This window comes from Dendrobium catenatum, unplaced genomic scaffold (assembly GCF_001605985.2).
Source record: "Dendrobium catenatum unplaced genomic scaffold, ASM160598v2 fragScaff_scaffold_1344, whole genome shotgun sequence".
Taxonomy (NCBI): Eukaryota; Viridiplantae; Streptophyta; class Magnoliopsida; order Asparagales; family Orchidaceae; genus Dendrobium; species Dendrobium catenatum.
The window spans coordinates 879301-934516 of NW_021319806.1; the positions used below are offsets into that span (position 1 = coordinate 879301).

Here is a 55216-nt window from a genome sequence, read left to right on the forward strand (position 1 = left end):
GCCCAAAAACTGTAAGTTTTCAATTCTGTACGCAGTTGATCGTCCCGTACGATCGTGGATAGTTCTGGACGATATTACTTAAAAGCCTTGAAACGAACCTGTTTGTATATGTGTATGAAATGTTTTCGTATAAGCGGATCATCCCGTACGAACAAAGTTCGTCTTGTACGAACGGCTATTACAAGGTCGGTTCCAAAAACTGCAGAAAAACCGTTCTAAGTCAGTTGTATCGTCTGGACGAAAATTGATTCGTCTGGACGAAATTTTTACAGAGACCAGATCGTCCTGGACGATATTTAATTTCGTCTGGACGAAATTTTTACATAGAGAGGATCGTTCTGGCCGATATTTAATTTCGTCTGGACAAAAATTTTATAGAGAGTCGATCGTCCTTGACGATATTTAATTTCGTCATGACAAAAATCTTACAGAGAGCCGATCGTTCTGGCTGATATTTAATTTCGTCTGGACGAAAATTTTACAGAGAGCCGATCGTCTTGGACGATATTTAATTTTGTTCTGGACGAATAGGACTTAGAAAATTTTTCTGTCCAGTTCCTATTCATTCCATGTGATCTTAATAGGAGATAACTGTCTGATCATCTTGTACAAACTGATATCGTCCTGTACGATCAGTATAAATTTTATATGATCTCCTTATGTGTGTGTGCATGTTTTTATTCACTCAATTACAATCACTCTCTTTCAAGTTTATTTAAAAGAAAAAATACAAGTTTCAAATTCACAAAGTATCTCATGCTGAATTTAGATTTGAAGTCTTCGTAGTCTGGAGTTAGATTTTCTTGAAATGTTAGTACACACAAGAGCAAATACAAATCTTCTAAAATTGTTAGGAGATAACTACACATTTGAACAATAATGTTTGGAATCATCAAAACTATACAAGTCACAAAAATGTAAAGCATGCAAATAGCAACTATCTTAACAATGGGTTTACTTTTGTTTTTTAAGATTTCATAAAGATAGCATATTCAAAAAATTGGCCAATGATGTCAAAAATAAAAGATGCGCAAATACGCCAAATTAAAAAAAAAAGGAATACACAAAGTGTATCAAAAATCAAAAGATGTGTAGTGCGCTAACCAATTGTCAAGAGGCATAAAATGAGCCCATAAAATTTAATGCTTATTATTCTTGTACTTTTAAAAAGCTTAAGATAACCCTTGATACTTTCGATACTTGATTTTGAAAATCATGATTCCTTATTCAACAATCGTGTATTAATCTTCTATTAGATATATTTTATGGAAGGAGTTCTAAAAAAATGAATGTTTATTTCTCTAATTTATTCAATGATTTAGATATTGAATTAAAAAGTTTTTGTTAAGCCTTTTTAAAGAACTTTAGTTTATATTATCAAATTCTGAATTTTTAACCTTTTCTGGACTATATGTTGTCAATACAATTCTACTAAGTTTTTTATTAAAATTAAGAAGTAAATTTCTCATTTTAAGAATATTTGTTTTGTTCACTAGATCAGGGATCATTTTTGTCCTTTAATCGTTTTGTTTTTATTATTTGTGCCCCTTCTTTTTTTGATATTGTCAAAGGGGAGAACTTTTTGTTGTTGAATTTTATACTATTATCAATTTTTGTTTCTTTTTTTTTCATTTCAAAAATTTAAAAACCAACAAAAATATTTTGATTATAGCAAATACTCTTATTTCTCTATGACTGTCTTATCTACTCACATTTTAGGTCCACACGATCAGACTGTAATTTGGAACTAGCTCAAGATCGGGTAGAGTAGTTCTGAGTCAGTTTGTACCCTTTTTCCTTTCTTGAGTCTATTGTATTTAGTAACTCCTGATGCTTTGTAGCTTGGAAGATTTTCATACTGTTCCCTAAAGTTTTCTGATTTTGGTAACATCATCCGGGATGATATTTATATCGACCTGGATGATCGGTCCAAAAGCAAAAACCCTAATTAGGGCATCCTCATTAAGCCAGCTGTCATTAACCCGATCGGCCTATACGTTACTTGTATTGGCCAGGACGATAGGCTCAATTAAGAAAGAATCACTTGCCATGATAATATAAGGTATTCTTTATTTTAGGAAATCGACCAAGACAATATCCACATTATCCAGGATGATCTAACTCAATTATGCCTAAATTGATCTGGTATCTTTGAAAAGCATTAAAGGCTGATTGATTCGATCACATCATTCGGGACAACCGCAGGATTGACCGGGATGATGGCTTGAATGATTTACATCGGCCAGCATCTATTCTGGGTGATGATCAGGACGATAGAAATCAGTTTTAAACTAATCTACCAGGATGATATATTATCAGCCAAGACGATGTAACTAATTTTCTTCTGATCGTCCCAAATCGTCCCGGGATAATTGAGCTTAATTTGTACTGATCGGCCGTACGATAGTCCTATCGTCCTGAACGATAAAGTCGACAACTTGTATTAATGAGCTCGTTTTGAGCTCTTCTATTTATGCTTTGACAAAGTACTTTGTAAGTGTCTTTGATATCCATTGTAGCTTCATTCTTTTTGGGGAAACTTGAAGAGAGAGCTTCAAAGGGAGTGAGGAAAGGGTGGAGTTTGAGAGAGGGAGAAGATCCTTAGAGGGGGTTTCAAGGGAGTGTGGAGGGGGTTCCACTCGGTTGCTCCGACAGCTCGCACCTTAGTACCATCGGATTCAAGGCTTATGAGGGAAGTTCACCAAAGAAGAAGATCTCTTTAGTGTGAAAAAACCCGGCTACTACGCCGCACCGAGGAAGGTGGAAGTGATTTTGTAAGGGCTTCTCCGCCTAGCTGTTGGAGCTAAAGAGATGCACTAAGTTTAGGGAAATACCCGGAGGGCGCCTTTGGGGAGTGGACGTAGGTCAAGGTTTGACTGAACCACTATAAATCTAGTGTATTCTTTCTATATTATTTCTGCATTTAATTTCCACACTTTGGTTTTTATTGTGGTGAATCTTGATCTTGGTTTTAAGATTGTGTTTGTTTTAAATACCGATTCACCTCTATCTTTTAGCCTTGGGCTGGTTCATAGGGCCTAACATCCCTAACAAGCTTTCTAGTGCTATCAGAGCACTTTCAGTAATTGGTTTCCTTATCATGCTATATACATATACTTAGATATTCCTGCCACACTACGAGAACATGTATAAGACCTACCCGCCTCTCCATATGCGTCGCATCGGGCCTCTTACCATGCTATGAGAGTGTGTGTATAGGGGATTTACTGCTCGCCACAAATGCTAAATGTGGAATTTTTTAAGTTTAGAAGGTTATATATGCATGGTTAAAGATGTGACAGTAGTGATGATGCACAAAATCCTTTCTTCATCTCTCGTTATTTTTCTTTTTTTTTTTTACTTTCTTTTATTTTTTCTCTTTTTTTGTTACTTCTTTTTTCTGTCTTATTATATGTATATAGATATAGTAAGTATAATAATAATAGTTGTAATAATAATTAATACAACTAATAACTTAAAATATAATAACAATGTATACCTAATTATCTAAAAGAGGTTAGGCATTGGAGATTGGGCAAGTTGAGATGGGAGTTATGGTCGGAACAGTGAAGCTGATAGGTTGAGATTGTCAATAGATTGAGCAGGTAAAGGGTTCGGGTGAACCGTTGGTTTGGTTTCAACATAGTAGGAGTGCCGGGATGTTTTAATTGGGCTCGGTTGAAGGTATGGGTCATTATAATGGAACTCAAAGTTGTTGTCTTGGTTGAGGTGAAATTGGAAGACGAACGGGATTTGCAGGCTCGATTATTGCTTGCAAGAGTTTTGTGTGAGAAAAGGAGTTCTCATGAGCTAGGTTTTTGTTTGAGGTGGAGTTTCGCTTGAAAGAAGATCGTGAAAGAGGGAGATCGTGAGTGAGATATTTGCATGAAAAGAAGAAAAATTGAGGGTTATCAATAGAGGTGTTAATATTTGACATGACACAAAAACCTGACCCGAATCCGACCTGAAAATTTTGGATTGGACCTGACCAGATTTCAAAATAGGTCGAGTTTGGCTTCCCAGATTCGACCCGTTTGAAAAATGGGTCGAGTTCGGGTTGACCCAACGAGTTGCTGGGTCAACCCAAAAACTCATTTAAATTGAATTACCCGCATCTTCCCGAGCTACCCTGGCCTGCCCACCTGCCAGCTACCGCCCGCTCACACTGCCCAAACTGCCCCCATGCCCGCCTGCCAGCTGTAGCACGACCACGCGCCCTGTTGCTGCCCGCTCGTAAGGCCCGCTACTGCCCACGTGACCCCGCTGCTGCCATAGCTGCCCCCGGCTCCTCGCTACTGCACACGAGCTCGCTTGCGCCTGCCTGTATGCCCTCCCACTTGTGCTAGGCTGCGCACGTCCATGCCCGCGCACCCGCTGGCGCTTTCCCTCTAGCTCACCCACGCACCCGCCAGTTCACGTGTGTCTATTCCCGCATCCACATGCGCGTCCGAGTTGGGTCAACCCGTGTCGGGTCAGGTCAACCTGGCAACCTGATGGGTCAGATCCGGGTTTGGATTTCTGACCCATTTACCTACTCGGGTCAGGTTAGGGTCTACCCATTTGAACTCGCGTCAGTTCTGAGTTTGACCCAAACTCGACCCGTGACCCAAAATTGACACCCTTAGTCATCATCCCCTGTTATTTTAACAACACTGAAGAGCGGGGTGCAATTAATGCATGTGCAAAATGTCGGCTTTAAAAATGTATTTAATGCAGGGTACGAGCGACCATATAAAGTAGTGGGTATGGGCTAGACTTTTTTTTTTTTTTGGAAAACCTAGGGCAAAAGCTCATGTATTAAAGAAAAACTAATTACAAGTAAGCATATATGGTAGAAAAAGAAATGACAACAAACTAATCCACCAAACTGCCTACAAAAATATCAGTAAGGGATCAAAAAAATAATCAAAAGACTTAGAGTAATAAGACCAGAACCCAATCATCAAATTTTATCAGAAGATAGCCATCATAGTAGCGGAGAAGGCTCAGGTTGCCAAAATAAACCAAAGGAAAATAAGAATAGAGAGCAGAACACTTAAGATGATTGGATGGCCATCACATAACCTCCAGTCCCAGACATCAAAATTCCATTCAGTCCCACAACCAAGTTGCCACACATGCCATCCATGGCTAGAATGGATGGGTTCAGCCTTGCTCATCATTGTCAGATTATCAAAAATTGAACACCTAAAACACTCATTTAACAGAATATTATCATAACAGGCATGCAAAAAATAGAAACCACAAAAGCCTTGAAACCAAACAAAACAAAATGGCAAGAACTGTAACATGGCTATCCCAAAAACTTCCATCCCAGCAACATAAACTGGCAACCCATCATCCAAAACTGTAGTAGAAATGAAGTTTCGCCTCTCCGATGAAAGACAAGTAAACCTCCCAATTATGATATAGCACATATGCAGGTTCATCAAAGCCAAAATAACAACAACCCAAAACCAGAAATGGAAGGCAACATGCCAAACCTTATATACTAGTAAACCTTTGAAGCAAATAATATTTGCTTTTCCACTTTGTTAGTTTGAAATACATAGCAGTAGAGATAGTGCAAATAATTTTAACAGGAGCAGCCCTACAATTAGAGAAACGACGATTGTTTCTCTCCCTCCAAAGATGATATATGATGCAGCTAATAGATAAGTAACAAAATCTTTCCCAACCTGCTATAGAGCTATGAATTATCAATGAAATCATAAATTTAAGAGAGATTGGGCCTCAGTAAAAAGTAGTTTAGATCTGGCAACATAGCCGTGAGGATATTAAAGGAGAAATCACAAGCAAAAAATAAGTGGGAGTGATTTTCAGGAGAGTTAAGACGAAAAGAGAATTCATGAGAAACATGAATCCCCCTATGCAATAAAATATCAACAGTCTTGAGTTTCCCAATCATTTCCATCCACGCAAAACTTGCACATCTAAGGGCATATTTTTTGTGCCAAGTGAAATTAAACTAGTTAACCTCCGGCAAATGAGAGTAGAAATGAGATATAAAATCTCTGAATGATGGCTTGGAAGAGCCTTTCCATAAAAATTTAGACTTCTCATTAATATTTATGTTAATAATTGCAGCAAAGAGAGCATTAGGTATGCTAACAGGAAGTTTTCAATGACCATCATGAATAAAATCCTTCACCGATTTATCAGCAAACACAAAAATGTTTTAAAATTGAGATATCAAATTTCCATGAAGCCATGGGTCCCAAGTCATAGAGAAGGCGCTATCTTGAGACACAAAAAAAGGAGATGTAGTCTTTAATCTTTAAAGGAGTAGCACAAATTCTTTTCCAAAACATGGAGGCATGTGGTGGAGGAGATTTCCAAGGTGAATCAAATTTCGCTTTATACCATGTGCTCAAAAAGGATTGAAACTTATAAAATCTATAGATGATAGAGCAATTAACCTCATGAGAAAGAGCATTAATAAACAAAATATCAAGGCCCCCAAAACATTTAGGCAAGGTAACCTGAGACCAAGCAATAAGGTGCAATTTCTTCTCATTTAAGTTGCTATGGAAAAAAATCTAGAGCAAAGTTTATTGATGGTAGCACAACAAGCTTTGGGTAAAATGGATCCTTTTATCCAATAAGCGATAGTATTGGTAATAGTAAATTTTAAAAACTAGACCTTAGGTCTGCAAGCGAACCAAATGTTCGATGAGCAACTCGTAGCCCGATTCTATTAAAACTTGTTTGTGATTATTTAACTAACTAAACAAATAAACTTGAACAACATTTTTATACTTGATCCTTAAATAAACAAGCTTGAACACTAATGTGTTCAGTTCATTTATGTTCATGAACATCATCATTTGAAGCTCGTGAACATGCTCGACATTAAGCTTGATTTGTGTTTAATTCAAAACTCATGAATAAGCTCGTCAAAAGCTTAATTAATATTTAATTAAAAAATTGATAAATATGTATAATATAAATATTTTAATTTATTATAACATAATAATAATATAATAATTTTAAATAATAAATTTTAAAGTAATTAAATATCATAATACATGTTGTAGTTTTAATTTCCTTACAATTACTAATTTATTATATTACAATATTAGATCTTGCTCATTTGATAGCTCAAGAATACTCGTTAGATTTGTTCATGAACATACTTGTTTCATAATTTAAAAAAAATCACTAAATATGTTCATGAACAGAGCTCGTTAAGGCTTGTTTGTTTAAAGCCCGATAAACACTAAATGAACCAAACACAAACTGAACATGAACCAAACATGAACATCATTAATTTAAACGAATCAAACATGACTACAAACAATACAGCTCGAATCAAACACAAACCGAACTTGAACAAGCTAATAGTAAACGAACACTCACATACTCGGCTTGGCTTGGTTCATTTGTATCCCTAATGGACCCTACCAATAAAAGAAAGAAACTTGGTTTTCCAACCAGTAAGTAAAGAAGAAACTTTGCTCAGTAGTGTTTGGAAATGAGAAAATTTGAACCTCTTGGAGGAAATTGGAAGTCTAAAGTAAATTAAGGAGTTGTTAACTTGATGAATACCAAGCTCATCACAAATAACTTGAACATCTTGAACATTGTTAGAAAAAATAATGAAACTTTTAGTAGCATTGACGTGTAGCCCAGAGATAGAACCAAAATGTTACAAACATCTATTCAAGCCAACAACATTTTCACGAGAGGCAACCCCAAAAACAAGAAGATCATCAGCATACACCAAATGGTTAATACAGTTATCCTTACATTTAATACCCTTGAAACACTGATTATTAAATGTATTATGTAGAATACAAGATAGCCCACCCATAACTATACAAAATAACATAGGATATAGGTGGAAACCTTGTCGAAGACAAAACATGGAATTGAAAAACCCATCAAGAGCGCCATTCAAACATATAGAGAAGTACGCGTCAGAAATACACCATTTAATCTATGAAACAAATAATTCAAGTAAACCTTTCTGAAAGAGTCTAACAATAAAAAACCCTTTAGAGATAGAGTCAAAGGCCTTCTTAATATCATGTTTTGCACAAAACCTCTTATGAGGACCCTAAAAATCCCTAAGAATCTCAGAGGCCAGAATAATATTATCTGTAAAGCATCTATTAGAGATAAAACCAAATTGGTTATCATGGATAATAAAAGGAAGAGTGATTTTTAGCAGATTTGCAATAATTTTTGCCATAATTTTATAAAAAACATTGCACAGAGATATAGGTCTGAAATCATTGATGTTAGAAGCAAGAGAGCATCTAGGAATCAAAATAATTGTAGTGGCTTTAACCTCTTTAGGAAGAGAACCAGTAGAGAAGAAATTATTTTCCGATTTAAACACGTGCAAGCTAATAATATGCCAAGATTTTCTATATAAAGCATAGGTGAATCAATCAGGTCCAGATGAAGAAGATTCATTGCCCTCAAAAATAGCATTTTTAACCTCTTCAAAAGAAATAGGAGCCACCAACATGCTATAACCAACTATTATCTTAGGCTAGGCCGGTGTTTTACTTTCTTATTATTATGTATAGGATTTTCAAGCTTTAATTACATGCTAATTATTATAATTAATTAATTGATATGATTGTTTATTTAAGTTTAATGCAGTATATGAATTGATTTTATTTCAAATGTGATTTAAGTACTGTGATTTTGATGATAAAAAATATTATTGTGTTTGATACTACTTTCTCCTATTTTTGTAATATTTTGTTTTATTTTTTTTTTTACTAATGTTTCAAGAAATCAATCTATCATTCACTTGAAATTCTGATCAGCTCAAGATAGGGTATACTATGGTTACATTTAGTTTTCATAATGCAATATATGAATTAATTTTATTGTAAACATGATTCAAGCACTATGATTTTGATGATAACAAATATTATTGTATATAATACAACTTTCTCTTATTTTTATGATATTTTATTTTATTTTTATGTGTACTAATATTTCAGGAAATTAGTCCACCATTCACTTAAAATTTTAATTAGCTCAAGATTGGGTAGACTAAGGTTACAGTTAATTTTTATTTTATTATGTATTTTTTCCTTTATTGAGTCGTATCACATAATTGAGTGGATATCATTACTGAGCAACCATGCACACACATAGGGGGAGAGATAAAAAAATGTTTTAGAGAGAATTATTTTTTAAGTAATTTGTATTATATGATCTTAGTTTTGTACTGTACAAAGTAATTCATATTATACAAAGTAATTTGTACTGTATAAAGTAATTCATATTGTACGATTTTAATTCAGACTATACAAAATATTGTGCTCTTTCAAAACCCTAGCCATAAAAGATTAATAAAGGTATTAATTTTGTACATATTGTATAATACTATTTGGTTCAATCTGTATGCCCTAATTAAAATCTTTCTTAATTAATCCATCGATATCAGGCAATCAAATCATGGAAAATTATTATGATGGATTGTATTGTATGATAGAGTTCTTGCTACATAATTACCCATGTACAAAATTAGTCATCCCAGAGAGAGCACCAACAAAAATTCATAATTTTGTACTGATCGTACCGTACGATATCTACATTACTAGATGATCACCTGTGTATGAAATTGGCCGTCTCAAGGATCATCCCAAATGAATAGAAGGAATTTTTATAATTCATACTATACAATATTTTGATTGTAATGTACAAAATGTTATAAAAGTTAAATAGTTCATTTAAATGATCTTGTTGGACGAGTCTTAATTACACTAATCGTACCGTACAATACATGTATCGTACTATACAAATAGAAGATGAAACTCTTGAAATTTAGGATTTTTTAAGCCCACCATTTAAGGATTTTAATACTCTTATAAGAAATTTTTTTGTTGTTGGGTTGACCTGAGAGAGAGCTTAGAGAAGGAAGAGAGAGCTTGAGAGAAAGAGCAATCCTTATGAGGAAGAGTTGTGAAGGATTCACAAAAGTTGCTCCAAGCAAGGTTTACAACATTTTTTTAAAGTTATTTTTTGCTTTCTTGGTGGTTTTATGAGGAGATCTTCATTAACATCAGATCCAAGGTTCTTTGCCTACTCCAGGAGTGAGTAAAAGAATTTTTAGGGTTCTCTACTTACTCTAGGAGGGAGTAAAAGGATTTTTAAGTTTTTTTCCTACTCCAGGAGGGAGTAAAAATATTCAAGATACTCTGCCTCACTAGGTCGGTGGAAATATTTAATAAGTGATTCTCTACCTTGCTGTGGGGGAAAAATGAGAGACTACTTTTAGTCCATAACCTTGGAAAGGAAGTTTTCGGGGAGTGGATGTAAGTTAAGTTGATCAAACCATTATAAATATGATATGTTCTTTCTATTTACTTTTTTGCATTTAATTTATGTATTATTCTGTGATTTGTTCTAAGGTCAAAATCTATAATTTTTTTATTGTAAAATTAGTGTTGCTTCACATAAATTGTTTGTTTTAAAATATTCAAAAAGATTTCCTTTTTTTTATAAAATTTTTAAATAAAAAATTCATTGTAACCCCTCTTGGTTTTCCTCGGGCTTGGGCATACAGAGCTTTTAAAAATAAAGGGGGAAAATAAAAATTAAGCTTTAAATTAATAATATTTTTTATACAGTTGCTGTATAAAATGTTAAGTCCCCCTTTAAAATTAAAAGAACATGACCAAGTGTGGATGATTTGAGTATTTTAATTTGGATATATATAACTACTTGGGATGATTTAAATGAAAATTCATAGGATAACCATGTAAGTGATTTGAGTCTAGATTTTTAATTTTATTCAATATAATTTAATTTCAATTGAATTGTAGATATTTAAAAGTGCTAAATTTGAGATGGGATATTTATATCCAACTTAGATTCAAAAGAAGAGAGGACATCCCTTAGAAGAGTGTCCTCTTCCATTTGGAAAACTAAGTTAGGATAATTTCAAAAATTCAAAGAGGAGAGATTACACCATTTCAAGGGGAGATTTCTTTTCATTTAGATATCTTGACCTAATGGATATAAGGAATTCATAGAATGATGAAGAAGTGAAGATCAAAAAAGATCCCATTCTCAAAGTCACTTGAGTTTAAGGAGTAGAATCCATATTGTTGTTAGTGGTACTCGACCACTTTACTTTCTACAGATTTTTTTTTTTAAATATTAAGTGGCTTTTACCACATGGACTTTGAATTTAATTTAATTTGATTTGATTAATTTATTTAATTTGCTATCTTCTGTAGATTCCGAGAGTCACACAGTGAGCAAGAGCTTGATGGTTGGCGGCGATTTAGGATCGAATAGGAAGGGAGAAGCTAATCGGAACTCTTAGGGGCTATTTGGTATCGGATTCACAGCGGGATTTAAGTCGGATTTACGCTAAATCCAGCCAAACAGTTTTTGTGCGCGCGTTAAATCCCGGGATTCAGTAAATCCCGGATTTACGAATTTACAGCTTAAATCCGGGATTTAGTAAATCCGAGGGGTAGTCGGATTTATTAAATCTGAGCTGGATTTATCCGAAGAAGCGCGCGAAAGGAGAAAGTTACCTTCACAGCCAGCGAGCTCCCGTTCTTGCTTCCGATCAAAATGTCGTAACTTCTGATCCGGGTTGAAGTCGTCGCAGGAGCGAAGTCGAACAGCCACGAAGGAGCCGAAGAAGCGACGCCTGCAATCTCTACACCTCCTGCAAAAGCAACGGAGCCGAACAACAACGACGGAAAGAGAAGATGAAAGGCAAACCCTAGACGTCTCTAAGTTATTATTGATTAACTTAATTAATATAATTTACATTATTAATACTTAAGTAAATTAATTAAATAGTTAATTGTATAATTAGTGGCATAAATTAAAAATTAATTTAAATTATTAATTAATTATAATTAGATAATTATATAATTTCAACTTAATTGCCATAATTAATAATTAATATTAATACAATTATCTCTTAATTAATATAACTTAAATATTATATTATAAAATAATAATCAATAGTGTAAATAATAATTAACAGAATAATTGTATTAACAGTATACTTTTTATTAATTATGAGCAAAGTCATCGCAGGGGTCAAAGTCGAACAACCACGAAGAGGTCGCAGAAGGACAAGTGCAATCTTATACACCTGAAAGCAAACGAAAACCGAAGAGCAACGATTGCAAAAAAGAAGATGAAGAAAAAGTCATACAAACTCTAAAAAGTTATTATTGATTAACTTAATAAATAATCTAATATATAATAATAAGTAAATAATTTAATAATTTAATTGATATAATAGTGCATAAATTAAATTATTCTTAATTTACTTAATTGGTATAATTAGTAATTAAATATATATATTAGATTAATTAATATAAATTAATATATTATTATTAAATATATAATTAATTTGTAATAAAATTATAAGTAATTTTACTTAACATATTATTAAATTTAATTAACCACATTATATTTTTTTATTTTTAATTATAAATTTATTTTAAGTTTAGTAATTAATTTTTCACATTTAAATCCCTAACTGCTATAAATCTGAAAAATATGTTACCACAACAGTCTTCTCAGAATTTCAACAGGGATTTTCATTGCATACAAACATTTTCAGATTTAACACATTTCAAATTTACTAAACCGAATTTACAAGATTTACTAAGGCATTCGTTTGGGAACGCTTTTCTTACGCTTTCTAAAACGGAGTTTTTTAGTACAAAATTTATCATGTTGTACTAAAACTCCGTTTTAGAAAGCAGTAAAAAAGCCGTCCCAAACGAAGCCTTTTGTACTAAAACTCCGTTTTAGAAAGCAGTAAAAAAGCCGTCCCAAACGAAGCCTTAGTAAATCTTGATCTCACTAAAGTTAAATCCCACTTGTTGCCAAACAGCCCCTTACTCTACTTCACAATGGCGTCAACCTTCCGCATTGCCTTGAGAAATGGGGTGTGTAGGAGGGCCAAAGGCCACAAAGCTCACAACTGAAGAAGCGATTGGCGAAGAAATGGCCATGAGGAGGCTGAAGAAGCAGGTACGGATTCATTGGAAGCTGGCGATCGTATTTTTAGACGATCATAAACTTTGAATAGCAGCTGGACGATCTGTTTTATTATTATTATTATTATTTTTATATTTTGAATCTGTGAAGCTTCGAGGAGGTTCGAGGCGGTGGAGTGGTTAAGGAAAATGGATCGTGGAGCAGTGGAGATCCCGTAGGGAGAGCCGTCGGAGGAAGAGTTTTGCCTTGCGTTGCGTAATGGGTTGATCCTTTGTAATGTTTTGAATAAGGTTAATCCTGGAGCTATTCCCAAGGTATTTAAGCGCGTTCAGTCTGATAATCGAGATAACCTTTTTTTTCTTTGTGGCCACTACTTTGAATTTACTCATTCCCTGTTTATTAGTATTGATGTTTCAAAGGTTTGAATTTGTATTATTTTTGTTCATCGAAAATTTGGCCAACTTCTCTTATTTGGTAGTATTTATTTTGATTGACTGCAAATTATCATTCGAATTATTTATGATAACGTCGATGGAATTGGCAATGGGATGTCACCGAGCAGGTTGTAGATAACCCTGCTGTTGCCGTTCAGTTGGCTGATGGAATAGCTCAATCAGCGTTCAATATTTTGAGAACATGAGGAACTTCCTCGTTGCTGTCAATGAAATGAAACTTCTTACATTTGAAGCATCCGATCTAGAAAAGGTAATTATCTTCTATTCAATACTAGCTTTAAACAAAATTTTAGTTATGAAAGTTAGCAAACCCTGTGTTTTTCTAGAGAGAAATGTTTATTGGCCTTTTTTGCTTGTTTAATGCATTTAAAAGTGATATAGCAGAAACTAAAGCGTATTCGAGAACAATAAACATGACAATGTGTTATCAATCGAAAGTGAAAGAACGTTTTTTAGGCTTCTGTTATGGTGATAAATGTCCTTTTAAGAAATCGTATTATATCAAATCCGGTGTCCCTGTCAGAAGGTTCATACTAATAAACCAGCAGCAAAGATCCATTAGGATCACCAACACACTGAAGAAACTCAAGGAAGAAGACGACTTAGTTTCAGATAGACTCACTTGCTCATTTTACTGTAGTGGAGTAGAAGTATAAATACAGAAGTAGTGTAAAGCAGCAGAAATATCTATACTACCCTAGACAGTTACATAAAGCGAAAAAGTGTAAGCTGCTTGATCAGAGTTGAGGCACAGCAGCAGTTAGTTGATGCTCAGAGAAGTGGCGGATAAATACTGCTTGCCACCATCCCTCAAGCTGATGGGTGGAACAACCATCAACTTGGTACGAAGTGATTGAAACTTGGAAACATGTAGAGACTTTGTGAACATATTTGCTATTTGGTCCTCAGTTGCGATGTGTTGAATGGCGATTTGCTTAGTTTGAAAAGTGTCCCTGAAGAAATGATGATCGATTTCAATGTGCTTAATCCTCGCATGAAAAATTGGATTGCAGGCTATGGACATTGCCGATATATTGTCGCAAAAGATGGGAGTTTGCTGTAATGATATGTTGAAATCATGGCAAAAAGCGAATCCAGATGAGATCAGCGGCAACTGTAGCAAGAGATCGATATTTCGCTTCGGTAGATGACCGAGCAGTTGTAGTTTGTTTCTTAACATACAAGGCTATGAGAGCGTAGCCGAGAAAAATACATTATCCAGTCGTCGATTTGCAATCGACGATATCACCGGCCCAATCCGAGTCAGAGAAGGCAGTAAGCTCAAAATCAGTTTTTTCGAATAAAGAGACTATAGTCGAGTGTTCCGCGTAGGTATCATAGTACCCGTTTGAGAAGCTGGTAGTGTAGGAGAAGTGGTTTATTCATTTGTTGACAAAGTTTGTTGATGACAAAAGCAATATCTGGCCTGACCGAGAATAAGTATTGAAGAGAACCTATATTCTAGCGGAAGAGTGCTGGTTGAGCAAATGGTTGTTGGAGGGATGGGTCGGTGGGGCATTTATTTGGGAGTGATGTTTGGATTGGTTTGCAGTTTGTCATAGATGCTATGTGAAGGAGCTCTTGGATGGAGTTTTGTGTGAGATGAAAACCGGTGGAGGTACGAGTAAAATCGATACCGAGGAAACGAGAAAGAGTACCAAGATTCTTATTTAAAATTTGTTGTGGAGATTTGTGATGAGAGAGGAAATGAAAGATGAGTTGTTGTCGGTGATAAGGATGCCATCGACATAGACAAGTATGTATATGGTGATATTGTTTTTATATTGGAGAAGGAATGACGGGTCGGCGCTGCTAACTTGAAAGTTTTGAGTGCTGAGATAGCTTGTTAGTGTAGCAAACCAAAGTTGTTTAAGGCCATAGATTGCCTTGCGAAGGAGACAGACATGATTTGGGAATTGAGGGTCAGTAAAATCAGGTAGTTAAGCCATGTAAATGGTTTTGTCAATGTTACTGAGGAGGAAAACATTAACAACATCAAGTTGAAACACTTGCCAATTGTAATGAAGAGCTACGGTAAGGAAGATACGAATGGTAGGAAATTTGACGACAGGGCTGGAGGTTTCATGATGGTCTATGCCGTATTCTTGTTTATATCCCTGGGAAATTAGACGAGCTTTGTGACGGGCTATGGAGCCATCGGCAAGACGTTTTTTTTTTAAAATCCATTTGCAGCCGATTATTTGATGATTATATGGTGGTGGAACTAGGGACCAAGTCCCTTGAGCTTGTAGTGCATTAAACTCGGCAGACATTGCATTTCGCCAATGGGAGGATTTACGGGTGATGGTGTAGGAGGTAGGAGTGAGTTTGATGGTATGAGTAAGATTTAGAATTTGGGGGGGCTATAGAGAGCCTGTTTGAAGTCTTAAAATCATTGAATGGTGTGGTATTTTGGATGGGGAAGTGGTGGAGCTGGATGGATAAGTTTGATTAGTGTTGGGTTGGGTGGTCGGGGAAGTAGATGGTGTGGAGGAGAAGTGGGAAGCAGGTGAAGATTGAACAGGGGAAGAGGGGCTTGTAGGTTGGTGGGAGATTAGAGTATCTGTAGTAGAAATTGGGTTAGTGGGAATGGGAGGAAAAGGTGTAGGGGTAGTAGAGGTGGAAGGTTGTGTTGTATGTGGAGTAGGTAGAGTGGAGGGGAAGTTGTGCTCGTCAAATGTAACATAACGAGAGACATAAATTTTGTCTGTAATGGGATTGTAGCATTTATAGCCTTTTTGTTGAGTGGCATAGCCGAAAAAGAGGCAAGGAATGGAACGAGGCGCAAGCTTATATGGAGTATATGGGCGAAGCCAAGGGTAGCAACGACAACCGAATATTCTCATGTGGTGATATGTTAGCTGAATATTATAAAGGAGTTCATATGGTGATTGCGGGAATTATGAGAGGAAGGGTGTCTATTTATAAGGTAAAGTGCAGTATGCAGTGCCTCAGTCCAAAAAGAAGAATCTAGAATCCGGCGCGGGAGCTTCTCTTTTTGATAATGTCAAAATGGGAGAACGTACTGTTGAATTTGTATCATTTTTCTTTCAAAAAATTAAAAACAACAAAAATTTTATTCTCCCATATTTTTAAAGTTTTATTCTAGTAAAGGAGAGATTAGAAGAAAATGTTTTCTTTTTTGCAAATTCAAATAGTAATGTTTGTCATCATCAAAAAGGGGGAGATTATTGCGGATTTGTTTTCATGGTTTATGATTTTGATGATAACAAACACTCTTATTTCTCTACGATTGCCTTATCTACTGACATTTCAGGTCCACAAGATCATACTGCAATTTGAAACTAGCTCAAGATTGGCTATACTAGGTCTGAGTCAGTTTGTAACTTTTTTTTCTTTTCTTGAGTCTATTGTAATTGGTGTAGCTCCTGATGCTATTTAGCTTTGCACATACACACCTTGGAAGATTTTCTGACAGTTCCCTAGAGTTTACTGTTTTTTGTAACATCGTCTGGGATGATATTTATATTGGCCTGAACGATCGGTTCAAAAGCAGAAACCCTAATTAGGGCATCCTCATTAAGGTAGCCGTCAATAAGCCGATCGGCCTGAACGATACTTGTATCGGCTAGGACAATAAGCTAAAAACAGAAAGAATCAGCCGCCATGATCCATGATCAGTTTAGGTATTCTTTATTTTAGGACATCGGCCAGGACGATATCCACATCGTCCTAGACGATTTAACTTAATTATGCCTAAATTAATCTGACATCTTTGGAATGCATTAAAGGCTGATTGATTCGATCACATCGTCTCGGACGATCGTAGGATCGGCCGGGACGATGTCGTGGATGATTGACATCGGCCAGCTTCGATTCAGAGCGATGATCAGGACGATTGTACTCGGTTTTAAACTAATCGGCTAGGACGATATTTCATTGGCCTAGACAATGTAACCAATTTTCTTCTAATCGTCCCAAATCATCACGGGCTGATTGATCTTAATTTGTACTGATCGGCCAGGACGATAAAGTCGGCAAGTTGCATTAATGAACTCGTTTTGAGATCTTTTATTTAAGCTTTGACAAGACACTTGGTAAGTGTCTTTAGCAGCCATTGTCCTTCAAAATTTCCCTTTCAGCCTTTTCTTTTTATTCTCTAGGCTATAATAAAATAATCCTATTTCCAGTCATACCAAACATGCTTAGAGTGTCGCTGCTCCGATTTCTCTTCGCTATTTTTATGACACAAGTCATAGCTTTGCAATTTCTCCATACTTATCTATAACAACATTTCAAATTGCCTAAAATTTATCTACGCACTGGTTGTTTCAACGTAGGTGCTTGAAAGTTGTTGAAATTGCCTATTGAAAGTGAATTTTATTCAATTGAGGCTTAATATTTTGTCTATTTTGTACAAACTATCTTCTTACAAATTCATAAATCGTATATTATTTTAATAATAAATAAATTTCGAACACTTAATATGGTTTTATTACTACTAGTAAATACGCAAAAGCATTAAATGCACATGGATTAAATTTTGTGTATTGTGATGTATTATTTGAATTATGTATAAGATTTTTGAGCAAAATCTGTTTAATATTTATTAAATTATTTAATTTGTTTAAATATTCTGTTTTCTGCAATTATCATGTATTAAAAAATATTTTAATTCTAAATTATCTGAAATTAAAATATTATGATTTATAAGCATTTCTAATTTGCATGCACACTTATAATTATTATGCAATTATTAAGAGCATTTTTAATTTACTTTTTAGTAATTTAACGTTGTTAGATTCAATTAATTGCATGTACACACATAGCAACTTCGTTTAGAAAAAAATAAATTAAAAATATTTTAGAGCACAAATAATGTGGACTTTGAATTTTGGTGACTCGGATTCTAGAGAGAGAAGCTCCCGCGCCGGATTCTAGAGAGAGAAAGTTTGAATCTTTGTTTTTCGCGGGTTTCTTGCCTTCGGCCATGGCGGCTTCTGGCCGTCCTCCGTCGGACCCTCCAGATCTTCAACCTCTGGCTGATCATCAGATTTCTTCTAATCGATCACGCTCTCCTTCTTCCGTGCATTCTTTCATTCCCCGTAAAGATGATCAATCGAATTCAAGATCAGGTTTAAAACCTTTGACTATTAGAGAAGGCTCTGATTCCATCGCTCATCACGTTAAACCTCTTCCTTCTTCTGAGGGAAAGGGTAAGGGTTTGGTTTATCCTTCGGCCTCTGTCTTTGGTAGTTTGGATCGAAGTTCCCCTGGTGTTGGCCCTGTTCTTCTTGGGTTAACCCTTGGTTCTTTGGAACATGATGTTCTTGATTCTTCGCATTTGTTTGCTATAGACATCAAGAAGACTGGCAACACCGATGGAACTCTTAATCGAAATTTTTCAGCCAAACCATTGAATCCTGTCTGCTCTTCTGTTGATCCTAACAATACTGTTTTATCAGGTGCCAAAACTATTGATGAATTTAGCAACCTGAAGGATTCCTTTCTCAATGCCTGGAAAAAACCTCATCATATCAAAATTAATTTTGATGCGAATTCCACCGTTATGTCCTCTGACGGGGTGGCAGTTAAGCTGAACACCGATCAAGAAATCAATAACTCTCAAATCCTCTCCAACTCTGTTGTGTTGAAGGTTTTGGGTAAGAACATCCCTTTTTCGATTTGCAGCATTGAATTACGCAAGCAATGGAATATATTCGGTAATTTTCACCTAACCTCTTTGTGACTGAATTGGATTCTTTGCTCGTTTAAGTCTTCCGCAACTATGGAGGAAGTCTTCAGTGGAGGGCCATGATACATTGGTGGTCATATTGTCGGTTTGGGCAAATGGTCGCCTTCCTTTTCTCCTTTATCTTTAAAAGGTCTAACTGCACCTGTTTGGATTCGTTTCCCACAACTGCCCTTGCATTGTTGGGACGAGATTGCAATGATAGCTTCAAGAATTGGATCACCCATATACTTTGACGGTAATTCCTTTAGTTGGAGCAAGAAAGAATTTGCGCGTATCTGTGTACGCATTAATCTTGAATCCAAGCTTCCTTCGGGTGTCTGGGTTGATGGTTTGGGAGGTAGATTCTTCTAGAAAGTAGAATATGAGAAATTATTTTCATTTTGCTTTAACTGTGCTAAAATCGGGCACCTGAAACCGGCTTGTCCAGAACTTCGGATGGCCAAGCCTATTGATCCCAGTTATGAATTGAATGACAGAGATATTCATGATGACTTTCATCCTGAACACCATGAAAATTATGGGTCCTGGATTCACGTAAAATTAAAAAAGAGACCAAAGCAAACTAGGAGTCAATTAGATTCCTGGAAGAAGGAAATCAAAGAGCCAGAAACTCATTTTACTGTCAGTGGTAACATTCCAGATAGTTCTATTTAGAAATCGAATGATGTCACTTTGATTGAAGATAGGACTTTAAACAACATTCAACATCTGAAGGCTATTCCAGATGCAGAAATTAACCTGTCCAATAGCTTTGAAATTCTTAATAAAGCTTCTAATCAGTTTGTAGATGGTAATTCAGCTGAAATCACCACTGAATATGTGATGCGGTTTGTACTGCTATACCTGAGGAAACAACAGCTGAGAAGTGTCCAACTGCTAATGAAGGTTCTTTTGTTCCTCTAAAAAAATTAGTTACTGACTCCAACACTTCTGATCCTACTGATCCTTCACTGGTCAATGAAAAATCAATTGAAATCTCTATTGATCCCATTCACAATGATTCTACTGCTTGTGCTGGTGACAAACAAGATTGTTCTGGTGGTAACCATCTTGTTATATCAGATTTTCCTCATGATATACCATTGGCTGGTACATCTGGTTTAAATTTCTCCAATTCTGCCAAGCTAAAACCAAAGCCTCAATTAAAATTTCTGGGTCCAATTGAACCGTTGTCCAGAAAAAGAAAAGTTGAAGGAAAATGTAAGAAAAAAGGTGGGGACTTCTCCCCTTCAGTTAATTAATGTCTTCGTTAATTTTCTAGAATTATAGAGGGGTCAAGAAGAAGGAGATCTCCCTCTACCTTAAGGAAGTAGTAAAAGATAACTCTGTTTTTTTCGTGGGCCTTACTGAAACTAAGTTGGCCTCGATCAATAAGATTGATGTCAATAGAATTATTGGCAACAATTGGGATTATTTTCATCAGCCTGCGGCAAGTACTGCTGGTGGAGTTTTGGTAATGTGGAATTGCAATTTGGCAACCTTCATCGTGATTGATCATTCCCCTCAATTTGTTTTTGGTGCTTTGATCACTCCCAATAAGGGTCTTTGGAATGTGGCTATGGTCTATGGCCATCAAGAGCTTCAAATCAGGAGAGAGCTTTGGAGCCGCCTTGATAATCTTGTGAAGGATGATGTTCCTACAATTGTGGGAGGAGACTTTAATTTTCTTTCCAAGGATGATAAGAGAGGTGGCAAGCGTTTTTACATGACCAAAGTGTCTAAGGAGATGAGGTTATTTATGGCTAACCAAGATCTTCATGATTTAGAAGTAATTGGTCCTAAATATACTTAGTGCAACAACAAACAAGGAACTGCTAGAATTTGGGAACGTTTAGATCGCTGCTTGCTGAATTCTTCGGCTCTTCAGCTTGTCCCGTCAGCTTCGGTCAAGCACCTTGCTAGGATTGCCTCTGACCATTGTCCCATTGCTTTTAAGCTTGATGATACTAAGCATTCTCAATCCAAAACTTTCAGATTTGAGGACACCTGGAAATCCTATCCAGCTACTTGGAGAATTGTAGCTAATGCCTGGAATAAGCAAGATTTCGGTGATGAGGCCGAAGTTCTTAACAGAAAGATCAAGAGAACATTGAAATCACTTTTTTATGGCAGAAGAATAAATGCAAAAATCTAATTTTACTGAAGGAGCTGAAGAATGACATTCTTAAATTACAATTGCAAGAAGAAGCAGATGGTGGTCTCAGTCTTAATGATCTTACTCTGCTGCGTAGTAAGGTAAGGGAACTCAATGTTACCTTACTTAGACTTTCAATGTGGTGGAACCAACGTGCTAAGGCGAACTGGAACGATGAGGGGGACACCAACTCGAGGTTTTATCATGCCTATGCTACGGCTAGGAAGAATGGCAAATTGATTAGACAAATCAATGATGAGGATGACAAAGTTGTAGATGAAACTGACAAAATTGAGTCAGTTTTCTTAAAGTTTTTTTAAGACATGGAAATTCCGAAATTGTAATAATCTGAATTGGCCTTCTGTTGATACTAGTTGTACTTCATAGATGATGAATTATTTTTGTACTATAAAGATTGGTGTGAACATGGATATAGTAAATCTTCCATAAAAGACATGATAAATGTGATGATTTGCTAACCACTATACACAACATAGTAGGTCTACAAGCAAAGAAAGAAGAATGTTAATGATATAACTTCCTTTTTACTAATACTGACCATTTTGCAGATAAATACACAATATTCTATCTACAAGCAATCATACCTGATGCAGTCTATTGGGAAGATAACAACTACTGAAATACTATGAATACAAGGGAGCATAAGTAAAACATATAAGAAGTTGTGATAAATCCAAACCTTACGAGCTGCTGAAGGAAACTCATTATACAATCAAAGCATGAGATTAGTTAGTGCATTATAATCTACCTGCATAAATCATGTAAATAGTGCACGACAGTCTACCTATATGAAACGGGAAAAATGACAGCAATACAACGCCACGCCATCGAATCTGCAACCTTCGTACAAGCAGACAAAATGCGTCAATAAAGTCTAAAATAAATACTCTCGCACATAGGTACATGAAAGGGACAAATGTAACTAAACACCCGCATAGGCCCTGACGAGTGTGTTATTGGTACACGTGATGTCTAGGTATGTTGTGCGGGTTATTAAATTTAAATCTGATTCTCCTGAGTAAGTAAAAAGGAGTCGATAGGGTTTAATTATAAAAGGCCCCCAAGCATTCGCATGTGCCTCGACGAGCTTGTTATAAGTACACACGTGATGTCTAGGGATGTTGCACAGGTCGATAAGTGAATTCAAGTTCGAACATGATCCTTCTATACGGATCAATAAAAGTTGAGAAGGTTTGAACTATCAAATAAATATATAGTTGTGGCGACCGGTATATTTGTTTCAGCACATTCATATTAGGCCTTCAAGGCCTATAGTCAAGAGAATTCAATAATAAAGGTATAAAACCTACAAAATCGGATCCCCTATCGGTAAGTTAATAGGGTCGACAATGTTTAGTCAATGAATGACCCCACACCCCGATAATGGATGCATTGAACTTAAATCTCAATAGGAGGGGTGATTCAAATACTTTCAGATGCCTCCCAAATGCTCAAATGTCCCCAATACTAAAAAAATCCAAAATTTTCAAAATCTAAAAAAATTTAAAATTGAAATTCAACCACAAAACATTTAAAGAAAAATTCATCCACCATCCGCAATAGTTTGTCAATGTGGATAAATTAAAATTTATTTTAGCTCACATAGAGCTAATGCCTGGTCGAAAATATCACTAGGATCCATTCTCAAACAATCTCCTGCCACTAAGGGTGTGGTACGTGTCCTCTGACCGGCGGTTTTGTCGCTAAATGATACTGCAGGATAAACGGTCATGACCCAGAGCCCTTTGAACCAAGTGGTTTTATTGACAAATGGCACCACGAAATATCGGTTATGGCCAGAGCTAGTGAGTTCCTTAATGACATTAAATCCTTGATATATGAATCAATAGGATATGATTGATAGGGCACAAAGCCCTCTGTTAGCTAAGGTGGATTCAAATTTATCTCCTTAGACAAACACTCACCCCAGGTCTATAAGGTCCCCTTGGACGAAGCAACCCATGGCTGCCGACAAGGATCCTTCTGTCAGGTTGGGTCAACTACCTCCTATGACTAAGTAGACCAGGGACCACGATGACCCGGGACGACGGAACCATGAGATCTTGATTGAGTCCATTATCCATTCGCCCACCATCCGCTTTAAGTGCAAAGTGGTGAAATTTTTATTTTAAATATCAATTTTTCAAATATCCAAACTCTTCAAATATCCAAAGCCCATTGCTGCAACTATATGCCAGATAACACGTATCTGATTGAAGACTAGCCTTAATCAAAAGTTCTCTCTCATTATCAAGAGGGAAATTAACTATAGGGGCTTACGCCTATAGGAAACCATAACTCAGATCATAAAGTCCTCATAAAATGAGGGTGAAATCTCTAGGTAGTGTCTTATCTACAAGCTCGGAACTTAGTTCGTTAAAACTCCCTCGCCAAAGAAAAGCAAAAAGCGGGTGGAGGCCAGGGCTGAATTTTCGGAGCCCACAAAGATCTAATTTGAATTCAAAATCTAAGAGAGAATTATTTAGGGAAAAGTTGGAGGAATTAAGGGGGGAAGTTTTAATTACAATTGGGATATAATTAATCAGGGAAATAAATCTAATTTGAAATCAAATATGAGAAGAAATTATTTAAGAAAATGGGGCTGAATATGGTAGGGAATTATGAAAGCCTATTTAAGGCTAACAATATGGTGATTTCAGGGTTATGTTTTGGAGTTTGCTGAATTTAGTTTGTTCTTTAGGTTATTTGGGCTCTAGCTGATGGATAAGGATTTGAGAGAGTTGGATCTTTATCTCCAATTGAAGATCCAATTGTATCTTGCTTTTTTCTTTAGAGTTCTTTTAATAAAAATTGTTTTGGGGCATTCTTCTTCCCAATTTTTCATGTTTCATTTGTTAATTTTTGTAAAAAGTACACCCACTTCCTTTCCGAAAGATATTCAACCAACATCAACATGTTGCGTAGGCGATTATGGGTTTTGGAAAAATAGGAGTTAGTATGGAGTCTTATTTGAATGAAGAAAAACTGCTATTTCATTAAAGAAAGTAGAATTAGGCAATTACAAAGGGTGTAAACAGAAGTTTCTATATCTTTCCCAAGCCCCCGCTTTCTCTAGCTCTATTCTTTTTCTGTCTTCCCAGGATGTCTTCTTTTATATAGAATAATAATTAGTAAATAACTAATGGTAGAAAAGTTATTATAAGAAATTAGAGATTCAATCTAAATTAATTATGGTAAAAGATTTTGACTCAGAAGTCGAAGCTAGGCCGTTACCTGGGCTACTCGGCAACAAATTATTTTGCATGATAAGATGACTTTGCTTTTCTAACAAGATAAATTTTTCCAAGACCTTTGAAACCTCTCAGACTTAGATTCTTCTTTGCATTCACTTTACAACAATTACTCTCGAAAATTCTTTGTCCATCCTTCTCTGCATTCACTTTGCAAGTATTTTAATTTCCTGACCATGCTTGAATGAGCAATAATTTAGCATTATAAAAGAAGAAATTAATTAGATACCAATAAAATATAACAAATAAACTCACATATCCTTCCATCGTTTGAAAATATTCCAAGAACCCTAACGAAAAAAGAACAAATAATGGATCAACTAATTCGATTTTCTTTTTAGAATGATTTTATATAATTATGTAGAAGTATTTTTAAATTTTTTAAGATCATAGTTTGTTGCACTGATAGATTTTTTAAATTAAAAATTAAAATATGGTAAGAAAAAAAAAAACTAGCAAGGGGGGGAAATGAGATTAATGTTTAATGGAATTATTTAGCTTCAAAATTTGAAACATGCTGACCAAATAATATGAGAAATTGGAAGGCAAGAAAACACAACTAAAGCTTGTATATCTGTTCCAAATTGGGATAGAGTAATGAGGTAGAGAGTGGAGTGGATTTGCGAATACTAATATTTCAAGATGAGGTGAGATGACGATGAACTCAAAACTGAGGCAATCCACATGAGTTAATTAGGAGTTTGACTTCTTTGTCTTCTACCTTCTCTTATCCAGGGAACCGAAAAAGGATTCCAATTTTAGCTCAATGATAGAGAATTTATACTTTCCTGTTAGGAAGGCCTTCACATAAAAATCACTCCTTTGGAAAACAAAGCAATTACGAAGGGAGAAAGAATATATATATTTTTTCTGTATATGATGTCTCCTTTTACATATAAGAAGGAAAACATTGGTTACCAAAGGCAAAAATGTTGTTACAATTAGTCTGGGATTCAGTGTCCAGTTGGTTACTATAAGGCAACACTAACTCGGATAATTAGCACTAGGCTGGCACATGAACTGCTTGACAACAATGGCATGTCGAGATAACTTTGTGGCTCTCAGCCGGTAAGCTTTCCCTAGAACTTTGACTTAGCTTGGCCTCCTACAGATTCTTCTTGGCAACCTGAAATCTTTTATGAAACATCTTCGCCATCCTTTTTCCACATCCTCTTGGCAAGTATTCTAATCTCCTGATGTCAAATGAGAAAATGATTACCATTATAAAATAAGAAATTAATTACCCATAAAACATGAAAAATAATCTAAGATAATCTCCCATCCTTCGAAAATATTCCAATAACTTTAAGCCAAAAAGAACAAATGATAGATCAAAGAATTTAATTTCCCTTTTGAAAGTCTTTATGCAACTATGCAGAAGTATTTTCAAAATTTTTAAATAAAATTTTTAAAACTAAAACCTGCTAATAAAAGTATGAAAAATTGAAGGTATAAAAATGTCTTAAGTTGTACATTTGTAGAGCTTTTCTGTATAAAATCAAGCTGGAATTGGATCATAACCTGACTTATTCGGTTATGCACTTTTGAAGTATAATAGAAGGAAAGTAAGATAAGCAAACCTGTGGTCATAACAAAGCAAAATATATTGAGCTTGCTGCCTGGTGGAGATAAGTCATATAAACTAAGAGGGAATAATTAGGTGAGATGATGCTTGCTCAGGTGGCATACGATTAGATCTTTTTCACACAAATCTATAATATTTATGGAGTACAGAAAATAAAAGAAATACATATATTTTAAAATCATAATTTAAAGTGAATGGATGATATTTTTCCTTTAAATGAAGGTTGGGAATTCTCTATTGGTGAAGTAACATGTTCCTTTTTAATAGTAATATATTTTAACAAATGGAAGCTGAAGTCCAAGCCCTCATAATCTTACCTTTATGAAACAAAAGTTTGAACCCTGTTACAGAAATCGGATTCAACACCTTGAATGAAAACAAACTGGATTTTAATGCATTGGATGCTAGGATCAAGTGTTTTCCTTCACCAATTTCTTAATTGAGCATTTAAACTTGTTTTCTCATGAATTAATACTTTTTCTATTTCTTGAGACTCATTACGCACTGAAGGCTATGCCAAACAAAATTTCTGAACTTATCAACAGCTTTGTGTTGTAATGAAGAAAACAATGGGGGAGGACAACAAAACAATTTCCAAAGCAACATTTTTTGAAGTTATTTCAAAGCATCTTGAAGAATATGGGAGCAACTCCCCTTATCATGCTACAAGTTCAGATGCAAGCAATTTGGATGTTGTTGATTTTCAACATAAACAAGCTGGAGGTAACATTATTTTTGCCCCCTAAATGATAAGTTCATTGCTATTGTTTCTTTTATTTTAGATGTACAAAGTAAAAGATAATACTTACTGTGTCTTTTTTTAGTGGGTAACTTGGATAAGAAGCTGCTTCATTTAGGTTGTATAAAATTCATCATATTATCAAGGAAGCTTAGACAAAGTTGATAGTAAGAGCTTGCTTATTCTGATGCAGACCTTGCAATATATTTTCTATGGGTAGAGGAGAGAGTCAGGAAAAAAGGTGAAAAAGGGAAAGCTTCCCATATGTATCAATAAACCATGTTCATATTACCATTATATTCTTAACCACCATCAACTTTGGCATTTTTCGTCATTATGGATTGATGGCCCATCCATTGAGTTCGCTTTAGAAAAGTATAAACGCTTTATTCCCATTTCATCATAAAGTAAAGTTTATTTCTAGTCGGGAACCTATTGAGCTTAATCTTTAACATTTGTTGATCTTTTTATGTTTGAATTGATTTATGATTCTAATTTGTTGAGTCCAATCCTACATCCCGAACATATTAATGTTGATCTCAATACTAGTGTCGGGGTTGAGTCAACCACACATGGTAAGTTTCGAAGACAAAAGACCACGGTGTCACACGAAACTTGCTCGACACGCATCGACCGAAAATCGAAATTGCCGAATTGGCCTCTATTCGCATAACGGACAGTGCCAGCTCGTCCAGAGAAATGGAAACAACTAAGATCGACATCCATATTGATTGGGATCATCAATCGGCGAAAATTTAAAATTTTCATGCGCATATCAAGCCGGCATTGATGTGAGCAACAACGACGATCAATTTGATGCATGATTATTAAATTTTTTTATTAATTTTATTTTTTTTTAAAACTAATTACTAATAATAATAAAAAAAGAAATTAATAAAAAAAAGAAAAAAATCTAAATAATTCTTAAATTACCCCCATACTCTCATATCCCATCCCACTCTGTCCCTCATGCCACTCATGACATTCACACTCCAAACCGCATAGCACGAACTCCCTCTCCTTTCTCGGCTTCCTCTCTCTCATACGCCTTCAACCGCTGGCCACCAAGGTTTCATGCGTTGTGACGTCTCGCCATCGCTTCCACTGTGCACCTAAGATATATCCCTGACATTTGCTATTTTAAAATTTGCCTATGTATGAAATATAAGTACTCATGACTACTTTTATTGGCGAGCGGAGAAATATAAGTACTCATGATCTCTTTCATTAGCTAGTGAGAAAATTTGTATTAATATATAAGTACCCCATGACTGCTTTTATTAATGAGCGAAGAAATTTGTTTGCATGAGATAAGTACCCATAACCACTTTTATTAACGAGTAGGAAAATTTATTTGCATGAGAAAGTATTCGTGATAGCTTTTATTAGCGAGCAGGAAAATTTATTTGCATCAGCTAAGTACATGTGATCGATTTTATTAGCGAGTAGGAAAATTTGTTATATATAAAAAAACTAGTACTCATGACCATTTTTTTAGTAGGTGGGAAAATGTTATGTTTTATAAACAGGTACTTGAAAACCCATGACCGCTTTTATTAGCGAGCGGGAAATAAAATTTCGGCTGCAGTGTCACCTGACACCTGCCATAACTGCATTTATTAGTAGGCGGGTAAGCTTAACATGCCCGATGTAACCCTGTATGTGGGGATGAAGTTGGGGTGTTGCCAAAATTTATAATAAAATAATTGAGTTAGATAAAATTTAAATAGGTTAACACCTAATGTAGCTCCTAAGTCAACAAGAAATGAAACATGCATGAAAACATAATTTGCAAATGTTGAAAAGAAAAAAAATGAATGAAAACGTAATGAACTTGTAAATGAATTTTTTCTTGCTTGTCAACCAACACAAGCACAAACTAGATTTTTCCCCTTAGCTCCAAGCTCGCGCACACACTCAAATCACTTAGCAACACACACTCTAAACTGAAATGAACAAAAGCAGGGTTCCCTATTTATAACTCGGGAAATTGATCCCTTTTGGGACTTGTTGAGCTAAACTCTAAATACAAAATGATAAAATGAGTCATAGGTGCATAAGTGTTCTGGTAGCATGCACGTCAGCTGTTAAAATTAGGCTCGTATACACCCCGTGAATGTCATATGTCATGTGAACATTGGCCTTTGAAAAGAAATAAAATAACACACTGTTACGTGTCACGGGTTGTACAACCCTTCATTAAAGTGCACATGACGCGCTAAATCATTAAAAGAGGTGTCATCGTTGAGTCCCTATTATATTATGCATGCATACTAAATCATATACAAGCATATCATATGCACATACTAATGGTACGCAAGTGCATCATATATACATATTGAAATATATATAAGTATGTTACGTAAATTCATCAAAGATTGTGCAAGCACATAATGCAACATACAAAAGCGTCATGAAAACATGCTATCCAACATGCTAATATATCATATACATGTTATTCAACATGTTAATGGTTCATGTACATGCTTTATGCAGCATGCATTTGCGTCATGCAATAGTATTGTCCAACCTTGCAACATGCATATGCAATATCTGATATGTAAATGCATAATACATATTAGTCATGTAACACATAAATGTGTTACACAAGTATGTATGCAAACCTAATCCAAAAATTTGGGTTTTGACTTCCCTTGAGGTTGCTAGCTCATTAATTTTTGAGCTGAAATTTAGCTCATTATGAGCCGGTTTTTAGTTCATTTATTGAACTAAAAGTTAGCTCATTATGAGCTCTATTTTTAGTTCATTTATTAATTTATAACTCATTAATCTTTTCCCTTCTCCTCCCCTTTTCTTCTTAAAATTTTGAGCTTTGCCCCGTGGGTTTCCGTGGCTGACTGTGGTGGGTGGTTTTCCCGTGCCTTGGTTCCTCGGTTCTGTGCGGGCCTCCTTGGTTCTTGCTGCTGTCTCTTCGAGTTCCGCCTGGGCTTCTTTCTCGTGGCTGTTGGGTGGGTTTTCCTTGACTTTTGGTGCTTTGTTTCCTGTGTAGAATTGGGAATATTATGAGGTGGCTGTTGGCTTATCATTTCTTTCATTTAATTTGTGAGGAGTTTTTGGGGCTGTTTGGTTTCTCCTCTCATGCCTATATATATAGATGTTTTATGATGTTTTAGAGTTGTAAAAATGTTATTTTTGGAAGCCATAACCTGCGGGTTTGCTTGGAAAAGCTTGCGAGCTTTGTCCAACTTCTCTTCTTCTTCCTTCTAGGAAAGCTTGCGAGCTTCTCCTCCTTTTTCTTCTCGGGCTTCTAACCTCTTTCGTCTCTCCGCAAGTTTCATTCCACCTGTATCCTTCTTCTCAAAGAAATCAAGTTTAGGAAAGTCGTTGTCTTTATTTTATCGTTTGTATGCCATCAAAAGTTTGTAAGTCTTTTATATTATAAATTGAAATTATTTTTGGCTTATTTGTGTTCTTTAGTGTCTTTTCCATTACCTAGTAAAGTCTTATTTTATTAGCAAAAATTTGGGTCAAATACATAAATTTTTATTTTCCATTTCCATTCCTCTCCCAAATTTTTGCTTACATCAAATACATAAATTTTTATTTGATGTAAGAAAAAATTTTGGAGATAAATGGAAAATGTATAGGAGTTATTTTATATATTTATTTGATGTATTGTGGCTTTGCATTTCTATTAATGACAAAAATGAAAAGAAATATCTTTCAAATAGTTCTTAGGAATTGTCCTGCTACGATCTGACATGATTTGATCCATTCAGTATATGAGTTATGCCCGGTTAGGTCTGGACAATTCACAGGTATCTAATTAGGTTCATGTCTATGGGGCATGTTCGGGAGGGACCCTGGCTTAAAGCAATGCTCCCTGAAAGCAAGCCTTTCCCTAGGGTGTAGTTGCTAACACCATTTAGAAGCAAGAAAGAGTTCATCCCAGTAGAGTTTGTGACATGCGAGCTCACCCCTGGAAGATCAAATCAAAGATGCACTCATCAACAACGAGTCTGTCTAGGAACTCTCCTTGACGAGCCTTCGCCCTAAAGGGCACTTTCCCTTGGAGGATATGCTCCTCAACAACCGTTCTCAACCAGGGTCATCCACCTCTCATGGGCTCTGAAAATTTGTGTCCCGACCTCCCCTGTTGCTTTCAGAAGAGTTTTAACAAATTAGATTTTGAGGTAAATTTTCAGAAGGCAAATTGGATTTGTAGATAAGACATTACTAGAGATTTCGCCCTCATTTTGTGAGGACTTTATGATCTAAGTTCTGGTTTCCTATAGGCACAAGCCCTTATAGTTAATTACCTCTCGCGATAACCAGAGAGAACTTTTGATTAAGGCTAGTGTCATCAATCAGATACGTAACGTCTATCTGGCATATAGTAGCATTATGGGTTTATTCTTTAAAATTTTAATATTTAAAATTGAAAATTTCATCATCTTGCACTTAAAGTGGATGGTGGAGGGAATGATGATGAGCTCGATCAAGATCCCATGGTTTTGTCATCCCGGGCCATCATGGTCCCTAATCTATATAGTCACAGGAGGTAGTCGACCTAGCCTAACAAAAGGATCATTTGTCGGCAGCCATGGGTTGCTTCGTCCAAGGGAACCTTGCAAATCTAAGGTGAATATTTATCTGAGAGGACAAATTTGAATCCACCTTAACTAATAGAGGACTTTGTGTCATATCGATTATATCCTATTGATTCATATCTCAAGGATTTAGTGCCATTGGGGAGCATACGAGCTCTGGCCATGACCTTAATTTAGTGGTGCTATTTGGTTGCAAACCATCCGGTTTAGAAGGCATCAGTCATAACTATTTACCTGCGGTGCCATTTGACAGCAAAATCGCTGGTTAAAGTATATGTGTCATGTCCTTGTTGGCAAGAGACTGTTTGAGAATGAATCTTAATGATATTTTCGACTAGACATTAGGTCTTATGAGTTGAAGTGATATTTAAATTTGTCCACCTCGACAAACTATTGCGAAGGGTGGATAAGTTTTATTTTAAGTGTTTGGATGGTTAATTTCATTTTTAAATATTTTGGATTTTTTATTACTTTTGGAGTTATTAATTAATTGGGCATTTTGGTGGCATTTTAAATTCTTGTGCTCCCATTCAGTTGAGATTTACATTTAACACAGCCATCATCGTAGTATTTATGAGAAATTTTATTTTGTTGATTGAACATTATCGACTCCGTCAACTTGCCGACAGATGATCGGGTTCATCTCTGGTTTTATGCTTTTTTTTATTGAAGTTTCTTCATTATTGTCCTTGAAGGCCTAATATGATCTATAAAACAAAACATCCCGGTTGATGTTGCGATCATATATTTGTTTATTGGTTCAAGAAGTGTCAACTTTTGTCCTATCAAGGAGACAGATTGGGCTTGAATATAAGTTCATTTCTTGACTTGTGCAGCATCCTCAAACGTCATGTGTGTGAATACGACACGCTCGTCGGGGCCCATGCGGGTGTACAATTGTATTGCATTTCTTTGTGTTTGTGTGTATACATGTTGTAGTGCATGTCTGGGGGCATTTTTTGGATATTTGATGAGTCTTTTACAACAGCTCGTAGAAGCTTGTGTTTGTCGTAGCACTTCTGTTTTTGCTTGTAGGTAACATGTTGAGTGCACGACGGGTCCTCCACAGCGGCCAGTAGACGCTTGTATTTTCTCCATGTTATCCATCTCCGCACGTAGTTGGTCAATGTATTTGTCGGCCATTGAGTAGTGGTTAATTATAGGAGCGTTGTAACATCTACAATTATTGATCACCATCGACACATATTTATTATTGTGCACATGATTCATCTTCTATCATTGCTAGTAAGTGCTTGCATTCGCTACGATCATCTATTCCATGCTTGTAGAAGATCCATCACGCCATGTTTGTATATGATATGCAACATACATTGAACTCGTTATATACTCTTCATGCTTTTCCCTGAATATTACTTCGATGTTTCATTTCTAGTGGGATCGAGTACATTTACTTATACTTTGACGTTGATGGTGAGGCGTGATCACATTCAGCACTTGTCTTTCGTATCTATTGTATATTGGTCGTCGTCATTTGCGAGAATATGGATGTCGACACTATAATCACTACACATCGAGCTCAATCATCTGCGATGAACTGATGTGTTTATTTGCAAACTTAATTGACATTGGTCATAGGAATACTATTGTGTTTGGTTCTTGATGCTTGCATATAACGGGTCTCCTTCAGTTACGATATCTTATAGGTGTGTTTGCATTTGTTGCATTCCTTATACATTTTGTTGCGGTCTTTGGTCCTTGCAGTATATTCGCTACTGTTGCAGGTGGCATGTAGTGCGTATATCTGTATTTGTGAAGAACCAAAATCTATTGTGAATCTTCTATCCTTGCTTGGAGAGGGCCATTGTATTTGGCTAATATTGAGTAGTTATCAACTATAGGAATGATTTAGCATCCACTTCATGTTATTTGTCGTCACCTGCGAGTAGACTGCTATATGAATGAGGACTCCCCTACATTTGCTTTTGGATGCTAGCATTCATTATGCACATCACTGTGTATTTTTAGGGGTCACTACCATTTGCAGGAACATTCAACATGTTCATCAATGTGCCAATGTAGACTGTAGGAAAATTATGTTCATTGTTGACTTCTTTACGCATGCTAATCCGCAATTTGTATGTTCATTGCACTTTGACTTTGTATTCGTAGGAGAATGATACACCTGTTTGTAAATCAATGTAATAGGGGAGTTTTTTCTGTTGTATGTCTTTCATATTCTACTCATGAGCATATCACATTCATTAGGATCCTTCTAATGAATTAGCACATTTATCATGTTGTTCGTCGTCGTCGGTAGAATAGAGCTTCTGTGATGTGAAACTACTAGGAGTTACGATCGAAATTAAAAGAGAATTGTTAAAAGCTTGCTTTTATAAATTTATGTGGATCATGCAAGATAGATTTAAGGATTAGAAACATTAACTTTGCTTAGGCCAAAGAGGCGCACTTGAGATTAACCAAAATAGTTCATTCAAAAATCCAAGGGAATTAAATGCGAAGTACAAGTAACAAAACCCTACGTTTAACAACGAGAATTTCACCTTGAGGCCGTATCGCTCAAAGATTGGTGGACTTTTGGCGGAGATAGAAGATCCAAGAGATGAAAGAAGTTACCACTAGGGAGAGGGCGCCAAAGAACTTCGTCGAAGGAAAAGTTGCCGGTTGGGATGGAAGTCGTAGACGACCGTTGAGGCTCCAAGTGCACTTTGAAAGTCTTCGGTCGTAGATGCTTGCAAGGATTGGCACAACTCTATCCACGTATTCCTCCACGGTAGTTTCGTCTTCAAACCCTACGTCGAAGCAAGGCGACCGTAGGATGTCGACGCTTCCGTCGGCTTGGAAGACAATACCCCACTCAAACTCCGGATCCGCCATTCGACATCGAGATGGAGGGGAAGTGACGCCTTCTTCTGTCGTGGGCTTCTCAATTCACAAGAGAAGGGGGATGGGGGGCGGCGGGAGCAGGAAGCAGAGGGGGAGGCCGGTGGGGGCAAGGAAGGAGGGGAAGGTTTTGGGGAAGAAATTAGGTTAGAAGGAGATATGAAGGGGAATTACACAAATCTGAGATTTGCTTTCAGTTTTGTGTAATTTAGGAGGGATTTGCCTATGATTTGAATTCCCAATCAATTAGATTTAATGCCTTGATTAGGGGAATTAATGGGGGAGGCAAGGAGAGAGGAGGCCGGCGGTTACAAGAGGGGGAAGGGAGGAGTTTTAGCAATAAATCCTGAAATCAATTTCAGGATTTGAAATTTGGGAGGGAATTTTGTTTTGGAATTAAAATATTAACTCCAAATTGAAGAGGGATTAAAGGAGCAATTAATGATGGGAATAAACCCATGGGGCCGGCGGCATGGTGAGAGGGGAGGGGTGATGTGGTGAGTTATCAAGTTTCCAAATTAGAGAAATCCAACTTAGGATGAAAATAAAGTGATCCAATCTAATTTAAAATTAGATTGAATGACATTTCATACTTTCCTAATATGGCGTTTTGACAAATTTGGAAAGTTTAGGAACTCAAATAATTTTGAAATTCAAAATTTGAGCATGGGGGGAAATGTTGAAAGTGGCCGGTGGTGGTGGGTGGTCGGGTGGATGAAGGTGGTGGCGCCGGCAAGATGGCCGGCCGGAAATTTGGGGAAGGCCGGCGGTGGATTCCTCACAGGGGGTGGCGGCAATATGAGGAGGGGAATTTCTTGTGGGAGAGAGGGGGAAGGAAGTGGATGGGAACACGATCAAGAAGATAAAATAAAAACTAACCACGAATCGAGGACTCTTCCGACGATTGGTGGGCCTTGCGAAATGCTCCCCTTGAGCTCTCTTCCCTCTCAAGCACTCATGCTAAGAAAGTGGAAACAAAGATAACTTTTCATTCAATAATTCATTAAGCATCAAAATTACAATATGAAGGCTATATATAGCCTCTAATAAAGACATAAATAAAAAGGACTCAAATGCCCTCAAAGGCTACAAGACAGATAACTCCCCACAGGGGTAAAATGGGAAAAACAGAAAATAACTAAGACAGTAATCATAACATCTATATCAAAAGTAGAGACGCTGAATCGTGGCCGTCGATCTGCGGTTTCGCCGGCGATAAACATGTCTGTAGCGTCTGTCGATGTCCTCATCATTCTGTTATCCCCTTTCTAACTTGTAGACAAGTTGTCGTGTGCATAACAAGCCTCCTATAACGACTTGTTGGAGCTTGTATGCATCGTAGGTTTATTGTGCTCATATTTGCTCCCACTTGTTGATTAGTTGGTTGAATACCATAAGTTATATTAAGTCTATTGCTCTTCATTCATGGATGACTATTGTTTGTCGATGCTTTCTTGCCAGCAAATAGCATTTGGAAATTCATTCCTTACAGGTTCTTTGATTATTTGTTAAGGCTTATTTAAATGAACCATATTATCATTTTAATGTTTGAACATTTTTATTGAGATCAATCAGTTGTTAACTTAAAGTCCTGTTCCCTGTTGTTGTTTGGAATTCAAGTTCAATTCAAATCCATGCTTTTCAAATGAAGTACCATGTAATTGTCAAATTCTGTGTATTCTTAGATTGAATTTTGGCAGCTTCCCGACGTCTCCCTCGTTTAGGGAAAAATACAAATCTTAGCCTGCTCGCCATGTCAAGAAAGACGTGTACGGTCGGTGTAGGATGACATCGTAGCCGTAGTCTTCAATCCCAACATGTCAAGAAAAGCGCACATGAGTTTTAGGGGGCACCTGTTTGACAACGCATTTGTTTCCTTGTCGGCATTGAGGCGCGTACGAGTAATTATATTTTGCCCTACCGTGCCAGAAAAAGTGCGCACGATACTTGTTAGCCTCGTCGCAAGCGCCGCTGTGAGCTTCCTCCCACTGTGCTAAGAAAAGTGAGCATGGGTGGTTGCTCGTCGCGTTGCAAGGACCTAAAATGCGACTTTGGATAGATTTTGAGTTTGAAGGGTTATATCTGTGTGAGGTGACGACGACAACGGCGAATAAATGTACACCAAATACACCGTTTAATTTTTCTTTTCTTCCAAGCTTCTTATTTTACTCTCTTCCTTTTATTGTCATAGTTCATTTTTTTAGTCTTTCCCTTTTTTGTTCATAACCATAATGTTGGGAATTAATTAGTATTAATTAATAGTAAACAACAATACTAAATGCTAATGATAACTAAAACAGATACGCAAAATAAAATAAAACAAACAAGGAGGACAGACAACAAGAAAAATTACTTTTTGACTAATTGGGCGATTTTTTTTTTTTTTTTGACTATTGGGGGAAATTGAGCCTTTTGATGAATCACTGAAATAATTCCACTAAATGTAGAATGGGAATACGGCTATTGCAAATCTTCACGTGGATGTGAACAGGGATCGGCTTTCACGTGAATGGGAGCAGGGAAACATTGGCATAAAAAGAGCTATGCAATTCAAGAGTAGAGGCAACAGCCGTATTGTTCTCAGTCACTTGGAATGAGAGAGAGAATGAGAGGCAAAGCGGCTTACTGAGAGATCGGCTATGGAGTGGTGCGGCGGGCAGATTCTGGCTTGGAGGGACGTTGAATCATAGCAGCTAAAAGAAGAAGTAGGTTTTGTTTGCGTGAGGAGATTCCGCCAGGTGTGTTGTGGAAGGGTGTTTGGCTTGTAGTGAAGCAGGTGCAGGTCTTAGAGCTTCGATTGGTTGGAAGAAGGCTAAATGGAGGGTAGGGGAGGCTACGACTGGCTGTTAGAGATCGTACAAGGTGCCACTGCTGAGGGATCGGAGTTCAGAGCATGTCGGAGCTGGCTGTAGATCTCACGGGTGGAGGGAGTAGCTAAACACGATCTGGTCGTGAGGAGTTAATAGGCTGAGCTTTTTGGACAGGGTGCTGGTAAATCGTGACTATAGGAGCGGCTAGATGGAGTTTTTGTTGAAGAGGAGTTCGGCTAAAGTGAAAGGAGAAGCTGCGTGTGGACGGGTTGCGTAGTTTTGGCGTGGTGAGTTTGAGAATCAAAGCACGTGGACGGACGGAGCTACGACAACAGGTAGAGGTTTGGCTCGCGAGAGGGGGAAAGAGGCGTCTCGATGGGGAGGTTGGTTGAAGGTTCAAATCGATCAAACGTTTGGAGTGCTTGAGCGTGGAAAAAGACCAAGAAGTGAACGATCGTTCTCGTTTTAATGCCAGTAAACGAAGACGACCGAGGCGAAGAGACGCGAAGTAGATATCTGAGGTTTCAGCCAATGGGATTTCCGGGATTTAGAGAGGATTTTCGCAGAGAAATGTCGCAGGTTTTTATTTATTTAAGATTTAAAATGTTTTTGTTTGACTTGATTTGAGTTTTTTCTTTTAAGTTAATATTAATAATAATATTATTAATAATAATATTATTATTAATACAGAATGACAGTCACGCGCTGATTTAAAAAATAAAGCCTTGATTCTCGTGTTTCCTCGTAATTCATGCATTTCATCTCAGAATAAGCGTCCATTTCGCCGCACGACTTTAATTGGACAAATTGATAGTTCCTTTTGGGTATTGACAATTTTCTGAAGGCAACGACGGAGTACGTTTTGCGATCAGGCGACGTCGCACATTAATTCCCTCGATTCGTGTGTCGTTGCCTCGAGACCTCGTCAAGTTCCTTGCGTGACTTTCATTGACCAAATTGGTAGTGATTTTTAAGTATTGACAACATTTTGAATGCAACGACAAAGTTTGTTATGCAATTGAAAAAAGTCGTTTGGGCAATGTCGTGCGACAATGTTCTCGTTTTACACGTGGTTGCCTCGGGAATCCTGTCGTCATCTCGAATGATCCCAATTGAACAAGTTTGCAGTGGTTTTTGGGTGTTGACGATGTTCCGAGCGCGACGAAGAAATCCGTTATGCGATCGGACGTCGTTTGGGCGACGTCGCGCGTCAATTTTTTGTGTCGGTCATCCTCCCTTAGGATTGATATCGTCTGATTTGACTGCGAGAGATCCTACTTAGGCAAAATCGACATCCTGATTGTAATGGCACAGTCCGTTCATCAATCGGAAGTCATTTGACCCTTCAAATGAGTCGTTACGTCGACGCACGAGTTGCTTGTTTCATCAAATTCGCTTATTTTGCGCGTGTTTGATGTGTAGGGATCAACAAAACCTTACATTTAAGATTCTTGACTACATTCAACCCTAGCTCACTCTCACATTCACCTAGGAGATTCACCACTTTTTCCTGAGGGACTCAACCCAAAACTGACCCAATGTACTCGCCAGGGGCTTCCCCGAGCCACATTAGAGGCACAGGGCAATTTGTGTGTTGACCCGTAAGGCAAAACCAAAAAAAAAAGAGAGAAGATCATACCTTCCTTGCAATCCCACGTCGCTCCCCACGTGGCACATCGCACGTCGCCCGCCCCTTGCACGTCGACGTCGCCTCACACACGACCTCGCACTCACGTCGTTAAAATGAAACCGAGCTCGTCATTTGCGTGCCCTGGCTTTCTCCCAATTTTCGTCTCATCCGAACTCAACTCACGACGCTCCTTCCTCCATAGCATCCACGACTTTCCCTTTCATTTGGATCGGAAGTTAGACATTTTGATCGTAAGCAAGAACGGGAGCTCTTAGGCCGTGAAGGTAATCCTCCCTTTCGGAAGCATTTTCGGCCAAATCATGTTCCTAAACAGCCCTTAGGTTGTTTTATATTATTATTATTATTATAGTAATGATAATTTTAATAAATAATAATAATTATTATTATTTCATAATAATAATAATAATAATATTTATTATTTTTAAAAAAATGTGTGTGCTCTTCCATCTCGATCCACGAGCCTCCACCATCAAAGCCCGCGAAGGTACGGATTTCTTAAACTCAGATTCTCGTGTTCGTTGTTTGCAGCGGACCGGAAAACCGCCTATACACGCCTTTATTGCGCATGGTGGGATGGGACGCCGGTCCGATGCCTACGACGAAGCGAGCAATCGCCTAAACTCTACTTCGGCGTTCGTGGCGCACCCGAAAATCGCCTATACACGCATTTATTGCGCGTGGTGGGATGGGACCCCGGTGCGGCATTTACGACGAGGCAGGGTCACTCATAAGTACTACTGAGTGGGGGGAAAGCAAACTGTGTATTTTTAAATAGGTACCGAAGACCCCATACACGCCTTTATTGCGTGTGGTAGGAGGAAAGAGCACGGCCGCGATGTGCTCGTCTGAGGGTACCTACCATACACGCCTTTATTGCACGTGGTGGGAAGGCCCAGTTTTCTTGTAGTTTTCCCCTAAACGGGGGAGACGCTGGGAGGCTGCTGAAATTTCGGGTGAATGTATGGTCACGCTCGGACCTGTTTGAATTCAAAAGAACAAAAGATTTGGAATCAAATTGAATATTTGAACTGGCACAAGATCTGACTTGGACCATAAAAGACTTGTACTCGAAGAAGAATAGTGGACTTGGGACCTAAATCAGAATAAAGTTCAAAATGATTAATAAAGATCAAATTCAAATGAAATGAATTCGAAATGGGACCAAATTCAAATCAATTTGAGCCTGAAAACGAACTTGCAAAGATTCCAGAAGACTCTGAACAATCATTTGAACATACACTCGGACTCAAAATCAAAGAAACTAAGTGTGGAGGACACTAAAATTGAACAAGACTTGGACTGCAGGGAACCTATACTTGAACTTGCATTCTGGACTCAAGTTAAATACCAATGGCTTGAACAAAATTGAACTTGCAAAGAACTTCAAAAGATCCTGAACCAAAGACTTGAACTTGCACTCTGAACTCAAAACTAGAATAAGTTGTGGACGACAAGAACTTATGTATTTGGACTTGAACTGTACGACGCCAAGTGAAGTTTGGGTTCACAAGCATTAGATTCAAATCCGGATGAATTCATTATGACAGCAGAAGACTTGAATGAATGTTGAAGACTCATACTGAGTTTGAAATTCCAGTCTGAATGAAATTGAACTTGAATTCAAACATATAACAAAACTTGAGTCACACGAGGAAACTCAAACTACAAGATCTCAATGTGTATAAACAAAGAATGTAGTGGACTCTTACAACAGTCCCTAAGAGCTCAGGAGCATCGTACCTGCAAGAATAATGAATGGTTGCAGAATGCACGGGTGTCCCTCCTACATGCACTATTGGAATTTCCTACAACAATCCCTACAAATGCCTGTTGTTTGAGATGGCAATGTGGGAGACCAATAGTGGAGGACCGTTCCCTACAAACAAGTACAATCAGTCAAACCACTTGAGATTGGTGAAAGGTGGAGTTGGTACCCGTTGCAAATGACTCTCATACAAACATTCCTAGGAGATCGTAGTAGATATATATATAACAGTCCCCTGCAAATTGATACTTGTGGATAACAACAGTGAGTATATCGTAAGCACATCGAACCACTGTGGGCATAAGTACAAATACCTCCTACAACGATCCCTACAAAGTCAATGTACTATACTTGCAAGCCACAACAGATAGTTGCAAAGTGTACGAGCAATCAAAGAACTGTTCCTACAAACAAATACAAACATCAACACCTACTTGAGATTGGTGAAAGGTGGGTAGGATGCAAGAATGACGACTCTTCTACAAAACACTTCCAGGAGGTCGTAGCAAATACAACGGTCCCCTACAAATACACACAAGCACATCAAACCACATGAGATTGGTGAAAGGTGGGTATGATATTGATGTCAATGGGTCTCCTACAAATACCTTCAGGAGGTCTTAGTGAATACAGCGGTCTCTTGCAAATGACTACAAACCACTTGTGGATAACAACAGTGTGTATATCGCAAGCACAATGAACCACTGTGGGCACAAGCACAGATATCGCCTACGACAATGGTGATCAAGATCCACTAGCATTTCGGGTGTAAGGGCAACCCGGTGTATGAAGGACACCTCCTAACAGAATGAAGGTGACGCTTAAGAAAATTCAAACCAAGCTTCCTGGTGTTCCAAAACTCCTCGATATTATACTCAGGAGGAAACAATTCTGATGTCCACAAACACTAAAAATAACAAATCTACTATATTAAAGATCTTGAAAGGAGATCTTTTCAAGGCAAAGCAGTGGACTTCAAAGTCCAAAAGAAACCCTCCCCGGTGAATGAGAAAGGGGGGGAGTCAACATCAAAATGAGGAGATGCCTCACAACATCAAAAAGCCACGCCACCAGATCCGCAACACTCGTACTAGCGGACAGAAGACATGTATAAACTCTCAAATGAACTATTGTGTACTCAAATGGAGATAACTTGCACAACTACAATTATTTTCAAGATACCACTACACGTGCACCATAAATTGTATACACATAGGTATACTAATGGGGTAAATATAATCATAACCCGTATAGGCCCCAGTGAGCGTGTTATTGGTACACACGTGACGCCTAGGGATGCTGCACTGGTTGACAAGTGAATTCAAGTTCAAACCCGATCCTTCTATGCGGATCAATAGGAGTCGACAGGGTTCAAACTTCCAAACAAATATACGGTTGTGGGGACCGGTGTATTTGTTCTAATACATTCATATCAGGCCTTCTAGGCCTCTAATCAAGAGAATTCACTAAACAAAGGCACCAAGCCTACGAAACCTAATCCCCTATCAACGAGTTGATAAGGTCGACAAGGTTCAAGCCACAAATAGAAATGACTCCAATCACCTCGATGATGGTCGTGTTGAATGTTAATATCAACCATAGGGGTTAATTTCAGGCATTTTCAAATGCCTCCCAAAGGACCATTTCAAATATTTCAAAGCTTCACCCAAAATCCCAAAAAATTTAAAAATTTCAAGATATTTAAATTGAAATAAATCCATCAATCACTCAAAGTAAAATCCATCCACTCTCCACAACAGTTTGCCGGGGTGGACAGATTAAAATTTACTTCAGCTCATAGAGAGTCTAGTCAAAAATATCACTAGGATATATTCTCAAACAATCTCCTACCAGTAAGGACGTGGTACGCATCCTCTGACCGGCGGTCTGCCACCAAATGACACCACAGGATAAACGATTATGACCCGGGGCCCCCTGAACTGAGTGGTTTTTCCGCCAAATGACACCACGAAATACCGGTTATGACTAGCGCCAATATGTTCCTTAATGGCATCAAATCCTTGAGATATGAATCAATATGATATAATCGATAGGTCACAAAGCCCTCTGTAAGCTAAGGTGGATTCAAAATTGCCTCCCTTAGATAAACACTCACCCTAGGTCTACAAGGTCCCCTTGGATGAAGCAACCCATGGCTGCCGACAAGGATCCTTCTGTCAGGTTGGGTCGACTACCTCCTCTGACTAAGTAGACTAGGGACCACGATGGCCCCGGACGACGGAACCATGGATCTTGATCGGGTCCATCTTCCATTCCCCCACCATCCGCTTTAAGTGTAAGATGGTGCAATTTCTATGTTTAAATATCAAATCTCTAAGTCTTTCAACCCTTCAATTCTCCAAATTCTCCATCCATTTCCAAATTCCAAACTCAATGCTACTACTATAGCCAGATGCATCGTATACTCTACATATCTATTTGATGACTAACCTTAATCGAAAGTTCTCTCTAGTGATCAGGAGGGGTAATTAACTATAGGGGCTTGCGCTTATAGGAAACCAGAACTTAGATCATAAAGTCCTCGCAAAATGAGGGCGAAATATCTAGGTATTGTCTTATCTACAAACCCATCTACCTTCCAAAATTTACCTCAGAACTTATCAGTTAAAACTCCCCTCGCCAAAAATAAAAACAAAAGTCGCGGCGGGGAGGCCAGGGCCAATTTTTTGGAGCCCACAAATTTTTGGCGACTCCGTTGGGGATTGGTTTCTCTTTCCATCTCTGGCTAGTCGCTAAAAGGTTATAATAGCAAGCAAATCAAATTTTAAATTTCCTAAAAATAAATCTTTTAAATAAGATCAATGGAAATTCAATCAGCATGGTTTTAATTCTACAATAATTTTCCTGCTTCTGTTACTTGTTCTGTGTTATTTCTGTTTTATGAAAGTGTGGGGTGATGTATCAATTCGGATCACTAACCCCTGCCTTTCATTTTTTAGAATGGAAATGCAGGACACCCCGATGATTGTCTAACTGGGATGAGGAGCCAGGATTCAACTAGTAAATGCTGTCATAGAGACTGAAAATACTGAAGCCACCATCCACTTTGGTGGGCTCGAATTCTCAATAGCTACTGTAAAGGCTGCAACCGTACCTGTGTACGGCGTAAACTCTGAAGAACCTTATGGAAGGTCTTATTCTGCAATGACTACTGCCATAAGTGCTGCTCAAGGAAGAGTCTCTGTGTTTGAAAGACTCCCAACCTAAGACCCTTACTGCAAAAAGGATTATTGCTGAAAGAAAAATTTCTGTGGTGACTACAAACACTACCACCCTGCCCAGAGAGCTTGTTGCACCTGGGAGGTATGATACTGAGACTTCCTCATCTGGAGGAAGGTTCAACAGAAGGCAGAGGAGGAGAAGGAATGCCGAACTACGAGCTCAACAGTTACCTGTACCAACCCATCCCTCCAACCTGCCGGCACCAGAACCAAAAATCAATATTCCCACCTAGAATAGGTTCAAAAATCTGAAATGGGTAAAGCAAAATAGCTCTTCTGGTAGAGTAATGAGTTTATTGAGTAATGGAGGATGAAGTAGGGGTGTCAATTCGGGTCGATGGGTTGGGTTCGAGTCCAACCTGAGTTGACCCGAGCATAAACGGGTTGACCCGAACCCGACCCGTTTAGCTAAATGGGTTAGGATTTTAAACCCGGACCCGACCCACGTGGGTTAACCGGTTGATCCGACCTGACCCGAGAACACGCGAATAGTCACAACTCACAGACACAGACGCTGGCGCTGGGGCCTGGGCGACTTGGCTAGGTCGTCTGGTTGAGGCGGAGTGGCCCGCGTGGCTGCGTTGGGACGAACCGCGATCTAGGCAGAGCAACAGACAAGAGGAGACTTGACAGTGGAGCGAGGGGGAGCGGCGGACGGGCAGAGATGTCAGACGCGGAGCGGCGGAGTCGTCATGACGTGACAATAACTATGCGGGTCAGTCGACGTTGCTTCTGCCTTCTGCTAGGCGCGACGCGACGGCCTATGACACTGTGTCCTGATGCCTAATGGACTCGACAGCTGCACAACGCTATCATGACGCGACGGATCAAATTTTTGGGCCAACCGGGTCGACCCGCGGGTTGTCGGGTCAACCCGAACCCGACCCGTTTTTCAAACGGGTCAAAAATCCGAACCCAACCCAACCCATTTCACAAATGGGTTGACCTGAACCCAGATTTTTTCGGGTCGGGTCTTGGTCTGGTTTTGGGTAGTGTTAGAAATTGAGACCCCTAGGATGAAGAGATTATACCTCACTTTCTCTCAAATTATTTAAGCATGTTTAGGGAAAGTTGGTGTGCATAGACTATAAAGCTGTCAATGTTGTATCACTCTTAGAGATGATGAATGAGAGGATTGTTGCGTCCAAGAATATTCAAGGTGGTAGAGAAATATGAAGTTTAACATCTTAACATTTTATGAAGACTCAGTACACAAGCAAATAAGAGAGAGGGTGTAGCGTTCATATGAGACACCAGAGTTTTTATATGAAAATCCCTAAAAAAGGGGAAAATCATATGGCCTAGCCCAGTTTGAATGAATCACTATTATTTACAGTCGATTACAAATGAGGCCCTTCATGGGAGGGAATGCCTTGGCTTGATATAATAAATATACATTACATAAAATGCATTACATGGTAGAAATTAGAAGAATCAATATTGATATGTTCCTTTAGTCGACATGATCATAGTCGGCAGGTGAAAGAGGTTGGAAGGATTATAGTAGGTAGGAGACAGTGGTCAGAAAGACTGTTTCTAATGGTGAAGGTTGTAAGGACCGTGGTAGTGGTGGTCTGGCAGTAGTTCAGGCCTAAGGTGGTGGTCTGGTAGAAGTTCAGGCCTTAGGTGGTGGTCTTGCAAAAGTTCGTGCCTCAAGTGGTGGTCTGGTAGAAGTCCGGGCGTCAGGTGGTTGTATGGCATAACTCCTGGCTTCAGGAGGTGATTTTGTAGAACTCTAGCCTCAGGTGGTGGTCCGACAAAATTTCGGGCCTCAAGGGGTTATTTGGTAGAAGTTTGAGGGTCAAGTGGTGGTCCGGCAGAAGTCCGAGCCTCAGGATGTGGTCAGGCAGAACTCCAGTATTAGGTGGTGGTCTGATAGAACTCTAACATCAAGTAGTGGTACAGTGGAACTCCGGGCCTCAAATTATGGTCCGATAGAAGTCCATGCTTCAGGTGGTGGTCTGGCAGAAGTTCGGGCCTTAGGTAGTAGTCCAGCAGAAGTCCAGGCATCGGGTGGTGATTCGATAGAAGTTTGGGCCTCAAGTGGTGGTCCGACAGAACTTCGAGCCTCGGGTGATGGTCCGATAGAAGTATGAGCCTCAAGTGGTGATCTGATATAAGTTTGGACCTTAGGAGGTTGTTTGGTAGAAGTTTGGGCATCAAGTGGTGGTCTGGCAGAACTCTACGCCTCTGGGATTGGTCTGGTAGAAGTTTGGGTCTCAGGTGGTGGTATAGTAGAAGTCCAGGCCTCAAGTGCTAGTCCGATAGAAGTCTAGGCCTTAGGTGGTTGTTTGGAAGAAGTCTGGGCCTCAGGTGGTGGTCCGATAAAGCTCGGGCGTTAGGTGGTCGTTCGACAAAACTCAGGGCCTTAGGTGGTAGTCTGATAAAACTTTAGGCCTCAAGTGGTGGTCCGACAGAACTCCATCATCAGTTGGTGGTCCGATGGAATTCCAGCATTCAAGTGGTGGTCCTGCGAAACTCTAGGCCTCAAGTGGTTGTATGGTAGAAGTTCGGGCATCAGGTGGTAGTTTGATAGAACTCTCGGTCTTAGGTGGTGGTCCAGAAGAATTCCATGTGTCAGGTCGTTATCCGATAGAAGTCTGATCCTCAGGTGGTGATCTAGCAAAACTACAGATCTTGGGTGGTGGTACGGTAGAAGTTTGAGCCTCAAGTGGTGGTCGGTTAGAAGTTTGGGCCTCAAGTGGGGTTTTGTTGGTAGTTCATACATTAGGTGGTGGTCTGACAAAATTTTGTACCTCAGGTGGCGGTTTGGTAAAAGTTTGAGCCTCAAGTGGTGGTCCGATAGAACTCTGGGCTTCGGGTGGCAGTTTGGTAGAAGTCTGAGCCTAATGTGGTGGTCTAGCAGAACTCCCGACCTCAGGTGGTGGTTTGGTAGAAGTTCGAGAATCAAGTGGTACTCCGGTAGAACTTCGAGTTTCAGGTGGTGGTTTGGTAGATGTCCGGGCGTCAGATGGTGGTTTGGCATAACTCTGAGCCTCAAATGGCGGTCAGGCAAAACTCTGGGCCTCAGGTGATGGTCTGATAGAAGTTCAGGTCTTAGGTGGTGGTTTAACAGAAGTCCAAGCTTTATGTGGTGGTTTGGTAAAAGTTTGGGCCTCATTTTATGGTTTGATAAAAGTATGAGCCTCATGTTGTAGTCCGGTAGAAGTTCAGGCGTCAGGTGGTGGTTTGGCCGAGCTCTAGGCCTCAAGTGGTCGTCTAACAAAACTTTGGGCCTCAGGTGGTGGTCTGGTAGTAATTCGGGCCTCTGTTGGTGGTCCGGCGGAAATTCGGGCCTCAAGTGGTGGTCCAACAAAACTGCGGGCCTCATGTGGTGGTCTAGCATAAGTCCGGGCCTCAGGTGGTGGTCTGGAATAAGTTTATGCCTCGGGTGGTGGTCAGATAGAATTTTGTGCCTCAAGTGGTTGTCTGGTAGAAGTCTGAGACTCAGTTGGTTGTCCGGTAGAAGTTCGGGCCTAAGGTGGTGGTCCAATAGAAGTTCGGGCTTAAGGTTGTGGTACGATAGAAGTCCAGGCATCAGGTGGTGGTCCGGTTGAACTCTGGGCCTCAGGTGGTGGTCTGACATAACTCCTACGTCAGTTGGTGGTCCGATGAAACTCCGGCGTCAAGTGGTGGTCCAGCAAAACTCTGGGCCTCAAGTGGTCGAGGAGGAGCTAATGGGAAAGAGTATTCTCCGATCTCTCTCTTTCTCTCTTGCTTGGCCCCTTTTCAAGAGAAAGGAGGGATCTATTAATAGATTTTTTGAGTGGTATGGCCCGTAAATAGGAGGAAGATCAAAGGTAAATAGGGAGTGGTTTGGATGGACGACCGATTATATATATATATAAAATAAGACATAATAACTAGGGCTGTCAAAAATGGGTCAAGGGTCGGGTTCGGGTCCAACCCGAAATTGACCCGACACTATTCAACCCGACCTGTTTTTGCAAACGGGTCGGTTTTCCGATCCTGATCCCGACCCGACACTGTTCAACCCGACCCGATGTTGTGGTTTGGATGGACGGCCGATGTTGAATCCCTTGATTGTGGACCATTTGCTAGACATTTGAAGGTCTTAATAATGTTAGAATTTTGCTGGATTTGTCTCATTGAGTCGCTCGATTTTTCTATAAGCATGTAACATTTGAAAATCATTTAGTAATCCAAATTGTGGTTTGAACCCTCCAATGATGCTTTGGGTCCTTGCTTTGGACTCATTTGGGCTCGGATTAAGTCGAATTTGGTGTCGTTGTGGTTTGAACCCTCCAATTTTCATTTTGACTATAAGTTTGCTGAAATCAGAGTTTGGATGGTCCCAATTTTATTTTTAAAAGTTTCCAAGTTGATTTTGCCTCGGGATTCATGTCGGATCATGAAATTTTTTTGGTGATGTATCAAGGAGCATTATACTTTAAGTGTTTAGAGATCATTGAATCACCATTGTTAATGATCTTCCATATAATCTAACCATTTTAAAGTGTCAATATTATTGCTCAATTTGTAGAGATCTCTCTTTTCACTCCTGCCTCTATATTAGAGGTGTCAAAATTTGTCTCGGCTCAAAACCCGACCCTGAACCAACCTGAAAATTTTTGGGTTCGGGTCAACCCGTTTTCTATATGAGTCTAGTTTGGGTTCAGTTATTCAACTCGTTTATCAATCCAGGTCGGGTCCGACATCACCCTGAAACTCAAAAATAATGCAGAATGACCCTTTTTACACAACCTCGTGACCTTTATGTGACCTTGTATTGTAAATACTTGTTCGCGACTTGCCTCTTGAATGCCCGGTCCAATGGATTACAAACTCTCGAGCCCATGCCGCTGCCAGCATCGAGCTTACCGTCACACCTGTGTCATACCAATGTCGGCGGACCCGACCATGTCGCTCTCCTAGAGTCTTCGTCGCCTGTATACCACCCTAACAGCGATCACCAAGTCATTGTCGTCGACGCCGTCGTAGTAACGCCTTACCCCGCTTGCGGCCTCACGATCACAGTTCGCCCTGGCCATGATCACTATTGCAGACTCGCACTCGCCCATTTTTTAATCAAAACATGTCTGTGTGTCGGGTCGCATCAACCTGGTAACCTGTGTGGATGGGGTTTGGGTTGAAATACCAGTCTCTTTTGTAAAAATGAGTCATGTTCGGGTTTGTTCAACCAGTGTCGGGTCAGTTCTGTTGGACCTAAACCGACCAGTGACCCGATTTTGACAACCTTACTACAAAAAATTTAGCTTTTAAAGACATATATATTGAGACATTTTTATTTAAGTGTCTTAAGAAATAGTTATTAGGGCACATTCTATTTTCGCGCTGGATTTGGCCCGAGACATGGCGGGATAAATTATCGTGCCCGCTCTCTTTCGTCTTTCTCATATCAACTGTTTGCTTACTTCGCCGAACCGAATGCCCCTTCTTCGTTTTCCATTGCTACTACGTGTTCTCTTCATTTTCCTTTGCTAAATCTCGTTGATCACCGCCGCTACTTCGACAATCGCCACCCCGACATCAGGTAAAATGCTTTTAATCGCAGGAGTTAATCTTTTGAAGGTCGAGTAGCCACTGTTTAAACATTTCAATAAAATTTTCTTCTTTTCTCTTTTGATTTTTAGGGTTCTTTAGGTTATCGCCATTTCTGAACGATCGACCAAAAGCCGATTGCTGAAAGAGGTAAATAATCCGCTAATCTTGAAGTTTATCCGGATGTTAGTTTGATTTTCGTTCTCTTCATTTTCTTGTTCGTTTTCCACTATTGATATTGATTTTTGTTCTTTGATTTTTGTTGATCTTGGGTTCTTTGATTTTTGTTCTCTTACTTTTCCACTGGTAATATTAATTTTTATTCTTTGAATTTCGTTGATCTTTGGTTCTTAGATTTTCGTTCTCTTCATTTTTCACCGATAATATTGATTTTTGTTCTCTGATTTTCGAAGATCTAGGGTTCTTTTTTATTTTCGTCATCTTCATTTTCCAGTGTTGATATTTATGCCCTTATCATTATTTTTGTGTCGGAGCAATGAATACTTGAACGTTGATGTATTCCAACTTATAAAGGTAAAACACTGAGAAATTAAATGAGTGAAATCAAAGAACTAAAGGGATCAATGAACCAAAAATACTCCACTAAAGGGAACGATGAACCAAAAATACTCCACTAAAGGTCGAACCCCGCCAGGGGGCGCTGCCCCCTTGAACCCCCGGTCGCATAATTGTTTAAAAGACCAATTTTTAGAATTTGCACTTTACTAAAACTTGATAGTTAATTATAATGTCTTCAATTTCTTTTCGTACACATAATGCAAGAAAAATCTAGCTTACATCCCTTCTTAATTTGTTAGAAAAATTTAACTTTAAACCAATTTAATGCAAATCATGAATGTGAAAATATTTTTTTGGTTAAGTTATTAATGTGAGAGTAATGGAGACTCGATGTTTAAAGGAAGAACTACACAGTTAGAACTATTTTACTTTTAAGAAATTGTGAAAACATTTATTTGTTAAAAAGCTATGTTTATTACTTTATTTCTCAAATGTTAGCAAACACAATCGATGCAAAAATCATTCTCAATTGCTCAAATATGTTATTATATTGTCTGCTGGGGCTCAAATTCTGTGTAATGTAACCAAGTAGGAACACAACACTAATTTCAAATATAAGCGTACTCAATAATAGAGGTACCCATCTTTAAGAAAGGCAAACAAGAAGATTCAACTACTTTAAAACCTATTGTATCGTACAAATGCAAGAACATAGAATAAAATATAATTAAGAAATTTCAGCAATTTAAAATTCTTTACATTATTGAAATAAAAATATTATTAATTAATGATATTAACTTTAAAATAAAAGAAACAAGTATAATTTAAATGAGTAATTTATGTGAATTTATATGATTATAGGTGTCAAACTAATGGAGTAATATTTAAAGCGGATATCCAAGTCTTCACAATTGAGCATTCATGTTCCTAATTGATGGTAATAATATTACTTCTTCAAAATCAAATGCATCAATCGTTATTGACATTCGTTGCTCAATTGTTAATACAAATTTAATGTTTTAAGGCAAGCATCCATGTTGGATCAATATTTTGTTATGTTACTAGAATTTGAAAATGTTATGTACTCATTGAGTTGAGTTATAATTCATTCTCATTCTTAAATAAATGTATAAAAGTAAAACACTGAGAAATTAAATGAGTGAAACAAGAGAACATATATAATAGACATGGCATAACAAGAGAGAAGTATTTATTTATAATGGTCATCTTTTTTTTACTTGTAATGAATTTAGGAATTTTTGTGAATCTTTCATCAATGTATGTTACATGTAAAAATTTATCGTTATTGGCTTGCACAACATGCCTTCCTTTAGACACAGAATCTCTCATCAATGTCTGTTACATGTAAAAATTAATCTTAAAAGACAAATACTTGTGAAAATGATGCTCAAAGGACAATATCACAAAGGTATGTATACATGAAGATAATTAGTCTTCCAAAATTTGGCTTATGGTTTGGCTTATGCTCCATGACTATCATAACTTGGATCAGGTTGTTTAGAAGGATTCCAAACGACAAATACTTTAGGCTATTGCATGGGGATGAAGATAATTAGTCTTCCAAAATTTGGCTTATGCTCCATGACCATCATAACTTGGATCAGGTTGTTTAGAAGGATTTCAAACGGCAAATACTTTTGACTATTGCATGTAAAATATCGATAAGCCAAACCATCACAAAAATTTAAGAAACCCTAAAGGATGTATGAACATTCATGGACAAAATATAAGATGTCAACATTAAAAATATTAAAACCAATGTGGAAAATTATTAATAAAAAAGATAGATAAGGAATAAATATTAATTATATTTATAACATGATACAGAGATTAGATGCAACTGCACCAAGAATTGTTTAAATTTCACATAAGAGAATGAGACAACAACTCTATTTTAGGTCAATGAGTTTGAAGGAGATAATAGAAAGTGGAAAAACAAGTAATTTATAATGAAAACATTGAGAAGATTGAGGACACATACCAATCAAGAACGATATTGGCTGAAATCACTTCCATCAAAATCATCACTCCATAGTTTTAGAACATCATTTGATACATAGCAAGATTCATTACTTTTCTTAGTCATTTGTTGGAGAGACATATCCAAAAGAACAACACAGACCAAACCCAGATTATCGACTGCAAAATTAGGGTTATTGGCTTGCACAACATGCCTTCCTTTGGACACAGAATCTCTCGTCAATGTAAAAATTTATCTTAAAAGACAAATACTTGTGAAAATGATGCTCAAAGGACAATATCACAAAGGTAAGTATACAAACCTCCACCCTCGCACATCTTTGATAAATTTCGAACCGAATTATTACTTTATTTCTCTTATGTTAGCAAAAAAAAATGATGCAAAATTCATTATCAATTGCTCAAATCTATCATTATATTGTATGATGGGGCTCAAAGCCTATTAGTTCGATGAATAAATAAATTTTTCATTATAGAATTTACTCATCTACAATATTACTATCAATGTTATCATATAAGATTTTATTTATTTTTTCAAGAGTTTGTTTACTCCTTGCTTAATAACTTGTTTATTTATAATGCAAATAAAAAATTTACTCATGGTTTCTAATATTTATTTCTCCTTTGTTATATGAAGGTTCTAATATGGAAATGAATAGAAGTTGGATGTATGGTTCAAGGAGTAATATGGTTTTTAAAGGAGTTAAAAACTTTCTAAATTTTGCATTCAGTTATGTAAGTTCAAGTGGAATGATATTATGCCCATGTACAGATTGTGGAAATGGCATTTGTAGGACAAGAGATGATGTTGAAGCTCATTTGCTTTGGAGAGGATTCAAACCAGGATATTTTAATTGGACAGCTCATGGAGAAACTTCATTTAGAAATGACATTGGATCATATTCCCTCAATGTTGATGATGTCAATCATGATATGGAAGGGCTATTAAATGATGCATTTGGGTTTGAAAGTATTACTACAGATGAACATGAGGAAATAAATAAACCAAATGCGGATGCTGCAAAATTTTATAAGTTGATAAGTGACTCACAACAAGAATTATTTCCTGGATGTAAAAAATTCTCAAAACTTGATTTTCTTGTTAGGCTACTTCAACTAAAATGCATCGGTAATTGGACTCAGAAATCATTTAATATGTTGCTTGACTTGTTAAGGGAAGCAATTGAAGATATTCATCTGCCAAAGTCTTATTACGAGACAAAGAAGATAATTCAGGACTTGGGCTTGAGTTATAAAAAATATGATGCATGTCGCAATGATTGCATTTTATATTGGGGTCCTCATGAATTTAAGAATGAATGTGATATTTGTAATGAGTCAAGATGGGTTACAGAAGAAAGCACTTCAAAAGATATATCAAGTAAAAAAAATAAAAAGGTTGCAGTAAAAGTCATGTGGCACTTCCCATTAACATCAAAACCTTTTTTGTCTTATCATTTCTTTGACTAAAGTGTAATGCTTCACTATATTAAACATAAATCATAGAATTAATAATAGTATTTATATTAAAATAAATATGTATTATTGAACTATTTTTTTACCGTCACATATGGCTTTATTCCTCACAATGAAAAGGACATATGAATGTGTTTGTGGTGTCTCATCATTGAAGATCTTGACCTCTCTCTTGTCCAAGTGGGGGCCCGACCATTTTTGCAAAGAATTAAGTCCTCATTCAACACATTTTCTCATCCAATTCATTTCTTCCAAGTAGATTATGCAGTTTCCACATGCTCAGCAAAATATTAAAGAACAAAACGTTAAACATTCCTCCACAAATATAGCCATTCTGCCATTGATCCCTCTGGGACGACTTCTATTTCGAATATATGACTTTAACTTCCCAAAAATCTTAAAAAATTGATTGATAAATGATATTAATTTTTGATTAAAGTTAATATAATAAAAGAAAATAATGATACATGAAATAATTACTAACCTCTCAATAGGCATACATCCAACGTAATATACAGGGACCTACCAATCCTTGCCTCCGGTGGCCAAGTGAATTGTCAAGATTGCACCGGATATCAAAAAAAAAAGCAGGAGGAAATGATCTTTTCAAAGCATGTAAAGGTAAATTGCGATTTTCTGTTTTCAATCTAAAGGAAGGCTCATTGGGAAGAAGAACTTTAGAAGCAAACCCAAACTTAAAAAACGACTAGACGAATTTAAAGGAGAGCGAACTGACCTTAGGCAAGACTCGGTCTTAAGATAATGGAAGGCAATTGTTGCATTATTATATTGATGATCATGGCTCTTTAATCCAAGTATTGTTCAAATGGTTCAGTTGCACTCGTCTTGAAATATTAGATGCATACTCCATCTGCAATTAAATATTTTCAAGATTTACATAAAATTTCTTCTCTTTTTTATGTCATGTTAAAGCATTGCTGCAGGTAAAATAAGTATGTCCCAGATGAAGTTACAAGTTAGGGTGCATGTAGGGCGTTATCCCATTTTTCCATGTCTTTACGTGCATTCAAATTGATCTTTGTCTTTTCCATCAAGATCAATAACGTACCAAAAATCTTATCACATACAATTCTTTCAATATGCCATACAATCTAGTTATGGGTAAAGATTTTTTTTCCCAATACGGCAACTAAAAATGATGCTACACTTCTTTCAATTAGAAGGCAAATTAGGATTAACAGGGGTGTTTTCTTTCCAAACTTCACATTTATACTTCTTAACATATCAACAATTTTGCGATCCCATTAAATTGGTGTTGGATTGTCTCATGTTCTTCAAACCATTAAAAAGATCGACTATCTTTTTCTATCAGTATGATCGTGATCTGAAGAACCTCCCAACTGTCCCATAAACATTCTTTACGACTGAAATGTAACACTCAGAACATGTACCTCTGACAAGTAGGGCATGCAAACTTCCCTTTTGTACTATAACCATTAAGTGCATAACGCGAAAATCATTTATAAGTCCAAACAATGCAGCTCGCATTGAAAATTCTCCTTAGAACATTGCCATCGTAAGCTCTGTACACCAATTTCCCATAACTCTTTTAACCCAGCCCAAGCGGTTGTTAAATAAACACAATATCATTTCCAGGTTGGAGTTGGCCCAGGAATAGCAAAGAAAGCATCAGTATTGGATTCATTACACAGGTAGGTGCGCAAATTATATTGACAATCAATACAATAGGCAAGTACTGTGAGTTGAAGTCATTGTCCCAAATGGATTAAATCCATCTGATGCTAAACCCAATCAGTACATTCTAGGATCTGCCCAGCAAATTGTGATCTTCTTGGTAGTCTAATGCTGCCACAAGGCTGGAGTGTCAGCCGGATGCCTCATGCACCATCTTTTTGCGATCTTCTTTATGCCATATCATATATGATGCGTCTTAGATGACGATGAACAATTGCTCTAGCAATC

The 55216-nt window shown here is 37.6% G+C and overlaps 2 long non-coding RNA genes across 3 annotated transcripts; one reads left to right on the top strand and one right to left on the bottom strand.

Moving 5' to 3' along the window:
• The first annotated feature begins 12845 nt into the window (after window positions 1–12845).
• On the top strand, window positions 12846–29954 carry LOC110099841. Its single transcript, XR_002303491.2, has 4 exons — window positions 12846–12984; window positions 13102–13265; window positions 13514–13656; window positions 26659–29954. It is a non-coding gene; the product is annotated as an uncharacterized LOC110099841 (long non-coding RNA).
• On the bottom strand, window positions 25372–38909 carry LOC114580846. 2 transcript variants are annotated; one of them, XR_003702444.1, is made up of 2 exons: window positions 36912–38909; window positions 25372–25721 (listed from the first exon to the last, which is right to left on the bottom strand). It is a non-coding gene; the product is annotated as an uncharacterized LOC114580846 (long non-coding RNA). The 2 variants fall into 2 exon arrangements; XR_003702443.1 differs by having other exon boundaries at window positions 36639–38909.
• Window positions 38910–55216: the final 16307 nt, after the last annotated feature.